The sequence below is a fragment of the Oryzias latipes genome, chromosome 20 (assembly GCF_053564925.1).
Source record: "Oryzias latipes strain Hd-rR chromosome 20, Olatipes_Hd-rR_3.1".
Taxonomy (NCBI): Eukaryota; Metazoa; Chordata; class Actinopteri; order Beloniformes; family Adrianichthyidae; genus Oryzias; species Oryzias latipes.
Window position 1 is genome coordinate 5,665,346 of NC_136256.1, and position 50,913 is coordinate 5,716,258.

General features: G+C 41.4%; 1 protein-coding gene across 3 annotated transcripts; it reads left to right on the forward strand.

The window, feature by feature from the left end:
• The first annotated feature begins 1,739 nt into the window (after positions 1-1,739).
• Positions 1,740-44,153, forward strand: LOC101169984 (melanoma receptor tyrosine-protein kinase). Of its 3 annotated transcripts, XM_078938273.1 has the most exons (28): positions 1,793-1,907; positions 1,944-1,996; positions 22,925-23,076; positions 24,614-24,818; positions 26,025-26,159; positions 26,237-26,305; positions 28,170-28,291; positions 28,475-28,616; positions 28,842-28,955; positions 29,021-29,147; positions 30,042-30,115; positions 30,501-30,594; positions 31,098-31,291; positions 31,361-31,493; positions 31,768-31,858; positions 33,201-33,358; positions 33,447-33,479; positions 36,821-36,965; positions 37,067-37,189; positions 37,262-37,360; positions 37,795-37,980; positions 38,323-38,478; positions 40,146-40,221; positions 40,408-40,554; positions 40,656-40,753; positions 42,000-42,143; positions 42,371-42,464; positions 42,699-44,153. In XM_078938273.1, exons 1-28 carry the CDS (start codon positions 1,864-1,866, stop codon positions 43,028-43,030), a joined length of 3,540 nt encoding a protein of 1,179 aa, XP_078794399.1. In that variant the 5' UTR covers positions 1,793-1,863; the 3' UTR covers positions 43,031-44,153. The 3 variants fall into 3 exon arrangements, with proteins under 3 accessions (XP_023805874.1, XP_078794399.1, XP_078794398.1); XM_023950106.2 differs by having other exon boundaries at positions 1,740-1,996; XM_078938272.1 differs by lacking the exons at positions 1,793-1,907; positions 1,944-1,996 and adding an exon at positions 9,552-9,588.
• The last annotated feature ends 6,760 nt before the right edge of the window (positions 44,154-50,913 follow it).

Below are 50,913 nucleotides of genomic sequence, written 5' to 3' on the forward strand. Positions count from 1 at the left end.
ACTATGTCCAAGAAAACCACACAGTTTTTTCATTTTATTTTGGCTAAAAACATCAAATTCATTATTAAAACAAAACACTGGGAATACTTTGACAAGATCAAGAGATGATCGGAGTGGGACTTTGCCCTGATTAGCTGCTGAAACATTTCGGAGGCTGAGACGAGCCTGAGTAAAGACTGTGATGTTTGCAGAAATGTTCCTGTTTGTTTGTCTTCAATGTGGCCGTGGGGGTGTCATCTTCTCTGTGAAGGCCAGCAGCACGAAGGCCAGCAGCTGCTTCACATCACAGGACCCTGTGACTGTTTACAGATTTGTGTGACTCAGGATGAGCAAGTTGGGTTTTAGAGTTCCTTTTGTGTTGCCCTTTTCGCAGGAACTGATAGAAAAATAAAGATGAAGGTCACGAAAACATCACTGGCTGAAAACATGACGAGATTTACTGGCTGCAGAGATCAGCTTCCAACCATCTGAAGATGTTCAGCTGCAAGATCTGGACAGAAAAATGAGGAAATAAGCAGCACAACACAGTTAGGCAGTTCAACGTTGTTGATTTGCGTCTATGGTGTCACTGAAGGAGCTGATCTAAATGACAGACGGATTGTTTGTTGACATATAAAACACGCTTTTAGGACTATTAAGGCATGTTTGTGATGATATTCTGTAAAATGTCATGATGATACATTTCACCAAAACTCAGTCAGCTGATTCTAGTAATGTGTCCAATCTCATTTGGCCTAATTTAAAGCAGGGCTCAGAGGAGCATCCATGGCACCGACTAGACAATGACCTGGATGTTCTCTACATATTTGGTCTTCAGTCAGAGTGGTCCGACCGGCACGCTCCACTCCCTAAAACCCAGGATGCTTTGGTGCTCAGGGCTAATACATCTGAAAGTTTGCCTTGAAAACTGCATAATGTTATCGGTAGATGAGAATTTGTTTGTGTTTCAGAAGAAATACTGTTGGGAAAAGCAGGGTTGGGATTAGACTGCTCCTGAAGATCAGTGCGGTCACGAATGAGCTGATGTCATTGTGAGAACCTCTACGATCATCTTTTGATCTATTCTAAAAGCGTTCCCCGTGGTAATTTAATTATGATTATGCTGTTTTAAGCCTCAATTAAAAAAGCCTGTGTTGTTTTCTAGGACACAGTTTCTTCAGAATGAAAGTAGTTTTTCAGATATTTATCTCTGTTTAGCGCGACGCTGTTGGTACAGACCCCCCCCCCACCCCCCACCCTTCACCTGTTGCTGAGAGCTCTGTGTTTATGCTCTCTCCCGCTACCCTACAGCCCCGAGCTAACACCAGCCATGCAACAAAAGGGAGCAATATTGGAGCTATCCAGCTGTACAGTTCTGAACCAGATTCCTGCTGAGACGAGGAACACAAAGACGTCCATGGATCTATTTGTCTGAAAGTGGATGCATTAGAATGAAGAGGAGCAGGGAGCTGGTGGCCTGTCCAGCATATTTGTATTATATGACCTCTATAATTAGAAAAATGCTTCGAGAACGTGTAAAACACATCAAAAACACAATTTTCATCCAAGTGGGTCTTTAAAAAAGGATATTTAAATGCAGATCAGTCTGTGATCTCTGGTTTTGAAACTTTTCATGAATTCATCCTAAAACAAAAAGCTTTATGAAGAAAAAAGATCAGCGCTGATTCTGCTTTCGTTTGTTTTTCTGCTCATGGAATCATTATTAATGATATTCTTTCGGAGGGTGTGGAGAACCAAACAGTGGGAGGGGTGGGTGTGTGCGTCCGCGCGTGCTTGTGAGCGCAGCGCCCTCATTCAGCCACGGAGCGCAAAGGAGACGGAGCTCTGCGGATCCACAGCAGAGCGTCAGGAACCAGAGTGCGCATGGAGCTGCTGCCCCGGGGAGCTCGGACGCTGCTGCCGCCGCTGCTGCTGCTGCTGCCGCCGCTGCTGCTGCTGCCGCCGCTGCTGCTGCTCGGCCTCAGCCGCCCCGTAGGAGCCGGAGATGGCCGCAGAGGTAGGACTGAACCCTGGGAGGGAGAGGACGCGCAGAGCCAGAGCACTGCTCTCCTGGCGCTTTCAGCTCTGCTGCTGGTTTCAGGAGTCAAAGGCTTTTTTTTTTTTTGACCAACTGTGAACTTTTATTTGTGGATGTCAGAAAAGGCTGTGCTAAAGTAAAACACCTGCAGTTCTTCCAGAACCAGAAAGGGTTTATTCTATACATGGTTTAGATGTTATCAGGGGCAGCAGACTCTACAATGATCTGTTCATCCTCAATAAATAGTGTCACAGATTTTTCAACTATGAAGACTATAAATTAGATTCTGAGAAGAAAAGACAGAAATGAAGAATCTGCTCCCTCAGGATTTCACACAAAATGTAAATAAAATAAATAAATGAAAACGTTCAAACTCTTTAAAGCCCTAAGTTCAGATTTGTTGAAACTCCTGACATTTGAAACCAGTTTTTCAGGAAGTTTCAGCCTCACACCAGTAAAAAGTGTTTTAGCTCTCAGTTGAATGTTGAAGTTGTGGATTCCTGTATTTTCTAAAATACAGGATGCTCCTCAGAGGACCCATTGATGATTAGTGTGTTTTACAGGAGATTCCTGTAAGTGTTGACACTCTGCCCCTCAGGCCATCAGCATATTTACATCAGAAGCTCAGCCTGTTGGGATCACAAAAAGCAAACATTCGTAGGAAACGAAAAGGTGAGCTCATCAGGAGCAGGTCTGTCAGCGGCTGCAGTGCAAATGACTTTCGTCAGACGCAAGTCAGAGTCCCATCAGAGGAGACCACAGAGAAAGTCTCCGCTCTGGTGGATCAGCAGGACTTTGTGGAGGTCTCTGTGGGAAAAACTAACTTAGATGCTCAACAGAACGCATATAGATTTTAGAGAGGAAAATGTAAATATAAGTCGTTAATGTTGTATTGATTTGACTCTGTGTCAGAGTCAATCCAGTAGTGACAATCTGACTGATAAAGAAATACCGTAATTCAGATTTTTTACCTAATAATGTATACAAAACTGAACATTTTGTCCTCACAAATAAAATGAAAATGCTAAATTACAAACAGGTTTTAAACATTTATTAGGACATTTTTCTGTTGATTTTTCATGACCAAAGTGTCCTGATATCAAATATTTGTTTTTTAAATGTTTGGCACTATGAGGATTAACATGTCTTTCTGTCTGGATCATGTTTACCTGAACCCCTCATGCCTTTTCTGACGCATGCTGCATTTGTGGACGACGCGGACAACTGTGTTCCCACAGTTGTTCCCCAGTGTCTTATGATAGATCTTCAGTCAGCTACACCGAAAATACATGACATGGCAGGAAAAACTACTAAAGTTCAGCTGCGTTTACACAAACATTGTGTGTCATGTGACACACTTGCACCCAAAAGGGCCTCATTTGTGTCTCCAATCAGCAACTATAAAGTCTCATCACAAAGTTGCGCCTCTATGATTAATAAAACGTTAAGGATTACAGAAACTTTAACTTTTTTTAGAAGTATATATAATTTAATAGATTTAAACACAAACAACAATAACATTAAGAATACACATAAAAAAATAACAGGATTAAAAACAACCCTCCTCTAATGCTTTCAATAATCTTTTAAAGTATTTTAAAGTGTTTTATTAGATTTAATTATCTATCACCACTTTCATTCAAGAATTATTAAAATAAAAATGTAAAGAAATGAAATAAATTTTAATTAAGCTTAAAATGACAGTGCAGATGTAAACCTTTGAATACAAACTAGTGCTTCAGATGATCTGAGGCTTTCAGGAAGTCTGTTCCAGATCTGTGGAGCATAGAAGCTGAATGCAGTTTCTCCATGTTTGGACATGTTTGACAAAAGCCTGGATTCAGATGACGGGGGTCCGGCCGGCACATACTGGATCAGGTGGTCAACCACCAAAATTGTCAGCAGAACAAATAATTTTCTGCTTCCTATTATCTGATGATCTGTGAGTTTGATGACAGTAGATGAGGACGAGTCCTTGTTCTTTACTGGAGGCTCATAAATTAACGTGTTCGCATTGTTCCATCAATTAAGTTTGGACCTGTCTGATTTCCGCAAAGTGAGGGATCAATCAATCAACCAACCAACCAATCAACCAACCAACCAATCAATCAATCAATCAATCAATCAATCAATCAATCAATCAATCAATCAATCAATCAATCAATCAATCAGTCAGTCCGTCCACCCACCCATGCATCCATCCATCCACCCACCAAAATATTTTGTTCATGAAATCATAAAGTTTGGATTATTGACCTCAGATTGAAGCTAAACTTTGATCATTAAAGTAATGTGCTGCTGTTGATGGTTGCTGATTATGACCTCACCCCTGAATAGCATCGATAACACAGTGTTTTAGTGAGCATATTGCTACACTCCCAAAGACAAACTGCAGATTAAAACCGAGTGTAAAAACACAGCAGGTCTCCTTTTCGGTTCGGACATCAGTTAACTCCAAACCCAAAGACTGAGATCATCCTGTCATCAGTGGAGATGCAGATGATGGCTAATAAATATAATTTGTTTTGACGTCTTTTGACTGACAGAGAGGAAAAGACTCTGTTGGGGTGGGGGTGGGGGGTTTAAAAGAATGTCAGTTTATGATACTATTGATAGGGGTATAATTAGAAATGTAACACTTTTGTTATGTACAGAGCCTTAAAAAACCCAAAGGCTTAAGGGTATTTCAAAGCATCAAGTCTCCCTATTTTGACATTTTCAAAATAAAAGCAGGTCAAAAGACTAACAGTTATCTTAGCCATTTGCAAATCATTTTAATAACATTTATAAATTCTTTTTTATTTTAACATATAGTTGCCGCTAAAACTGTATACAAAATGTAAAAAATGTGTAAAAGATCATTTAAATGCAGCATCCTGCGACTGCAGAGAATTCTCTTCAAGGATTGATCTAAAATCAATACTTTTGAGGTGAAGGTAAAGGACTGAAATAAAAAAAAATTCATGTTTAGTTGATATATTGATTTTGATCATATTAATATATTGATTTATTGCATTTCCTTCAGGAAAAAGGTCTTTCTGTTACTTAAATTTAGAATAGTTTGACTGGAGAAGTCAAAAGAAGAACTGAAAGCTTTTTTTTAGCCAAACAACATTAATTTTATAGTGGAACCTCCACACAAAAAGTATATTGCCATTGTTTTGTATTAAATTAGAGCCTGATTAAATCATTAGAGTAAAACAAAATCAAATGGATTCAGAATTTTGGCTGGTTCAGCCAGGAGCGATGAAGAATTTCCAGGCTTTGTCTAAATTGAAAATCTTTAAAAAAAAGTGATTCAGTTCAAGATGAAAGTCCACAGAGTTGAACTCTTTACTGGTCAGTGGAGCAGTAATGCATCCTAAAAACCTCCCTTCAGGACCTGTGAAAGCAGGTAGAGGTAGTCCTGCTGCTCTGACATTCCTGATCATCTGTTTTCTGCAGCCTCCTTCTGCTTGTTTGTGGAAATTAGAAAAGCCTCCTGGGAATGATGAGGGACAAGTGAATAATGACATCTGGATGAATGTTGAATTCACCAGGCTGCTAAATAATAAAAAACAAGAGAATAAGTGGTGAGAAACGCTGAACTCAATGTTCACCCTCCAATCTGAACCTGTGTGTGTGTCTTTGAGTGTGTGTGTTTCAGCTCTAAGTGAAAACAGCTGACTGCCCTCTCTTTGTGTTGACAACTATTTAATTATGAGCAGGATTCTGTTGACTGAGAAGTTTTGCCTTAAGTAGACTCTTGTCTTGTTGCACAAACTGCCTGCAGGTTAATGTCGAGGGTCCAACTTCCCCTAACTTTTAGAAACATGGAGGCACCATTGACTGTATATTATCTAACAGGACGAATTCTGTGTGACTTCATCCATGGAAAAGCCTTGCTTCTGGTTCCAACCTAATGAAGTCAATTCAGTCGCCATTTTTCCGTGATAAGTTGGTCGCCATGTTGGAACCATATGTTCTCAGTAAGCTGTGAACACACCTGATCCAGCTGATCGGCAGCAGGTTGGACAGCAATAACAGAACTTGGGACCTCAAGGGTTAAAGTTGCTGCGTTTTAAGGTGCACCCACAGCAAAATGCACCTTGCCAGAATCTATCCGGCCCCACAGGACGGCTCTTTGGTACCTGCTGGCGTTCCACTGGCCCCTGCCAATTTGAAAAGGGGGTGCTGTGGCACCAGCCCCTGAATCCAAGAACAAGTCAGTTGCGGTGTCACAGAGGCAACAGAGACTGATGTGACGTCAACTGTTCTACAATATATTTTTTCTGCAAAGAAAAGAGAATGTGGAGTGGAGTCCCGACTTAAAGTATGCAGCGTGAAAGACAAAAAGGAAAACTGCAATGGTTTAATTTACCTGAAAGCAAATGAGTTTCATCCCGCTACAATTGGATAGTGTTATTATCACCTCAACTGGGCGATGACAATTTAGTTTTAAGTGGCGCTCAAATCAGTAAGCAATCAATGGCGTGCGGTGTTGTCAGCACCACCAAATTTTTGTGCTATGAGTAGGACCTTGAGAAGGTGTTTCCCAACTCTGTTTTACATTTTGGTAATGCCACTCTGCTCAAACACACCTGATTTGGGGCTTCATCACAGCTATGCATATGATACGGGCTGTCTGCAGGCTAAAAATGGGCATACCTGTAAGGTAAGGTAAAGGTAAACCATTTGGTAAGCCTATAATCTTAAAATACAGTACGGGTCCATGTGACTAAAGCACAAACTCATCAACAGCCAATAGTTCTTATGTTATTATGCAGCGTGTGCTGGATAGTGTGCTGAGAAGCAGGGTAAGGAAACACTGCCTTACCCTACTTCTTCAGAGGCTGAGCTGCAGCTTTCCTTTATCCCACAGAAGGGTTTAGTGATCATTCAGAAGGTCTTTGAGGAACTCCCAAGGTCTCCGTACATATTCAAGAAGATCTATTGAGCTTTTTCCAGCTTGTGTTACAGAAGTCCCACAAAGGTCAAATAGGTCTTAAAGAGACCCCAGAGGTTAAAAAGTTCATCCTGAGGTTCTCCTATAAACAATCTGCCAATTTGATGTTGTGATTATTCACTGAACTTGTTGAAGATGTGAAAGTTTCAAAAGGACAAATGAAGAAGAAGAACTGAGATCAGCAGAACCTAAGTCACAGAAAGAAATCCCCTCAAACCAGAACACATTTTATTATGTCTTTAACAGGCAAAAACAAAACAGATGAAGGAGTTTGTTGTTTAGCTGAGTGAAGGTTCAGAGGTAGGGCACACCTTAACACCCGTTCAATAGCGCAGAGCAGAAGAGCAGGAAATACAAGACATGCTGGAATAAATTCTGGTCTCTGCCAACATCTTTATGATGTTAATCTGAAAACCACGAGGAGGTGCGTGATTTGAAAGGACAAAAAGTTGGGATTAAAACCAACCAGACCAACCAATAAACAACACATGGTGACCTAAACATAAACATGAATGGAGCTGCCGACTTGAAGAAGTGACACCGGCATCTATTCTGAGCAGAAATCCTCATTTCAGTTGGATCTTTGCTGACATCATCCACAGGATTGTCAATAAATGAAGCCTGACTCCGCCCACCTCAGCAATATGTTGAAAATGGCCCAAATAAAGTGAGCCATTTGTCAGGTTCTACCAAGAGTCAATAAAAACAAAACAACAACAAACAAACCAGCTTTGAATGTGAATGTGATTTGAAGTTTGTTGCTTTTAGACTCGGCCTCGACTGGTCATTGGAGGAAGCAACATTTGGTAATTGTTTTTACTTTAGGATTTACTCAGGAATGAAAGGTGTAGTCAGCTGTTACCATCATTTGCTTTGAGTGACTGACAGATAACACGTTACATAACCGATGTTACAGTTTTGCACAATTGTTTCCTGTCAGGTTTAGGGATCCTACCAGATCCAAGGAGTATTATTAGAGTCCACTGGACCAGGTTCTGGTCCACCTCTACGAGCTTTCTTGGCATAGTTCTGTTAGTTATGTCTGAGCACAGGGCAGAGCCCCCTATAGAAGACAAACCCACCACACATTTACTCAGGGACACCCTGAATTGTCTGGTGTAAGGGCGCTCTGAGGCCATGGTTTCAGTCTTAAACCGCTGCTCTGAACTCACCTGTGATGAACAAACTACTTCAGCAGAACTCTTGTGCAGAAATTCTTAAATCCTCTGTCAGGTTGGTAAAAAAAAAAGGTTATTTTAAATCGTGAAGGTTTTTTTAGTGTTTTATGTCTTTTATCTGTGCAGATTATTTATTGGCGTGCAGTACCCTGTTACCCAGAATGCTTTGTGCTACGCTGAGCTTCAGGTGTAGATCAGGAAGAGCTGTTCGGCTCTCCTATAAGGCAGATGGGTTTGTGGCTCCAGGAAAGACAACAGAGCTCTTCAGAGTTCACGGCTTCAGCTGCAGCAAACATCAACACTCAGTGTTGTGACTACAGAACTGCAGAGCCCTCCGCCAAGGCTGTGAGTGTGTGTCTGTACGTCTGTGTTTGTAAGTGTGTGTGTGTGCATCTGTATGCATGTGTGAGTCTGTGTAGGTTGATGTGTTTGTGTGTAAATCTGCATGCGTGTGTGTCTGCTTAAATTGGTGTGTGTTTTCTTAATGTATGTGTGTGTATTAATGTGTGTGGTGTCTTTGGCGTGTGTGTTTATTTCTGTGTTAGTCTGTGTGTGTGTGTGCCTGCTTAAATTGGTGTCTGTGTGATAGTCTTCTTAATGTATGTGTGTGGTGTCTTGGTAAAGTGGTGTGTGTGTATTTCTGTGTTAGTCTGTGTGCGTTCGTGTTCGCGTAATTTGGTGTGGGAGAAAGTTTGTGTGATACTATTTACGTGTTTGTGTGTAATAGACTTGGTGTGTGTGTCTCTGTAAGTGTGTGTGTATTGATCTGCGTGTGTGTCTTCAAGAGTTGTAGTGTGTGTGTTAGTATGTGTGCATAGTGTGTGTTTGTGTGTGTGAGGTTCCCAGTGTTTTTGACTCCTTGAAGTTCCCCAGCGTCTTTTGTTTCTTTACAATCGGGCAGAAAAGCCTAGCTAATGTCCCGTGGTTACCATGGCAATGGCGTTAGCATAATTAGCAGAGCCTCAGAGTCGAGGTCTGCAGGGTTGGTTCTGGGTGTTCATTGGATCGTAGGAGGCGGGTCTTGATAACCTTATGGTTCTATTGATGCGAACATGAACCTGTACATTGGTGTTTTTTCTGGGGTTTTGGTGTGACCACGACCTTCATGAGACCAGTGGAAGGAGCATGTTTGATCGGCCCGGGTTCTGCAGCAGCCGGCAGGTTTGGCTCAGCTGTCAGATGCAGCTCGTGGGATTTTCTGAGCTGGAATCTGAGGAATGTCAATAGGGGAGCTAAAGAAGTGTTTGCCAGATTAACCGGGCCGTTGTGCAGCCGGGCGCCCCGCCTGATCCGGGTGTGTGGAGTCACCTCTGCCGTGTCGGGAGAACTGCAGCTCCATTTGGCTTTCACTAACAAAGAATATCTGTTGACAAACCTTCATTGTGGACCTCTGATTGCATCTGCATCATCTGAGCCACCCTTGGAGATGACAGCATCTGTTCTGATAGGTTTGTTCTTCTTTTCAGGATAAAGGATTTTGATTATTCCAACAGGAACAGTGAATGGTCTCTACTTAAATCATGATGCTCTTCATTGTTTTCTCTGGTCCTCTTGATTCTAGAGCTGTAAAAGCTCACCCGAACTCTGGTTTATTTCAGAACTTGCAGATGAACTCTAGTTTGGTTCACTGCAGTGTGAATGCAGAAAAACTTTCCATGAACAAAGGAGAGGAAAAGAACAGAAAGGAAAACATGACATCAGCTCTGTGTATGGGGCAGACTTACCATTGCCTACCTAGAAAAAATATCCCAAATCACAGAACTGGCATGAGTTTGATCAGGTAAAATTGCTTGGTCCTCCCCCAGCCTTCTGCACCACATATGTTCCAGACAATGGAAAGTCCAAGTCAGTGAACAGAAGCAGCATTGCCAGACTGGGCGGTTTTCAGCTCAATAGTGCGGTTTTTATTCTGAATTTGTGGGCAAAAATTGCTTTAGGTGGATGGACATCATTTAGGGGGGTTTGGAAATGGTTCTGAAGCTTTTAGTTGCTGGTTAAAATTCTTGATAATCAGGGAAGTGCGGTGTGGGAGAGGCAGGAGACAGGCAGTGCTTCATCTGTTGTCTTCCTCACCTGCCATCATAAGATGTAGAAACTATACTGTAGGGCTGGGTGTACAGCTGCATGATATGAGGAAAACTCGTGATGTGCGATATTAGAGATTAATATTGCGATAACGATATAATTTGCAGTAAATAAGCAAATAGCAAAATAACCAAAAACATAACTCCCATTTCACTGCAACAGTTTAAAAATTATACTCTAAATGACCCTCGCCGACATAGGTGACAAACATCTAACATATTAGGCCTCCATCCGATTGATCAACAACTTGAAGGCGTCTATCTGATTGGTCAAATCCATAAAGAGATGTATTTGAATTGTTAAATGCTTCAAGCTGCCTTAAGATTGTTTGAACACATTTAAGGTTCACAATTTATTGCGATTTTTGCCGTCTTTTGCGATATGCAGAGCTGGATATTGCCATAACGATAAATTGGCGTTATATTGTGCAGGCCTAGCTCGGTGATACAGAATATTTTATATCATGATATCGTTTTTTCATTTCAGTACATATCTTGATGTAAACCAAAATAAAAATGTGGCTCATAAGAGAAAAGTGTTATCGTCAGCCAATTGTTTTGATTTAAATATTTATTTCCTATCATCCTTTAAACATAACAGATGCACTTAATGGACACGATTAAAGAAAAGCTTTCAAGTTTCAAAAGAGAACACAAATGAAGCAGAACACTAAACTTATCAGTTCCATTTAAAAACAAAACATTAATTATACAAATACATTCTGATGTTTTTTTTTTACATAACAAACATAAAAGTGCCATTTTTATCAACATCCTGTGAATAAGCTAGGAACTAAAATCCAACTGTCAGAATTTCTTCTGGTAGTTTCGACTGCTGTGCAGGTCTGACCTCTGTGGTTTTCGCTGGAGAATCATCATTTATTTCAGTCTGAGATTGAAAATGCTTTGTGGTAAAAAAGGTTGGTGGTATTTCCAGTTTTAGAAGGAACATGCCTTCTGCACAATTTGCAGTCTTTACTCACAGTTTACCCTGTATTTTGTAGAAAAAAAAAATGTACCAGCTAAACATATTATAACAAATTTTAACACTGTTTTACACAGAAATACCTTATGCCTTCTGTTTTTTTTAAGAAAATGAAATTGCAAAAAAGTAATTTATAAGCGGTGTGAACACGTATTTATTGTCATTTAAATATAAACTCAAATTTAAAGATGCTGAGAAAACAAAAGCAGATTTAATTTTATATGAAATCATAGCCAAAATAGCCTGGAAACAGTGTCATGTTTTTGATCATTGGTATTATATATCATTGACGTTAAAGCTGTAGTGCTCTCATGAGGGAAACAACATCTAACAGGTCACAGTCTTTGGTGAAACACCAGCTCTGTAGTGCTGCTGTTACATTTTATCGCCCAGCCCAAGTCTACTGATAATAAAAATAAATATGTGTTCACAAAACCATAAATGCAATATATGTATGTAAGTTGGATTCTAATCTTTTCAATCTTCAAAAATCACTTTATTTTGTGTATTTCCTGTTTCATTTAGCGCAGGGCTGCGAGCTCTGCCCCACGAAAGATTGTGCAATCCCGAGCGAAGTGGCGTTGATTATTCCTTTACTTTACTCAGCGTATGCTAATAATGTCAAGCTTATTATTATTATTGTTATTTACATTATTCCATCTCCTTCCTTTTTTTTGATAGGTCATTTATTTGGTTTATTTTGTGTTCAGATTTGACGTGAAGCTGTGCTGGCAAGACAGAATGAGGCAGAAGAACAACAGAGCTTTTTGTTAAATTAATATAAATAACAGATCATTTGTCTTTGGAAGGAAAACTTACTGTTGTTCCTTTTAATACACAATTAGAAAAACAGAGTCATCTTAGGTGATATTTGATTTAGTTCTTAATGTTTTATTAATAATTAGAAAATATACTAGAACAGATTTTTAAAAAATCTTTTCTTTATTATGTTTGACATAGAGATTTGCTTTCATTTTAACTAACTTAAATTCATGAAAAGAAAAAAAACAAGAGCAATTTTCACTTTTAAAGTAGAACTCCTGTAGTGTTTCATTATTTGTGCTTTTTTCACTTTCCTGTTTTTCTTTTCTTGTTCTTAATATCTGAGCAAAACAAAAGTGGTTGTTAGTAAAGTTCAATTGAAGTCCATTATTTCATGTTTTTCTCTGACTGACTGCAGAAATGGTGAATGTTTTGTCAAAACATTTGGATTCTTGACATTGAAGTTGTATAAAAGTCGACCAGCCAGGAAGTTATTCGACATTTTACCATATATACTAACCACTTCTTACTCCAATTTCCTTTTGATAGCCCATTTTGGACAAAAGAACCCCCAAAGAGTGTGATTTGATTTTTTCCTCCGGTGGTTTGCGTCAGTCTTTGCTTTTCTCCTGATAGCAGCGTGTTTGAAAGCAAAACAGATGAAGGAGGGACAGATTTCAGCATCATGATGACTGTCGGACATCTTTGCAGGTCTCCAGACGCCTCCCAGCCGCACAAACTCCCAGTCAGGAGGATTTCATTCAGACTGCAGCAGCGAATGCAGGAGCAGGACTCGCCCCCTGCCCTGTCAGAGCGCGGTTAACCGTCAGGGAAGAATAACTCGTTTCTGGAATTTTCCTTCAAAGAGAGTGCGGCGTTTAGAGTCTGACAGACAAGCACAGTCACGCTCTGACCTGAGAACGCCGCCGTGGGCAGGACTCACACGTGCACACGCACCAGCATGAGTGCAGAGTAGATTTAGTGATTAGTATCTGGCTGAGAACACGTCTGTTCAGGACGTTCTAGTCAGATTTGACTTTCTGGATCAGGTTTCTGCAGGGTTGTGCCATGCAGGCGACCTGAGGATGCAGGGGTCAGGGTTGCTGGAGTGTGCACATAGGTAGCAAGCATGTACTAAAACACAGGGAAAGTAAAACCAATGTGAAATCAAATGCAGCTGATCTCCAACCTCATTTTCATTTGGCTGAAACATTTCAGAGGCTGCAAAAGGGAAACAATCTGAAGATCCCTGTGGCTCGGCATGGAAAGTGGGACGAATGTCAGAATTTGGCTGACGTGTTTGGGCAGGTGAACACGGACTCAAGTGAGCGTCTGCCTGAGTCCAGGGCTGGTTCTTCTCCGCAAACTCTACAAACTGGTTATGCTCCGATGTGCAGTTAGAGAGCAGAAGTCTTTGGGTTGAAGTCAAGGATCAACAAAAGGTCAAAGCTGCAACATTTCAGCTCAGGAAGTATTTTCTTTCATCAAAATCCAAAGAAAGTCTCTTTTTAGTCCCACTCTGATCGTCTTTTGATCTATTATAAAACTGTTCCCAGTGGTTCATTTATTATGATGCTGCCATTTTTAGCCTGAATTTAAAAAACCTGTGTTGATTTCTAGGATATAGTTTCTGCAGAGCAGCAGGAGTTCATTAGAACTTCACCTATGTGTAGTGAGCAGGACCGTTGGCGCCCCTCTTCCCATCACCCATCTATTTACATGCTCTTTTGCTAGCTTACAGTTCCTCACAAACCCGACCTAACATAGTAGTCAGCAAGTAAAATAGTCAGCAATATTGGAGCTAAACAGCCGGAAAGTTTTAAGCCAGAATCCAGCTCAGACGAGAAAAACAAAGACGGACACGTATAAATACGATCTTTTTCAAATACCATTTTCCTAATTCTTAATGATTTAAATAAAGAAATACTCAGAAATGCAATTTGCGAGAACATGTTAAAAACACCAAAACACCATTTTCATTGTCTCTAAAAGAACACTGTGGTTTCTGCAGCAGCTCCGCTGATTTCTCAGTTGTTGAATTCAACCAAAATCCAAAGATTAAAATTTGATATTTTTTTGCGCCGCAGAAGAAGAAGAGGCTGTGTTCATTTGAGAATTCAGAGTAGTGGTTTGTCTCTCAGCCCTCCATCCGTTTGTCTGGTCTGCTGCTAATTCCCCATAATCAATCAAAGCACTCAACAATAGTTTTCAAGCATTGGCGTAAAACGTTTTCATTGATTTTAGTTGAGTGACAGATTTTGGTTGGAGCTGCAGGCAAACAGACAGCAGGTCAAACTGTGAAAGCATCTCTTTGTTCCACTATAGGTGACGGATCTCCACGGAGGCTTTTTTTCTCCTGTTGTCAAGCAGAACAATTAGGTGTCATATCTGAACATCTTCCTGACTTCAGAACCTGACCCACTTTTTCTTACCAGAGATGGTTTACTGGAGACAGATGCTCCTCCGGGTATGATCAGGAGTGAATGATGAAGTTCTTACATGCTACAGGAAGGAAATAGAAAGAAAAACTCCGCTCTGACAGAGGAAGGCTGCGATGCTGCGAGATGTTCTAACATTCAGAAGGTTTTCTTCTAGGTTTGGATTTTCAGAGCAGGAACCTGGAAGTGCATGTCTCTTCATGTGGTTCATAGCTGTTGAAGTCAGATGTTCAAAGATGATCCAAGGAATGTCTTTACACTGTTTCATGGAGATGCAGCATCACTGTTCCCCCCTGAACATTTGAGGAGTTCATCTTCAGCAACAGTTTCAACCTTTCTGAAGCTTCATATTCAGGTTTAAGATGCATCAGCCTGGCTTCTTTCTGATAAAACCTTCACATTTTACTAGTCAAAGCTTTAAAATGGATTTCTCTTGGGCTTTTTTAGGTCCAGTTCATTTCCCAGACTTCCTTTTAGAGTATTTCCTTTTATAAATGCCTCTGAATACAGATCAATATTTCTGTTTTTGTAAACCCATCAGCCTGAACGTGACGAACAAGTTCAGTGTCTGTGCTTTTGTCATAGATCATTTATCCTCTCTAATGGAGGGGGGGGGGGGGGGGGGGGGGCAGGGTGTCAATGGGCAATTCTATGTATTTAAACTGCGATGGAGCCGGCTCTTTGTTCGACTGAGGGTCATCAGATGGGTCAACTATCTGCAGAGGTTGGAAAAACATTGTTGAGATAATCCAAGCTCCTGAGTTTGTGAGGCTCATCTGGTCGAATGATTTCAGCCTCCTACATCTGTGAGCTTTAACTGGATCAGAACTCTGCTGCCCAAACAATATTTTAAACCCCCTTGACAGAAAACATCACTCAATTTGCCCCTTTCCCATTTCCCTGATCTCCTTCAACTCTATTTATCCTCACACTGAGATCGTCTTCAGCTTCTCTTTTCTTCTTTTCTCCACTCCCTCTGCTCGTCTTTCCACTGTACACCGCAAACAAAAGCAAAAGAACACTAATGTTAAGAGGAATATCATTAAAATGATCTGTCTAAGCATCAAGTCGTGTTTACTTAACAAGAAATCATATGATCAGATATCCAAACAAGGAGTTCCTCACAAGCATTTAAAAATAAAAGCTAAAAAGGCCAGATAAAATTGAAAGAATTTGATTGAAAGTTAAACGGCCCAATGATAATAAAAGATTTCTCCAAAAAATATGTTTGTATTTTTTGAGTTTTTATGAAACTAAATGTCATTTATCTCGATAAAAGTGACAAAAATAATAGTGCACCAAACATTACAGTGCAATTGAAGTTTTTTAAGTCTTAAATGTTATGTTAATGGAACAAAAGGATTTTGACTCATTTTAATAATAGTAACTTTATTTCTAGATCCTAGCTCCTCCTAAGACAAAAAAAAAACCTCAACGGTACTGATCTTAAAAATATTCGGAAAGGTTTAGGGCCAAGAGAAGAGAAAAAATGTCAAACCTGGTAAAATATCTTGAATGTCTAAAAACGTGGTTTGAAATCTTTGCAAGGATTAAATAGTTTGCAGTGTGGGATTGAGAGCATTCAGCAGATCTGCATCTCGCCTCTGGAGCCCCTGCTCCATGACCTTTACACCACTAACGCCACTTTATGCCAAAAACATTTGGGTTAAAACCTGCATGGCCTCCAACACCTACTAAACCTTTACTTTTTCTGGAGCTAGTATGTTTGGGCACAGCATTATTATTTTTATTTTCTTTCTTTCTGCCACATTTGGCCAATAGTTTACCCTCTCATGCACAAAAAAAAGTCCGCCCCCAAGATGATGACATGACAGCCAGGCCAAACCCACAGAACCGTGTCAGGTGTTTTAAAGAAACGTTTGCATACTTTCAGCAGCTTGTGCTGCATACCTAAACCAGGGGTCTAAAAGTCCAGTGTTCAGGCAGCTGATTGGACAACAGAATGTAAACAAGAGGACAAGCAGCCTCAGTCCTGATGGGAATTATAGAGAGAAGCGAGGATTTAAGAGCAAACAGCAAACGCTGTCTTATTACAGCTAATTCACCCCCCCCCCCCCCCCCCTCCGCACACACACACTGAACAATCCTCTGAGTCCTGCAAAACACCAGTGTTGCAGTGAAGTAAGACACAATGTGCATGCCGGTGTCTCCTCATCTTATATCCTCATCTCTCTGAGTTGTGAAACAGATAAAGTCGTCGCTGCTCTCTGAGCCGTGATTGGCCGCTGCTCTGATTGTGAATAGGAGACGTTCTGTGGAGCTCCTGGAGTGTCCATCAGCTGGAACTGTCTGCAGTGGAGCAGAACCAACCAGAGAGTTCCCAGCTGTAATGCTGCCATCCCTGAAGGCGCGCTCGGATCGAGTTACCGGCAGACATGAACTGCCGCAAATCTCAGCTTTACAGGAAAAGGCTTCCAGTGGCAACAGTCAGAGATTCTGATGAAAGGTCGACTGGTTCCTGAGCGCTCACACGACACGCTCCCTGCAATTCAGAGCAGATCCAGGAGCCTGAACATTTACACCATTCTGGTTATCAAGAATCACCTCGCTGCTTCACTTCTCATTTGTGAGACCAGTCATAAGTTTCGTAAATATGACCAGACTTAATCATCGAACAAAAGATTCTGTCACTCAGACTAAAAGCAGGAAATAGTTTCAGACCTGCAGGATTGATTGACACAGTCTCAACCTCTGACCTCTAGAGAATCTTTTTCAGTTGTTTTCCTTCATTCCTGTTGTGAACAGTTTGCCTGAAAGGTGAAATTTGATCAGAAATGAGGAGCTTCCCTCCCTTCCTGCTCTGCTTCATAGCCCCTACAGCAGAGGAAGAACATTACCGTTATGGAACATAAAGAAAACGTTGGGTCTGCAATGCAATGGCAAAGCTGAGAGGAAAAATCTGTCTGTCCTGGGCGTCTTACTTTTTATCATTTATACTTATACTTGGTAATATTCTTAAGAAAAATTTAATTCCACTTCTATGGCGATGACACTGCACTTTATCTGACTACTGATTCTATGTCTAAACTCTCTTCCTAATCCTTTTGGACACAAATCATCAAGAGCCAAAATGCTTTTTTATCACCACTTCCTTAAACTAATAGTAAAAACACAAAAATTTCGCTTGTTGGCTCCAAATTTCTAAAATAAACAACTCTTCATTAACGATTGATAACTTTCCTCCCCTCCCCATGAGTAAAATCCAGCTTTTCTGTAGGTTTATTATGACAATTTTGAACTTCATTTAAAAATAAAGTTTCTTTTGTGTCACTTTTGCTGGAAAACCTTTATTCCCTGCAGAACAGTCGAGTAGGCATAATTTAAACACGGACATTTCCATTGTGAATGTTTTTTTTTTCATATCTAAAATCCCTATTAAATCTGAACAGCTTAGTATTCTGTGTGCTTAAAAGCAGGATTTAGCTGAAGAACAGTTAAACTTCATAATTACTTGGCCGCAATCCCTCAAGGTGTGTTTGCATCTTTTGCATCTGTTTGTTTTGGTTTTCGCTCTATTTAGTGTTAAGTTTGTTTTGAACTGTTGTTGATTTATTTGTCAGTTTTCTGCACTGATTTCTATCTTTGCAAAAAAGGATAAATTTTTGAACCTTGAGAGGCAGACGACATGGGAAACAGGGCGCCGCGACCCTGATAATTCACCAGTGTTTGTCCAACCGCAGCCCGCCCACATGCCGCTACAGCAGCCTTCATCTGATGGATGATGGAGCTGGAAACTTTCCTTCTCTGTCAACCAAAAACTAATTTGAGCCAAAGCAGAGTCTTCCGTCCCCTGGTGGTGCTGCGTTGGAGAGAGGGATGTAGAGGATTTAGCAGATCCCCTCCCTTGGTGTTTGTTTGCACCCTGATTTGTTTGTGGTTTGTGGGAAGTTCAGTGTGTCGGCAAGCGACTTGCAGCCTTGCAGGTGGATTCAAGGCCACATGGGGGACCTCAAAAGCTCCACAGGTTTGAGTCCACAGCTGCTGGTGCTGCGGTTATTTTCTTTTTTTCACAGAGACATACAGATGAGTCCTTTGCACAAAGACTAAATGAAGCTTTTTTTTGTCAGCATCACTTTTAGGCAGCTTTCTGCATTTTTCAGTCATTTGGTTGGCAAAAATGTCCACTGCAGTTGTAAAATGTATTCAAGCTGTAAGATGTTAAATCACCAATGACAAAAATTATTAGTGGCAACAATAAATACATTGAGAGTCTTTGTTCTGTATGAATATCAGCTACCAAATGTTTATTTCCAGTCATATAAAGGTAGCCTCAAACCATGTCTGTTCTCAGCATCATTGATGTACGGTGGCCCTGATGTACAAATCACATCAACAAATCACTGGATGCAAAAACATATTAAAGATCAATTGAAAAAGTTAAACAAATAATAAATATGATACATTTTAAAAATTAAAGAACATTCCAGAAACCAAAGGACTATTACGAAAAACATGAAACAAAATAAAAAGGAAATGTGTAAAAACAAAAGTTATTACCTACAATCATAATAAAATGATTTAAAAAAAACGAGACAAAAAGAAAAGAAAATAAACCAGAAAAGGTAGGTGCCAAAGATGAGAAAGCAGCGACTGCTGAGATTTAACCTCTTACAAAAAAACAACAACAATGGTTTTATGTGCTTCCGTCTGACGGCTTGCTGGCTTTCTTTTGTTTGAGTGATGTCTGCCAGACTGCCTGAGTGAGCATCATAGTCTGTCGAACAGATTCTGCCAGAGTCTCCGTTGGGACTCGTTGATGATCCCGGTGGCCTTGGTGGGACTTCAAAAAGGGTATCCTGCAGGAAACACATGGAGGTCTGTGGGAACTCGGACCTTTGGTCATGGAAATAACCAGAAATGATTGGTAGAAAAGAGTCCAGAGCTGCATGTCAATATTTTGAAACTCAGAAAAAGCAGCGTTGGGCCACACAGATCAAAGTTTGAGTGGAATGTTCTAAGCCTAAAAGAAGATACACTTCATGTTTACTTGTCCTGAGCCAGTAATGCCTGAAGAGGAATTAAAGTCGTTTTAACTATTTTTGAACTACTAGGGAAGAAAAAAATCTTTGACACCTTTTCACACAAACGGCCTCTTTTCCCGTGGAGCTCACTGACGACAACCGAGAATGTCATCCAAGAAACCAGTTCTTGTGCAAACAACTTCAGTGTGTGTCTGTGCATGCGTGTGTTTGCATGTGTCAACAAATCCCCTTCTCTCATGCTCACAGGTACAATGGTGTCACTGCAGTTGTTTTTGCAGCTTTCACATTCAGTATTATGTAACATGACTGCGCGTGTTTACTGTGCTTCTTCTGCACAAACACGAAGCTGCAGTTCGGAGGAACACAAGTGCATTCGTGCAACTCTGCAGCAAAACACCCAACAATTTCCTCAGCTCCCGCCTGCAGAGGCAGGACGATCACTGATAGGAAGTTAGCAGAGAAGAAGCTACAGGAGAGGATCGCAAGGCGGTGTACTGTAGACATAATTTGAACGTAATGTGTACAACCTTGATTTGGGGAAAGAACCAAACAAAAGAAGTGGCGTGTGTGGGACAACTGTTATCCACAAACCCTTGATGCATGAGAGTACAAAACAAGAAACAAAGAAAAAGAAGAAATTGTTGACTAACTGTGAAAAAAGTCTTCCGCTCAGTGAAAGCTCATTTTCTTTTTTTAAACACTATGCTCAGAAATGTACAAAGGAGACAGCAAGAAGATAAGAGATTCTGCTTTAATGAACTGTTACTGCAGATTGTGTTAGTCTGAACTTAATGCACCTTAATGCATCAGCAGTTGGGTTCATACATTCTGGGGCCGTAGCTTCAGAAACCATAAGCAGGAGCGGCCATTTTTCTGGGTTTGGTATCCCCCACTGCAGCCAAAGTATGTCAGCAAGTGGAAGCATCAGAAGGGAGCGGAGCAGGGAGTAGGTGAGCCACTGATTACGCTACTATGTCACAATCGCAAACCTTTTTAAGCAGCATTTTTTGTCTGAACCTGATTCAAAATAATTTGAATAAAGAAATACTCAGCAATACAATTTTAGATTAATATTCTTTATCTACACTATATTACCAAAAGTATTAACTCATCCATCCAAATACTCAGCCACGCAGACTGTTTTTACAAACATTTGTGAAAGAATGGGAGGCTCTTAATAGCTCAGTGAATTCCAGCATGAAACTGTCATAGGATGCCACCTCTGCAAAAAAAACCGTGGTGAAATGTCCTCGTTCCTAAATATTCCACAATCAACTGTCAGCTCTATCAGAACAAAATGGAAGAGTTTGGGAACAACAGCAACTCAGCCACCAAGTGGTAGGCCATGTAAACTGATGGAGAGGGGTCAGCGGATGCTGAAGCGCATAGTGCAAAGAGGCCATCGACTTTCTGCACAGTCAATTGAACCGGTTAGTTCAAAAGGGGCCCAAGTCCAAGAGGTTTGTTTTTCCAGGAAATGATTTTAATTGCATAGCATAAAGGGAGGCTACACCAAATGATTAATACTTTACCCAGATTTAGCACCAGTTCATAGCTTACAAATGCTAAAATATGAAGCACTTCACTTTTATAATTTCAGAGGACTAGCAATCTAAAGTCTCTGGACTTGGGCCCTTCTTGAATTAAACAGGGGTGCTGCCCTATTGGATAACTAGTGCTGGGATAAAGGAAAACCCATGCAAGAGAGGCCCAATTCAGGAATTTGGACTTAATGCATTTTAATTGTCAAGCATAGTCAATCCGTCACAACGGACTTGGGACTTTTTTGCACATAATCAGATAGCTTTTCCCTTGAAGACCATAGAACATATTATATCTCTATTTTGTAAAATTGTGGATTGGGCCCCTTTTGAATTAACTGATTCAATTGCTACAGAGCTTCAAACTTCATGTGACCTTTATATTAGCAGAAGTACAGTATGCAGAGCTTCATGGAATGGGTTTCCATGGCCTAAACATTTTGGACAATTCCATGCTCCCAACCATGTGAGAACTGTTTGGAGCGGGCCCTTCCTCTTCTAACATGACTGAGTCTGGTGTGGATGAACTGGACTGGCCTGCACAGAGTCCTGACCTGAACCCCATACAACACCTTTGGGATGAATTAGAGCGGAGACTGAGAGCCAGACCTTCTCCACCAAAATCAGTCTGTGATCTCACCAATGCACTTTTGAAAGAATGGTCAAAAATTCCTATGAACACACTCCTCAACCTTGTGGACAGTCTTCCCAGAAGTGTTGAAGCTGTAACAGCTGCAAAAGGTGGACTGACATCATACTGAACTGGGTTAGGAATGGGAGGACACTTCCGTTCATATGTTGGTCAAGGCAGGTGAGCCAATACTTTAGTAATTTATTGCATTTCCTCCATCATGAGAAAAATTCTACAAGAATATGTTAAAACACCAAAAAAACATTTTTTATTGGAGTGGGTTTTGAGTAGTTGTATTCAATCCATCCTGTTGTTACTAAGATGTATCCATGAAATTTTTGTTTTAATTTAATTTAAAAATGAGACGCTCTTAGGAAATTCTCCTATGTAGAAATTATCTGGGTGGATCTCATTTGGGCGTGGTCTTTCCATACATTTTCTCTAAACTCTTCCTCCTAGTTCTCTATATCTCACTGAACATTTAGTGTCGCTGCTCCCAGTCATTTCCATCATTCTTTTTGTCTCTGTTGTTACCATGTACAACGACTCGTGTCCTTAAGTCTTGTAAGAAGGTGTTTTTAGTTAAATTATCAGGAAAGTCTCTCTTTAGTTTGAGCTCCAAAGTCTGCATTCCATTGCGCCTCAGATGTGCAGATGTGTTCAGGAAGTGTGTCTCCTACCTCTGCGGAGGACAGCAGAGTGTTCCTGCTGGTCTTCATTCCTGCTATCGCCGTCCGACTCGTTTGTTCTATGTCTGCTGGATGCGTCACAGCTTTAGGTCCCTCCCTTGTTACTTTTCTAGGTGCTCAGCTGTGCATTATGTTTTTTGACTCAGCAGCTTTTAGAGCAACAGCAGGTCAACCTGCTGCAGTCAACGGTGAGAATTAGGTTGGCACTGTACACTTCCTATCCTGGATCTACGTTGAGGTCGTTACAACCATTTCTCCTGTTAAATTGTGTTGTTTTTCATAAAAAGTCATCTGAGTTCTGCTTTTTAAAACAAAATAACTCACAGATAAAACTTGCAGTATCTAAACCAAAAAAAAAAACAATCTTCATTCTTCTCATTCTTCTCCTTGTCTCAAAACATTTTTTTTTGTTTTGTTTTTTTGTTCAGTTAAACTTTATATACTTTTTCTTTTCTCTGGCTATGTAATATTTTTACATGTAAACTTTTTCTGTAATTTTATACTCAAAATGTTGCTGATTCTTTAATTTTCTCTCTGTGGTTTCAATAAGGTTTTCAGAAATGTCACAGCAGCTCCAGTGCACCAGAAAACAGCAGCTCCTAGTGGGCTTCAGAAGAACTGCGGCTGACCCTCCATCTGTGTGTGTTTCAGTATGCCAGGGGACGAGTAACCTCCTGACTCTGCTGGGAACTCGGGAATACCATTACGAAAGCATGGTGAGGATGTACTCCAACTGCTCTGTGGTTCTGGAGAACCTGGAGATCACGTACACTCTGGAAAACCAGGACCTGTCCTTCCTGCAGGTGGGTCCATCGTTGCCCTGAAGAGAGTCACAGTTTATGAATAGTTTCAACTTTCCTTTTACGACAGATCTAGAAAGGTCTGATGATGCCTTTTTGGTTTAGTAATGAAGAACCAGTTCACAACTGAGACCATCTAAAGACTACACAAAGACGTAAAATTATCAATCCAAGCAAAACTGGAATTGATAACAATGAAATCGTTATTGTCACTGTTTATCAAAGTCCCATTCCAATAATCTTTTGATCTATTGTAAAAGTGTTCCCATTGGTCTCTTAATTTTAATGATGCTGCGTTTGGCCAAAATGCCCAAAACTGTGTCGTTTTCCAGAACCTAGTTTCTGTAGAGTGGCAGGAGTTCATTAGAAATTCACCTCTGTGTTGTGAGCAGGACTGTTGGCATGGAGCAACCCCGCCACCCTTCCCCTTCTCGTTCCTGAGAGCTCAGATCAATGAACTTGTGGCCTGTCCAGTGTATGTTTTACATAACAAATACGATCTTTTTTAAACTGCCTTTTTGCATCTGTTTCGCAACAATTTGAATAAAGAAAATACTCGCAACGCAATTTTCAGCTTGATTTTCTCAACATATGTCCTCCATCATCAGAAAAATGCAGCAAATACATGTTAAAAACACCATTTTCATCATGTTAAAGTGTGGATTTGCAAAGGTGCAGGTTCCAAAAGGAAAGATCAGATGAAGCGTGCAAACTGAATAAATCTGGAATACGTGCCGGGTGGAGTCTTTGTGATAACTCACCCATGAAAAATGGAGAAAGTAGGGCAAAATAAACAGCACAGGTGAGGTGGAAAGAAGCAGGTTTGAACAAAGACTTCTGCTGCTGGTTTGCCTGCAACACCCGAAGCTGCATGACTGTTAACTGCAGAAAGAGAAAAGTGACGTTGACTGTTCTGACAGTTTCTCTGTTCTAGAGTAAACAGTCAGCTGCTCCTCTGCAGATGACTGTTGCAGATTCTGCTGAAGTCAGACTCTTTCACTGACACATCTTCTTTCAGGGAAGAAAATGGCGCAAAGTTAGATTCTATTCTCTGAAGGTCGTTTAAGGACACTTCAGGGTGAAACCAGTTCTGAAATATCAACTTCTGGAGTGAGAGTTTATGGAAAGTTTACTGAAAGGAGAAGAGCAGAGCTCACATTCCTGCACTTTGCTCAGAATCTGTGCAAATTAGGCGTTTGAGGAACACAATCTATGTGCCTCGAGGATTGATTGTCTGATTGACTGAACTGCTCATGGATCCAACAACCATACTGAGGGGAGCTGGATTTCAGGGAGTTCTTTTCATCCAATTCATGATCTTTTAGGTTCCTCGTTGCTGCAGATTTTCTTCTGTCTTCTAACACTTTACTTTAGGGTTCTGTCTGTTGAGTTCTCTGTTTACTCTTCTTGGCAATAGAACTGGAATGGTTTCATACAATTGGATTGGTTTTAACTTGTAAAAGCACTTTGAGTTGACTGTTTACTGTTCAGTTTACTGTGTAAAGAGTTCCCTCTAAATGATGATCGATTGTGTTTTCAGTCAATCCAGGAAGTTGGGGGCTACGTTCTGATCGCCATGAACGATGTGGCGACCGTCCCGCTGGTCAATCTAAGGCTGATCCGAGGACAAAACCTCTACGACAAGTTTGCTCTGCTTGTGATGTCCAACTACCACAGCAACAACATTACTGGAGCGCCCAGATACACCAGCGGCCTGCGGCAGCTGCAGCTCAGCCGCCTGACCGGTGGGTGCTGCTTGTGCACACATTCACTCATTCGGGGCGGGGGGCAAGTTTCCCAGCGGTGAGAGAGCATGCGGGTAGTTCACGGGCCGGCAGAGAGGGGAGTTATGTCATGTTGATGCAGGAAGCAGTTCAAGAAAACCTGGGAATGAGGGGTTTTCTTGCTTCACAGTGCATGAAACCTCTGGCAGTGAGGCAGATCCAGGCTCTGGCTGTCAGCTCAGGAAAATCTATCCTTCAGAAATTAAAAACATACAGCTGATAGTCTGAGCAAAAAGTTTCATTTTTCAGAGCAAGACACAAAGAAGAAACTCAAACCAGCAGTTAGAGGTTGGTTGCCTGCCAGTTTCTGCCTTTTCTCATGGGCAAATACAGGCATGTGAGGCTCCTGTTGTTTCCATTCCTGCATTAGGCGCTCTTTGTTTCCTGCTGCATGTGGCCGACCCGGACACGGAGCTTCCCAGAAGTCCCAGAAATGACGCTCTGCAAAACAGAGTGAAGCATCACTTTACACGGATAGGAACACGCAACGATAGAAAAGGACGCGTCACACTTTTATTTGATAGCCAACAATAAACAACGTATCATGTCTGACTTGTATTTTTGTTAAAATTTCAATTTAGTAGAACAAAATGATTCTGTACAAACAAGCATGTTTACTCATGCACTGTAGAAAATTCAGATAACATATTCTGAGAAGGTTATCTTGGCCAGGTTTTTCTTTTTCCTAAAGCCCTTGTCAAAACATCTCTTACGGGTAGATATGGGCTGTATGCGGGAGAAAAACGGGCAAACCTGAAATGGCCCGCATGAAATATTAAGGTTGTAAACCGTTCGTTGAGCCCGTAGAGAGAAAATGTTCATCCACGCTTTTTTCTATGGGCATGCTGCAAGTGACAGATCGTAGGGAACACTTATACAACACACAGGGTAAGTGAGGGTGAAGTACGTGAGAGGCAGACGTGTCGCACAGATTTTTTTACTTTTCAATCTCCCCAAATCCTGCACACTGCCTGTTAGTGCCGTTCACATAAGTGACTGTTAGAAATGAGGACATTAGACTCCTGAAGTGTAGGTCAAGCTGTGCATCACATGGTGCCTAATGTGCTTCTGCATTAGGTGGGACCAACCTTTAGTTGGACCATCTCTTAAACTTTGACATCAGTGTTTCTGACTAAACTCAATGACTTACTTTCTGCTCCATTGCAGAGATTTTAAATGGAGGGGTGAAGGTAACCAACAATCCTCTTTTGTGTAACATGGAGAAAATCCAGTGGTGGGACATCGTTGACAAAGCCAGAAATTTCAGCGTGCTTCTGAAGTTTGACGACTACAAGCGAGATTGTAAGAAGATGAAAAAAGGTTTTAGCATCTGAGCGCCGCATGACCCGCTGCATGATTGTTGCTCTGTGTGTCTGCAGGTGAGAGGTGTGACCCCGGGTGTGTCAACGACTCATGTTGGGCAGCGGGACCGGATCACTGTCAAAAATGTAAACCTCAGTCTCTGCATTTTAAACATTTTTTGAATCAATTAGCCCGAGCTCTCCTAACAGAGTTAACTCTTGAGGTCTGTGCTATTTTCTGTTAACAAAGCAATCAGAGGAAGTCACAGAAATTCTGAATACAAGAACACTCTTGAAGAAACTCTTATCACCGATGCTATGTATCCCTTTATATGGAATGCACTACCTATTGTTTCCAGATGGAGGCAGATTGTGTCTGTGAGCCTCAGAACTCCTTCTCTGCTGTTGGCAGATGAAGTGTTCCTTGTGGGTTTCTTTGAGACATGACCACTGGCTCTCTCTGGAGGAGTCTGCTGCTGGGATGAGTATAGCACATCTAAGACTGAGACTCTCAGCAGGGATATAACAGAATGCAATTATAGTGGATTTTATGTAGCCATGAGGGGGTCCAAACCAGGGTCTCAATGTCCCGGTCTGAATTCTGGATAAATACAGAAGGTTGTGTCAGGAAGGGCATCCAACGAGAAATTTTGCCAAACCAAATGTGCAAATAAGACCTATAATAACCATACCGGATCAGTCAAGGCCCGGGTTATGGATGCAGTGAACAAAGGCATGAAGGTATGGTGTCTATGAAGACTCTCATTCATCCAGGTCAATTCCATCATAGTAGTAGGTTAAGGGGCTGTCATCTGGACTTAGTTTTTAATGTTAGAAGACGTTTCACCTCTTATCCAAGAGGCTTTGTCAATTCTGAATTAGCTGGTAAAAGAGCTTGTATATATGCGCTCATGGGGGGGGGGGAGTCATACCTGAAACTGGATGGTATTGTCAACTTAGCCTACATGATTTCGGGTTGTTAAGAGTCCTTTGTCCTTAGCTGGGGGTTGGGGAGCCAGTGACTCCCTTCCCAAACTGGTCATCTCTTTCAGCTGTTAACAACCCAGGTGAAACTGGTTCGGTTTGTTTGAGTTTCAGAACACTGCCGTAGATGGATGGAAGAGTAAACCTGAGACCACCATTCTTATTAAGAGAAGGTTTATCCTTCTTGACAAAGATAGCTCCTTTCACTCATCACTCAAACCATCCTTTCTCTCAGACTAGAATTCAGGCTTCACTGTCCTCGAACGAGTGGTTTGTGGCCTTCAGGTGGAGATGCACTGCAGACTCAGGTCCACTTGGGTTGGCTCTGCGATGTTGGTAAAGCCACTTGTGCAGAGGTTGTTTGGTTTCTCCTGTATACTGTTCATTGTAATTCTCTTTCAGGTCTGACTCCTTCCCCATGAGCGCATAAATACCAGCTTTTACCACCTAATTAAGAATTGACAAAGCCTTTTGGATAAGAGGTGAAACGTCTTCTAACTTTAAAAACTAAGTCCAGATGACAGCCCCTAAACCTACCACTATGATGAAGGTATGGTGTTAGAAGAGAGGATGCAGAAGACAGGGTTAGATGGAGGAAGCTAATTGGCTGTAACGAACCCCTGAAGGGAAAAGCTCAAAGGAAAAGAAGAAGCCATGGATATGGACTTGTCAGGGTTGTGCTAGGTACACACCGGTCATGTGATGTGCTTTCAAGAATGTGCTGAACATGGGCTCTTGAACATGCAGTATGCTGTGTGAACTGGTCCCCCCATGTTCCTTCCTTCACTAAAGACCAGGAGCTGTAGCTTTGTCAGTTAATACACATAGCAATTTAATGAACAGAAATGGACTTTCTTGGGGAGTAAGGTCTACCTCAGCGATAAGAATTTCAGCCATATAGAGGATACACATCAAACACATCACATCACACCACCACAGGTGGTGGAGGAGTGAACTTGTCAAGAGTTTTCTGATCTGATAGAAACTTCAGTATAATTTAATGCAATGTGTGTTTTTTGTCGGCTAGTCACCAAGCTAGTGTGTGCTGAGCAGTGTGGGCCCGGGAGGTGTAGCGGCCCCAAACCCTTGGACTGTTGTAACCAACACTGTGCTGCAGGCTGCACTGGACCTCTAGCCACTGACTGCCTGGTGAGCTTCAGCAATTCTGCATTAACCATAATCTGCATATGTGGCTGTACTGTAACCTGACAAGTCCAACACTTTGCAACCTACAGTAGATTTAAAGCATCCAGAACCGTGAAACTCTTTATTTTGAGATGTTTTCTTTTCATTTTTAAGGACAGAACCTCTTTGCTTTTTACTTTTTTGCAGGCCTGCAAAAACTTTAATGATGATGGTATCTGTAAGGACTCCTGTCCTCCTTTAAACCTCTATAACCACAAAAGCCAGCAGGTGGTCGAAAACCCCAACGCCAAGTACAGCTTTGGAGCAACGTGTGTTAAGGCCTGCCCACGTATGAACTTTGCATATTTTCCTTTAAAGACACCAATGTCTGATAAATATCTGCTGAATGTCTACATTAAGATACAATATTAGCCAGGAATGAGTCAATTTACCTAGAAATGTTTGTTGTTCAAAGATTTTGGACCATCATTCTTTTGTGTTACCCTAAGGATTAAAGCGCCTGTTTGTGACTCAGCTCTCAGCTGCATTTTGACTGTTGGTGTCACCTCTGTAGACAATTACGTGGTGACTGAGGGCTCATGTGTCCGGGCCTGCAGCCCCAACACATATGAGGTGGAGGAGAATGGAGTCCAACGCTGCAAAAGATGCGAAGGGCCTTGTCCTAAAGGTAGAAACCCACAAACACAACTGATTCATGACGAGAAAGCTGAGCACGGCTCCTTCTTTTTGCAGCCTGTGATGGAGTCGGCGTTGGTAGACTCACCAACACAATCGCTGTCAACTCTTCAAACATCGAATCTTTTAGGAATTGCACAAAGATCAATGGAGACATCGTTTTCCTCAAATCTTCCTTTTCGGGGTAAGACTTTGACAGAATCACAAATTTGAAAATAACAAAATGTTGTTCAGGTAGCAGGTGTGCATCTATTCCAGGGAGTTTCTGTGCACCTCAACTTATTCAGTAAAACCAGGGTCGTGAAGTGAAGCAGGCTTAAGATGCTTGTGAAGGTTAGGGACAGTTTATAAGAGATCAACTATTATTCAATAGAAAAAAGAGGAACATTGCTAGTTCTTGCAGCGGAGCAGGATTTTTCACACACATAGTTCAAAATAACCCAAGATGGGAGTTTTAATCCAACCCAACTAACGTTTTGCTGGGTTATTGTACCTCAAGAAAAAAAAAACATATATTGGGTTAAATTAAACCAGTACAACCCAAAAGAATTTGCATTGCTCCAATAAGTAACCAAAAAATAACTGGGTTGAAGAAATAACCCAAGTATTTTTAAGAGTGCATGGCATTTTCTTGGTCCATGGACTTTGAAAATCACGTAATTCATTTCACCTTTTTGCCAAAAATTAAGGAAATCAGGAAAAAATAGGCATAGCAGTGCTAAGGACACTAGTAGAAACGCTTACCAAAACAAGCAGGAATTACACCAAAAAACCATCAAAACAAGGGGAAAAATGGCCCTGAAATGGGATTAAACATGTTATGACTCACAGAAAACCCAAATGGTTAAATTGAGTCATTTTTCAAACGGAAAATTTGCACCGTGTGTTATTTGATGTAAATTTGTTCTGTGAGGCACGCAGCTGTTTGCTGTCGCACCTGTTATGTAGATTGTTCATTCTGTGGGGTACTTGTTGTGCTAGAAACCACTGTAACTCAAATTTCTTCATCTTTTACTTAATATTTAAGCAAATGGGTTCCAGATCTGAACATGGGAGTCAATCTGAATTTCTTTTGTAGAGATCAGCACTACAACATCCCACCCATGGACCCTAAGAAGCTGGAATACTTCAGGACAGTGAAGGAAATCACAGGTAAGCTCTCAAGACTGTACATCTGTAGGATTGCTGGGGGGTTTAACAACAGTGAATAGAATCAGATTCCTCTTTGCCAGTTGGATTTAAAAATGTCAGTTTCTGTGAGTCATTCTGCTTGATTTTTAGCAGTCAAATAGCCATGGACACATCCATCCCTTGTTTTGAACTTCAAAAATGTGCCTCCCATTCAAACTAAGAAAAGTTTGGCATGAAGATAAAGGGGAATAGCTGTAAAATTCACAAACGTGCTAGTTTTTTAGCAGATTGGTCCTTCTTGTTCCCAAGTTCAGATTTTCCTGTAGTGTTTTCAGTACTAACAGCATTTCTAAGAACTGTTTTGTGTGTTAAAAGTGAGGGTCACCTCAGCGCTTGTGTCATTCAGGGCACCTCTTGATCCAGACCTGGCCAGAGAACATGACGTCTCTGTCTGTGTTCGAAAACCTGGAGATCATCAGAGGGAGGTCCCTGTTTGTGAAGTGAGTGACTGCCCATACCAGAGATAAGATAAAATTTGTCAAACAAACTTTGTTCCCAAAACTTGACTTCCTGTTTGTTTGCCCTCACGGATGCGACCACACTGCACTGTGTGGCTTTTCTCCTGGAACTCCGCCTTCCTCCCACAGTCTATAAACATGCCCAGAAGAATAATTGGTGATTCTATTGTAGAAACAATAGAATGAATAGAAACAATAGAAATCAATAGAAACAATTAGGCGTGAATGTGTGTTTGGTTGTGTGTCTCTGTGTTGCCCTGCAATGGACTGGTGACTTGTCCAGGATGAACTCCACTTTAACTCTTTAGTAACTGGATTGCAGTGATCCCAAAATGTTCGGAAATAAGTGGGTTTGGGAAAAGGATGGATGGATGGATGGATGGATTGTTGGATGGATGGATGGATGGATGGATGGATGGATGGATGGATAGATGGACCCATAGGTTTAATCCCCACTTAGACAGTTAACCATATCTTTCTTTCAGTAAATACAGCTTTGTGGTGGTGGGTGCCGATAACCTGCATTGGTTAGGCCTGCGGTCCCTGAAGGAGCTGAGTGCCGGGAACGTGCGCCTGAAGGACAACAAACTGCTGTGTTACTCCAAAGCCATGAACTGGTCCTACCTTTTCAGAGACAAAACACAAATAGTGGATCAAACTCCCCCAGTGGACGTGTGCGGTGAGTCCAGAATCTTTCTCTGTTTCCCTTGTGGCAGAAATACAAGAGCTTTCATATGTTTTCCTACAGAAGGGCAGAATCAAACCTGTGACCAGCAGTGCTCGAGCAAGGGCTGCTGGGGTCCAGGCACCAACATGTGTCTGTCCTGCCAGTACTTTAACCGCAAGCAGCACTGTGTGGAGCGCTGCAACTTGCTACAGGGGTGAGGGAGTTTAATTTTTTTAATTTATTTATTATTTCATCTCATTTTATTTAATCATTTGACAGACTTTGCTGTTTCTATAGTTTAATTTCTTTTTTTTGCAGTTTTATACCATTAAATGATGTTTGACATTTGATGGCTTATATTCTCGTTACACCAAATGTTCCAAAAGCATTTTTTTAAAGCATAGAATTCTTGACATTTTAAACATTTACCGATAATATTTCAACACCGAAAATAATGTCTGTCCCAAACCACACACAACTTTGTGCAGTGAACCTCGGGAGGTGGAGGTGGAAGGCAGCTGTGTCGAGTGTCACCCAGAATGTTTGGTGATGACTGGGACCCAGACCTGCCACGGACCGGTCAGTCCCATTCATACCCTTCTCAGCTAAAGTTCATTAACACTGCACCTCAACAAACATCATAGTTATGATGCATCAGGACCTGTGGCACCAAGTTCATGAACACGTGAGACCAAAGAGGAGACATTTGAGCACATAAATACCCACTGATATTTTTGGGTTGTCCCATTGTAGAGGGTTATAGACAGGAGGGGCTGCATCTTAAAGGGAGCGCAGGTGTGTCTTGGAGCTCCCTTGAGGCCTGTACGGCCACCTCAAGTAACGTCATGGAAATGGAATGTACCATTGTTTTGTGTGAGTTGTAAGTGTATTGTTAAGTATTTTTAAGAATGATGACTTATGACGTACAGGTGATTCTGTGGTGTCCTTACGCCACACTCTAGTTGTTAGTAAGTAGTTTCTTACTGACCACAAATGCTGCACGCATTTGGTATGCTGGGGAAACCTAAGTGCTCGTAGGATGTCCACACAAACTACACTCTGAGTGTCTAAATTCCTCATTTCTAACAGTCAGGCTACACAAAAGGAATGCGGACTCATAACTTGAACAAGATTAACGGGCTCCTTATGCAATCTGCAGGATTTGGGGGGTAGAAAAAATGAAAAGTTTATTCGACACACCTGCGTCTCACCTACTTCACACTTAAATTTGTTCAAATGTTAACTTTGACCTGTTGCCTGCAGCATGCCTGTTGAAAAAAAATGTGCATGAACATTTTCACTCAACGGGTTCACCGGATGGTCCACAACTTTGAAATGTCCTGTGGGCCACCTACTTACTCTGTTTAAGTTCGTTCATTTTTCACCCACAGACAACTCGTATCCACCCGTAGGGGGAGCTGTCCCCAAGGCATAAGCCATAGCCACTCCAAACTGTGTTGAGGGCTGTTAATGAGGGTTTGCTCTGCACTCTGCAATCAGATTGCTTCACTATGAGCCCATCTCATGTGTTTAACTCTAAGAGTGAAGAACTAAGGAGCTGCAGCGATCCAGTCAAAGTCCCCGCCTCAGCTTGAGAGAGATCTGCTTTACATCCTGTTAAACACAGTTATGCTGCGGTCCCTGTCTTGTGTTCATATTGCCCATAATAATCCAGGTCTGACCCTACTCTCAGTGAGGTTTAGTTATTTGTACCGATCATGGAATAGAGAGGAAAAATTATCTGTCGAGATCTGCTGTCTGGACCTTTAGAAACAACCACAGTCTCTATTTTCATCAGCTTTTTGGCTTACATTCAGACCTTAAAAAGGTCTATATATTTATTGATTTTTTCTTTTCTCAGGGGGCTGAAAATAACAAATAACAAATCCATCAGTTACCAGCTTTTTTCTCTCCTCTGAAGGGGCCAGACCAGTGTTCCCAGTGTGCCCACTTTAAGGATGGTTCCCACTGCGTACGGATGTGCCCCCATGGAGTTCTTGATGACGAAAACATGTTGATTTGGAAATATGCTGATCAGAATGGCCAGTGCCAGCTGTGCCATCAGAACTGCTCTCAGGGGTAGGATGCAAGCCGGTGTCTTTGTCACACGAGTGTGACTGGCAGCCCAAAGAAACCAGAGTCACACTTCTTTGGCCTTTCTCTGCAGGTGTTCTGGACCAGGACTGTCGGGGTGCTCGAGGTGATACACATTTTTACTCAGCAGCTAAATTACTCCTTTATGAAACAGTGACTGACACAAACTGCACCGTTTGCCTTTGTTTGCCTCAGTGGGTGTTTTTGAGTCACAGCTATGAGACAATAACATTCAACTGTTTGAAAATTTCAACTAAAACTTGCATTATCATTATACAGCAGTTTGACCTAACTTGGGATGCAACTGTTCACTTTCCCACGGTTCGGTCCAAACCTCGAGCTTTGGGCCAAATTTCTGTTTCAATATATGATTTGTGTATAACTAAACAACAAAAACGAAAAAATGTATAAAAATCTTGAAAAAAAAGTTAAAAAAAAAGGTAAAGTAGCGTTGTGTCTGAATTGCTTTTTAAATACCAGGGCACTAGATAGCCCCGCACTATACATTCTTTTGGAGTAGGGAGAGAATTTAGACAAAGCTTAAGTCCAACACACATTACAATAACACCCAACATGTGGAAAAAAACTAACAGACTTTTGATTGAGCGCCATGTACCTCTCAAATCACTTCAACACCAATATGGTAAGTGTATTAAATGTAGCACAAAATGTGTTTCACCCTTCAACAAAAACATATACAAACACTTTTTCAAAGATTCCAATCCATGTGTATTTCAAGATTGAACTGGACTCTACGTGCTTCAGTTCACCATTAACTTAATTCTTTTAAAATTATTTCTTGTTTTTTTAAGAAAAAAACATTTTGTTAGTTTTCTTGTAAAAATGCATGATTTAGCTATGAAACAATCACCATCAGTTATTGCCAAGTACTAATTATTTGAAAATATTTTTCCAAGTAATATAAGAACCTGTTTGGGAACGAGACTTTGAAAAAAGTATTCATCGAATCGTAAAAGGAATCAGGAATTTGGCTCCGGATGGCACAGAGGAGCCAGTGAAGGAAACATAGACGAGTCCCAGCCTGCTAGAGGCTGTCCATGCTACAGTTACTGTCAAAGGCACATTGGAGAGTTTTTCCAGGAGAATGATCACTCGCCCCAAATCCTCCGTTCATTGTAAATGGTAACTGGCGCATGCTTGTGTAGCGCTTTTCTACTTTCCTCGAAGGCCCAAAGCACTTTGCCCAAAGGCTGTCCATTGTCCTCACATCAACATAAACGGCTCCCAAACGAGACACAAACACTGTAAGCTTGTGTTTTTTTTCTTTTTCAGCTGTGTTCCAGCTTATTGGGAACTGTCTGTTGTTAGCTCATATTACTGCTACTTCTAGCTATTAGGTGTTTGCCAGATTGTGCTCATTATGACGAAATTGTATGACTTGTGACTTCTACGTTTGAGTCAGTACAGGAATTCTTGTTGGAATGATTGACACCAACAGAAATATTGAAAGCACACGGCCTGTGCTCATTCATTAAGTCTAGTTGATATATTAAGTATTGCTTTAGCTGTGTTGGAAGCCTAGCTGTGTTGTTCTGCGCTGAGGACATAGCACAGACAGACAGTCATCACACGTCTGAACCACTGTATTGTGTTACAGGAGAGAAACACATCTTTGTGCAACTAAACAATGTTTCATACTCTTTGTGCTGATGTGCTTTATGGAGAAAACATCTGGAGCACATTATTAATCGTTGTTATTAAATGTTATTCTAATGTAGCTTTCTTTCATTGGTTGCATCCAACAGGTGAATGAAAATTTTCTGGAGGCTGATCTCACCCAATCAGTGATGAAACCTCCTCTTCACTTTATCAATTATAAAATTGTTTAGGATTTTTGAGAATGAAGTTTAGCTCGTGTGTACCATCATTTTTTTTAAATAAAGTTTTACGAAAGATATGGCTGTGAAGATTCTCCTTTATCTAGTGATGTTATTACAGGAATAATAACACATGACTTTGTAAAACAAAGAAACAAGTCATTACAACAGTGGAATGATTTGTAGAAGCTCAGTGACAGATCAATAAATGATGCAATAAAAAATTACACATTTTACAGTCTCTGTCTAAATATCTGAGCTGCACACATTTGACAATTCTCCACGTAAGGATGATGAATAAGCATGCTGCCCTATTATTAAGAGCTTACTGCTCATCCAATAGATGCTTCCAAGTCAGTGTCCCAGCTATGTATTTGATTTGAAGATTAAATTATTTTTACATTGCTGTAAAAATGTTACGAGTATTTTTTTTATCATCAAACTGTTTTTGTTTAAGTTTGCATATATAATCACCAACCCGTTCACCGAGAATATGGCCATATTCATGTTTAGCTTTCAAAATATCGTTTAAGACTGTTGCAGATTTAGAATTACGGTATGATTCTTCCAGCAAAGGAAGTTGTGTCTCAATTTCACACAATCGTTTTTGTCTAACTTTTTTATTAAATGATTGATACAAAATAATGTCACCTCTAATTACAGCTTTAAATGCTTCCCACAACGTAGAATCCGACATCATGCCATTATCATTAAATTTTAGAAAATCGGAAATGTGGAAATGTGTTCCAAGAAGGATTTGTCCGAGTTCAGCGCAGGGTTAAACTTCCAGTTATACATTTGTTTGTGTAACTTGAAATTAATTTTGCACTGAGAGGGGAATGATCAGAGATTAATATAGGATTATACACTGAAGAAGCAACATTAGATATTAACCTAGCGTCAACCAGAAAGTAGTCAATCCTAGAGAAACCGCCATATACCTGTGAGAAGAATGAGTACTGCTGACCTGCTGGATGTTGATGCCTCCAGATGTCAGCTAAGTTCAAGGATTTCATTAGGTTATTCAAAATTGGGATCAATTTGAGAGTAGGGGCAGTGGCAGAAGATGATCTATCCAATCGACTGTCAAGAAAACAGTTAAAGTACTAGTATTTTTTTAAGAAACTTTTTATTACCTAATCAAATAGGATACGTTTTTATTGTTAAGCTTTGCAGAAGAACTGGACAGACAATAATCTTCTTAGTTTTTTTGGTTCATTCAATATGAAGAGCTTCCTTAGCAAAACAACTGAAAACAGATACTGTCAGTAAAGTTTTGATTTAACATTTGTCACTTAAAACATAACCAAACAGTATCTTTAGAGGTACACAGATCACATATTCAACTTGAGTGTCTAAAATAAAAATTCCCAACACGTATAACTGAAAATGTATTGACTCTTAATTTTGTTCCCCAAAGCCTCCTGGAAGCTGAGACAGACCAGTAAATGAAGAGAATTTAACAAATAAGTAGAAAAAGAAAGAAAAAACAGTTCATCTAAAATGTACTGAAACATCGGGGAAAAAACTGCAAGTTCAAAATTTGTTTGAAATGATAAACAATAAAAAGAAATTAAAAGAAGGTCCTTTTCTGTTTGTGTCTTCTCAGAACCACTACACACTCCTCTCTGGCAGTGGGCGTGGTCAGCGGGCTTCTGGTCGCAGTAATCGTCTTACTGTTTGTCCTTGTGTATGTGCGCCGGCAGCGAATTAAGAAGAAGAGGACTTTACGGCGCTTGTTGCAGGAGAAGGAGGTAGGACAACATTTTGATGGTTTTGAAAAGATTTTTGACAATAAGAGGTGTGGGAAGAGGAAACCCTAAATTTGATCAAACACTAACCTAATGTGCTGCAGCTGGTGGAACCTCTAACTCCAAGTGGTCAAGCTCCCAACCAGGCGCTGCTGAGGATCCTGAAGGAGACAGAGTTCAAGAAGGTCAGGGTGCTCGGCTCAGGTGCATTTGGGACAGTCTTCAAGGTAGGGTTGGGTTCAGTCGTTGATGATTTTGATTCTACTCCAGTCTTGACTTTGCCTGTGTCTGTGTCTTAGGGTCTGTGGGTTCCCGAGGGGGAGAACGTTAGGATCCCAGTTGCCATCAAAGTCCTTCGAGAGGCCACATCACCCAAAGCAAATCAAGAAGTCCTAGATGTGAGTGACTTTTTAAGTCAGATCAAGCTTCTTTTCGACAAAAGTCTCACAACAGTAGATCTTAGGTCCCCAGGATTTCCTTCTGCTCAGTCTCCAAATGTCTTCTGATTTTGCCAGTCATTCGTTCTTTTGTTAAGAAGAAGCAGGACAGTGGCCTTCAAGGACTTGGAGGATTTGTAATATCAGGGTCTCAGACACTACACCTGGAACATTCAAAGCAACAACTCAGAAAACTCCAGCATTATCAGACACAAACTCAGACAGCTTTAAACCCACCACCAACATTTTCATTTAGTACAACGTCCGGTCAGAGTCACTCTTACAGCTAGCGTCTCTGCTAATGTCTACTCTGTGATTATACTTGATGGACTTATTTGCTCATTGAGCGTATTCATAAAGGTACCCCTAATAATGACTAACATAAATCTGTACAGGAGGCGTATGTGATGGCGAGCGTGGATCACCCTCACGTGTGTCGTCTGCTTGGCATCTGCCTGACATCCTCCGTTCAGCTTGTGACTCAGTTGATGCCGTACGGCTGTTTGCTGGACTATGTCCGGCAGCACAAGGACCGCATCTGTGCCCAGTGGCTGCTCAACTGGTGTGTCCAGATCGCCAAGGTGAGCCAAAATCAGGCTCCACGGCTGTGCCTGAGGCAGAAGCTCAGCCAAAGCCCGTCAGTGTGTGTCCGCGTGTGTGTGCACATATGTATACGCTGTGTGTGCGGTAAAGCATAGTTAATCTCCTCAGTCTGTTCAAAGGTCTCGTTAGAACATATGAATGCTGGGAAAACCAATAATACAAGGTCATGGAGGCTCATGCTGGATTACCTTTGTTCAGCAGCTTTAGTGTTGCTGAAAATGTCCTCAGAAGTGAAAACAAGAGTTCTTTTTAGTTTTCCTTCATGTTTCCTGTTTTATTTTTCAATTCTTTAACCTCTGCTAAAAATCTTGTCCTTGCAGGGCATGAACTACCTGGAGGAGCGCCACCTTGTGCATCGAGATCTGGCAGCAAGGAACGTCCTGCTGAAAAATCCAAACCATATTAAGATCACAGACTTTGGCCTGGCCAAGCTGCTGACAGCTGATGAGAAAGAATACCATGCAGATGGAGGAAAGGTGCACATTATTTGAAATTATAGCGCAGAGGTGCCCAAATCCAGGCCTCAGAGGCAGGCCTTCTGATGGTTTTCCAGAAATCCTGTCTTATCTGCTGCTCATTACCTGGATCGATCAGGTGTGTTTAGCCAATAAGGAGCTTCAATGGCAGGTTGGTTGGAAAACATGAAGGACACCAGCCCTCGATGCCTGGAATTGGGCACCCCTGTTATAGTGCTTTTATAACCTTGAGGCTTCAGAAAGGAAAATTCACTTTAGTTTCTTAGGGAATCTAGGCTCACCGGCCACTTTATTGGGTCCACCTTGCTAGTACTGGGTTGGACCCCCTTTTTGCCTTCAGAACTGCCTTAATCCTTGGTGCTATAGATTTAACATGGTACTGGAAACATTACTCAGAGAGTTTGGTCCATATTGACATGACAGCATCACACAATTGCTGCAGATTTGTTGGTTGAACATCCATGATGCCAGTCCCCTTATACACCACATTCCAAAGATGCTTTTTTGGGCTGAGATCTGGTGACTGTGGAGGCCAATTGAGTCCAGTGAACTCATTGTCATGTTCTAGAAACCAGTCTGAGATGATTCCAGCTTTATGACATGGCGCCTTATCCTGCTGGAAGTAGCCATCAGAAGATGGTACCCTGTAGTCATACAGGGATGGAAATGGTCAACAACAATACTCAGGTAACCTGTGGTGTTAGAACTATGCTCAATTGGTACTAAGGGGTCAAAAGTGTCACCCACACTATTATACAACCACTACCAGCCTGAACCATTGATACAAGCCAGGATGGATCCATGCTTTATGCTGTTGATGCCAATTTCTGATCCTACCATCCGAATGTGGCAGCAGTAATGGAGACTCATCAGACCAATAACGTTTTCCAATCTTCTATTGTCCAGTTTTTGGTGAGGCTGTGTGAATTATAGCCTCAAATTCCTGTTTTTAGGTGACAGAAGTGACACCCTGTTTGTTCTCCTCCTGCTGTAGCCCATCTGCCTCAAGGTTACACTTGTGCGTTAAGAGATGCTCTTCTGACCTCAATTGGAACCAGTTGTTCTTTGAGTTCCTGTTATCTTTCAATCAGCTGGAACCAGTCTGGTCCTTTTCAACTGACCTCTGGCATAAAGTAGGCATTTCTGCCCACAGATTTGTTGCTCACTGGATATTTTCTCTTTTTTGGACCATTCTCTGTAAACCCTGGAGATGGTTGTTGGTAGGCCTGCACAATAAATCCCAAATTTATTGTTATCGCGATTTCAAGCTGTGCATCATCCATATCGCAAAAGACAGCGAAAATCGCAATAAATGGTAAACCTTAAATGTGCTAAAACAATCTTATGGCCACTTGAACCATAAGAATCGAATAAATAATTGAATGAATTGAATGAATCCCTTTATACATTTGCCCTTCACATTGCTGACCAATTCGATGAAGCTTTTATATTAGTTTATATTTCTTTCTCATTCTGATGCTTGGTTTGAACTGCAGCAGATCGTCTATACCATGTCCATTAAAAATGTGTTTGACAGCTGTGCCTTAAAAAGTGGCCGGTGAAAGTATAGGTCTTCTTTTTCAACTGTTTGGTGTTTAAGGGATTTGCAAATGAACACACTTTCTGGCCCTTCATGCTCCTTTGTGTGGATCTTGTTTCCTTCTCAGGTTCCCATAAAGTGGATGGCCTTAGAGTCAATCCTACAGTGGACCTACACTCATCAGAGCGACGTGTGGAGCTATGGTGAGATGATTAAAACTAAGAATACTTTTACTAGCTCTGCAAGGAGGAGGTTACTTCTGTAGCTCTCATTTCCCCGTCTGCGTAGTTGTAGCTCCTAATTCCATTCATTCAATTCTGTTAGTGGTGTCGTGTTGGACTATGTTATTTTTTCCTAATGGAGTTTTTGTAACCATTGATGGTCTGCAGGGGTGACTGTTTGGGAGCTGATGACATTTGGTTCCAAACCCTATGACGGCATCGCGGCCAGTGAGATCGCCACAGTGCTGGAAAGGGGAGAGCGTCTGCCTCAGCCACCGATTTGCACCATTGACGTCTACATGATAATGGTTAAATGTATGAAAACCAGGCATCCTTAACTGTCCATCTTAGTGTTTGATTGACTGCTAATGTCTGAAGAAACCGTCATCTGAAGTTAAAGTCCTTTTTTTCTACAGGCTGGATGATTGACCCATCTAGTCGTCCCAAGTTTAAAGAGCTGATCATGGAGTTCTCTCAAATGGCTCGTGACCCATCCAGATACCTCGTCATCAGGGTAACTAGTGATGATCAGCTGCTGGATTAGAACATATTTCATTTTCTACTCAAGAGTTTTTAACAGGTTGAAGCCCTAAAAATAAAGAAATTCCATGTACAGTTGAAGAAAAGAACCTTTTGTGAATAGTATTTAAAGGTTGATTATGCAAAACCTTCCTTCTGTGAGGCTTTAATAGAAACGTTTTGACAATATCTCTGAAGTTTTGGATCCAAACCCACTTTTTAATGACTGAGTATAACTTATCTAATAATTCAAACAAATGTTTTTAGAAGAAAACCTCAGGGAAATATGCTTCACAGTATTGAGTCATGGCTTGCTTTTTCTTTAATGGCATTAGTGATAACCACTCGCAGGTTAGTCAGGACATTTGTTATAAAAGGAAATGAATACAGAAATAACTCAGAAATGCTATAAGTCCTTCTGCTTCGACTGACAAAAAAGGTTAAAATGATTATTTTAGCACCAATGTCGATTTGTAATTCAGATTCCTGCTTCATAAGGGCTGATGGTGTGCTTATTTCCCTGTATCTCCTGCCCTACCTGCTGATTACCTGGATCAGGTGTGTTCTAACAATATAAACATGTAAAGGGCTATTGGGAAACCAGCATGACAATGGACCTCAAGGTTTGGAGTTGGACATATGAAGGCAGTACAAAGAAAATGGAATTAAAACATTTCTATTAATCCCAGAAAGACATAGACGTGTCTGACAGGACACTATAACAAGTACCAACCATCCCTCACATAATGGCAATAGTATGATAAACATATAAATCCAAACTCTACATGAAACATTGAAATGACGATGGTACAAGCTTTAACACAGGTTAAAGTACCTATTGGCAGATGTTGAAATTGGTGGATTTTGGTGGTTCTTGGCATTTTTGACAACTATTTGAAAGCAATAGTGCTTTTTGGTTTTTCTTGGTGAATTGTTGTTGTTATCCATGAAAAGACCTGGTGGTCAACTGTTGCTGATCTAGAAAGGTCATTGAAAATCTTTAAAAGGTCATCATCTGCATCTCTTCTTTTGGTGAAGTTGTGTGTGTTGTTGGATGACTTTGTGTGTTTTGTAGGATGATGGTGTGTGTTATAGAGTGAACTGGTGTGTGGTAAAGGATGTTGACTTGTGATGTAGAAGGACACAGGTTCAAGTGTGACCTGATGTGTGTTGTAGGCCCAAATATTTGCATTCCTGGTGGGTGCTTGGTGTGTTGACATGTGACTCGGTGTGTGTTGTAGGGAGATTTGCCGAGTCCGTCAGACTCCAGGTTTTTCTCCCGCCTGCTGAGCTCAGATGACATGGAGGAAATAGCTGATGCAGATGAATACCTGCTACCAAACAAACGCCTGATTCCCCCTGACAGCCATCCATGCGGTGCAACGGTATAAACATTCATTTATCATATCTTTTTCTTTTTTTTTTCTTTAACTGCTATGACAACTTCACAACATTCACAGAAACTTGTTTGTAAAATGTTAACATTGTCTGCGCTGTATGAACTGGTGCTTCGTGGAGAAACTCTTCATTAGTTTAAACTGAAAAAAAATGATCTTTACATATATGTGCCACACATGACTTTGTTTGAACATCATCTCTTCTTCATATACAGAATGGTCATCTGGTCAGAGAGAACAGCGGGGCTCTGCGATACATTACTGACCCCACCCAGAGTGGGCTGGATAAGGATGACATTTTCGGCCATGGTAACTCCAAACATGTAACACATATTGACAAGTTTGTCAAGATAAATGAGTGAATAAATCTCCTATTAATAGAGCAAAAGAGATGGAAAGCTGAATGAAATATACGGGTTGTAATGAAATCTTCAAAGGAGAATGAAAAAACTATCTTAGCAGAAATTTGGTCTCAAATTCTCAGACATTATTGACAGTCAAACACAACTCTTCACTTAGGTCAACATTTGTTTTTCCTTCCAGAATACATGAACCAGAGTGTCAGTGAAACCAGCAGGAGCAGCAGGTTGTCGGAGGTTCTGAATCCCAACTATGAGGATCTGAGCCTGGCTAGCAGCACTGCCTCACTTCACCTCTCACCAGAAAATTTGGAGCCCTCAGGACCTCAATACCTAAACACAACAAAAGTTCAGCGCCCCCTGCAGGCCAGTGACAGCCTTGAAAACCCAGACTACCAGGCTGCCTTCCTTTCCCCCACAGGCACTGCATCATTGGGAAACAGTCTGTTCCTTCCTGCAGCAGAGAACCTTGAGTACTTGGGACTTAGTGCTGCACAGTGTGCCCCTGTACGCTAGGGGGCAGCGGTGTGCAACTGTTTGCAGGGCCAAGCTATGGTTTACTTTATTCAGGCAGCTCCGTATTTAAATCCACGTTTTTTTCTGTCAGTCATTTTAGGCAAATGTTGTCTTGTTGAGTCTGAAGTGGAAACCCGACTGCCTTTAGTCCAGAACCATAACATTAAATCAAGATATTTGATGGGTGGGACCCAAAGAACCCAGCTCAGACCCTCAGTTCCGTCTCTGCTAACGTGGAATCGGATTTGAGGAGGTTTCATGCAGACTGCAGGCTCATACTGGACCAGCTCGACCATCCATTCTGCAGCTTCTTTCTCACAGTGCTGGAACATGTCCTTCACTTGATGAATCCACATAAAGCACCTGCCTACCACAAACACAAGGCACAAAAGCAGAGGCACGTTTGAAAAAACATCTGGTTTGAGGGACAGAAGTGGTTTCACAGTGCTAATGCTGGGGAGCGCGGCCTTTCCACAGATGTTACTCTGGAGCTGTCGCACTGCAACAAGCTGTACACCTCCAGTCTCCAATCAAGACCGTATGTATCCATTGGAGCATCATGTTTGAAAACTGTGGATGGTAATCCAAGTCAAACTGTGAAAATAAAACTGTTGGTTCTCATCTTTGGGGGTTAAAGTTTAGCCAGACCTCTTCTGTTAGGAGTTCAAGCAGACAGCAGCGCCCCCTGCTGGTTCTGTGCAGACTTCGTACCTCCACAATGCCACAGGCACCTCCTTAACACTGTAAATAGACAACTAAAAGCACTGAGTTTGAATGTTTAAAGAAGATACTGTCAGTGTAATGTTTTTAAGTGTTCACTGTTTTTGCTAATATCCCTCCTAGACCCCTCGCCCCAACCATGAATCTGATCCTCAGGTGAAGATGATGAACAGCATTTGTGTTCTGGTTGTTTGTGTAAATTATGAAGCTCTGTCACCAGAACCTAGCATCAGACTCTTCTTCAGGTCCCTGACTTTGGTTTGTGTGTCCGTATGTAGCATCCTAGTTGAACTTTTATGGGGGTCTAACAGGTTTTAACTGCGACTTACTTGACAAGAATGAGCCAAACGTCTTGCTAATTTGTGTTTGCTGCTGATTTGAATGTATAAAAGCTGTGTGTGCATCATTGTCTGCTGGTCATTCATTTTCATGGTACACAGTTGACAACCCCTCCCCCCCATTTCTGACACATCACATGCTTTTGTGTTTCAAACAGGATCAGGTTCGGAAGGATTCATAAGTCAAAATATGCAAAAACAGCCTGTCTCTAAGGCACAGACAATAATATTTGATTTTTCCTCATAAAAATGGTTTGGTTCTAGTTCTTCAGAGCAGAGAGGCCACGCCCACAATCCAGAGCCTCGTTCATGTATGAACGAGTAAAGCCGGAGGAGACGTTCCACCCTAATCCTGTGGCAGATTCTGGGACTCCATCATGAGAACATCAAGCTGCTCAGACGCTTCTGATTATTGGGGATTTCCAGACTGAATCAAACCTTTATTTAAAAGGCACTTGTGGTATATCAAAACAAAACACTAATGCTCAAGGGGTTTGTGAACAGATAAAATAAAACCCTCCCACTCCAAGATGAAGCTCAGAAAACAGAAGAAGAAATGCTTAGTAAGCCCCAGAACCACACTTGACGTAAAAATTCAAATAAAGGAATTAATAAAATGCTAAAGAACAAGAATACTATTTAATTAAAAGAAAGAAATAGAAAGACAGCAGCACCCCCTGTTAGTTATGTGCAGGTTAAAGAACATCAGTCTCAGACTAGAGATGTGTACAACAAGAAGAAGTGATGAATGTTGGATTCAGTCTCTGGGTGTGAAGTTGATGAGAGAAAACTTAATGGAAAAGATAGAAGTTTGAGAAGAGAACTCATCCAGTTCTGTGAAATTAAAGAACAGTCTTTGGCATGAATGTTGACACACGCGTCCCAGCAAAGCCCTGAACATGAACCTCCCGGTTTTTTATTCCCACCACCCTCAACCCAACATTTCCATCAGAAAAGGACATTCAAACATTTTATTTTAAATCAAAATTAGACAAATATTTAAAGTATCGTCTTTAATACAAACACAAAGGAACTTCTAAAACAAAAGATGTGTTTTTGTATTTTATTTTTATCTCTGGGGTCAAGAAGATTTCATGGTTGGAATTCATAAACAGGAATAATAGCCCTTTAGCAGATACTCTGGAAAATCTGCTGGGTGACGCTGCGTAAAAAGCCACCATGAGGTGGGAAGCAGGTTTCTGATCACCCGAAGGTGCTGCAGGCAGGGAGCTGTACAGGATCATAAACCACACTCTGCTCCTCACTCATTGTTTGTCTGAGTGAACCAAAAAATACTCCACTGCCAGCGGAGCCAACAAAGCTCTGTAGGTGGATTTATCAACCAGGCTGTGATGGCAGCATACCCTGCCATACCCACAACAAAATGGTGGTAACCTCCCCCCAACATCGCACACTTTCTTTTTAATTTTATTATTTCAGATTCTTTATTTTTCAATAAATGCACACATTTCTTTGAGTTAAAATATACATTTATCATCTGTTTTCAATAATTTGTAGCACATGTACATTTGTTTAGTTTACTCATTTTGGTTTGTGTAATTAATGTCACCCGTTTTTTGAGTTGCCAGTGCTGAGGGTGCTACCGGTCGCTACGGGTGTGGCCGAGGTTCTGCTCCTGGAGCTGTGCTGTGAGGACTGGCAAAGGAGGTCAAGTCTTCACAGCCTTTAAATACTCCAGTCAGACAATTGGGCAGCCGCCATCGACAGAAGCCTCCAGGGGAGAAACTAATGGACTTATTTAATGTTTATTTGCTTTGCATCTGTATGTTATTATTCATTTGGTTCTACTTTTGATTTTTCTTTTCCACTAAGAGACCAAGTTTTGTGTTTAGTCTTGTCTTTTGTAGTCTTTGTTAAATGTCTGTGTAGTCATGTTAGTTCCCCCCCCCCCATGTTTCTCAAGTGGTCTGATCAGCCACTATATATGTTCCCCTGTTGTGTCTTTGGTTAGGTCAGTTTGTTTGTGTTACTTGGTCTGTTCAGTTGGTTAAGTTAAAGTTATTGCCTGAGTTAATTATGTTTCAGTCAGACAAACTCTTGCAGTAGAATACATTTATTTTCACATACTTAATTTACATCTTAGTTGGCATTCACAAACTTTGATTGCCATGAGGCTCCGTACAATTCCATGAGATAATTTCCATAAACTTTAGGGTAAAAAACCCCGAATGGAGCCCACAGGTGGAAGCCGGGGAGGAGGGTGGGGCGAGGAATGCAGCGCTGCGATAAGAAAGAGAATGAACGAATGAAAGAAGTTAATTAACTACCGCCCTAAAGGGGGGGCTGCAGCGTTTGGCTGCCTGAAAGGCGAACTCGTTCGCTATTTTCTGTTGACCTCTATTAAGGGCCTGGGGCCTCATTTATAAACCTTGCGTACGCACAAAAGAAGGGGTGTGCGGTCCTTCACGCAAGCTCTGACCCAGGCGTACGCACAAAAACGGGTGAAATGAGAAACGGCGACACCGTCGGCAGATGGAAGAAACACGTGAAAGTGACAGTGTGTGCCAAATCGTGCCGGCATGTGCTGTGCTACACAATGTGGCACAGCTTAAAAACGTGCCTCTACACCCCTGGCGCCGATTGCTGTGTTGGCCCCGACCCTGAACCCCATCCCCACGCATTTGAGCCAAATGCTGCTGCTGTGCACCAGCGTTTGGAAGTGATGCGTCGCTTGTAAAGAACAACAAGAGGTGAGGAAAATATTATTTATTCAAGAATTCCGTCATAGTGCAGTTTATTTCAACTCCTTGGCCACCTCTCTGATTGACGTAATGACTTCCCTCTGCATTTCAAGGACTGCATCGGTGAGGACATGTCCACTGCTGGAGGGTTGAGAGCCGCGTGCCGTGGAGACGCTGGGTCCAGACGGCTGCTCAGCTGCAGCATCGTAACCACTGGCCCCGCTGGAACACCCAGCAACTAAAATAAAATTGTTCTATAATAATAAACTGTAATTGTGTAGCCTGCATACATGTGACTTGACTGCATTCATTTTAATTATTTCTCTTACCTGTGTCACCTGGTGCGTCGGCGCCCCCCTCCGCCTCAGTCACCACTCCACTTAATAGGGGTTCCCCAATAATAGCCGCCAGTCTCTCATCAAGGGTCAGCTCCGGTGTCCCCTGTCCCCCACCCGTGGCAGACACACTCTGGCGATGGAGCGCTAGAAGTTTTTTCGCCTCGACTTTGATGTCCAACCATTTCTTTTTTATTTCGGCCACGGTCCGAGGTTGTGAGGCTACAGCATTTACGGCGTCTGCCACCGTTTGCCACTCACGTGCCTTTTTGGCATTAGTAATGCCCACACTGTGCCCTCCAAACAACATTTTTCTCCTCTTTTTCACCTCGCCAACGATAACTTCTACTTCACATTAAGTGAAGTTACGTTTTTTTGATTTCCTCTCTGTGTTTGCCATGATTTCGCAATCAATGAATATTCATTTGTGGGCGTTTCACGGACTATTTATGGGCAACTATGGGCGTGTCATGAAGCCGCAAAAGCTGCGCTGCATTTAGAATCGGTTGTGATTTATTAAGGGAAAGATGCGTAGGATATGCGTGCGCACGGTTTTATAAATCCGAATATTTCTGTGCGTACGCACGTCCTATGTTTCATCCGTACGCCACTTCTGACACAAATCCTACGCAAAGTTTTATAAATGAGGCCCCTGGTTTGTTCATCTTTTTACATTTTTTGAGAAAAATTAAAACTTTCATTTTTTGATAAACTTCTGTTTTCCTCTTTGGCCGCTCGATCCCTCACACAGGCCAAACAGAATTCATTTAAAACGATCATTCTAACTGAACTCTTTCTGCCTTTCTTACAGGCTGAGTTTCTGTAAACTGTCTAAAAGAAGTTGTGAACCAAATGACATCTACTGCCTTTAAACATTTTACCTTTCATCCACTTCAGACATTACCTGGAAAAAGGAGAACCTTCACTGACACAAAGTTGTGAAGTTCTGTCCTCCATTTTCAGTTCTCAGTCTAAAACCGTTTACCTCTAACTGGAGAATCAGAGGTGAATAAAGACTAGCAGAGAAAGCCTTGCACACCACTATAAGGAGACCTTTTAGAGGTCTCTTTAAGGAGACTTTTCACTCCATCACTCATAAAACTGCAGCTCAGGCTCTTTGCTGGTCATAGGTAGACTCGTGTTTTTGGGTTGTAAATTTGTCAATATCCAAAATAATAGTTGCACTCTGTGTACAAATGATCCCTCATAGTGATCATGAAAGTGGATAACTGTGCCGAGAAAAACCTCCTCTTAATGGAAAAGAATGAAGAGAAATCCAGCAGAAACAGATTCAGGAAGAACAGCTGTCTGTGTCCTCTATGTCCTATGGAAAGAAAATCCCATGGAAGCTGCCTTGGTGAGGTGGGATTGACATGCTTGTGTGCTGCTGTGGGGAAAAGCAGTTTCTAATTAATGAATGTCTGTCAGCTCAGGACTTCCTCCCAGGTCGGTTAATTCTCCGATTTATTTAAACTTCTGTGCAAAGATTGCTTTATCTGACATTAGAATTGTAAAGCTGGCCGAATGAAACATCTGGTTAATGAATGAACTTCTTTTGCTCAGACTGATAGACTCCAAGTTCTGATCTGGCCTCATCTCTGAAGTTCAACCACTTCTTTCTGGGCAGAGGTTTGGTTTCCCTCTCTAAAATAGGTTCTTCTCTTCTTAGTTCCCTGTCAGAAATGGCAAATTTGCTTTGTGACTCAGCAAAAGAGAGATACATGAAACACTGCTTTGACAAAAAACAGCTCATTTCAGGGAGTTTTGTTTAGAATAAAGGCCTGGAGGCTGTCAGCTTTTCTGAAGACTCTTTTCCCCCTCCGGCTCAAAGACCTGGATCAGTTTTCCTGTTGACAGAGGGTCAGACAGCAGATGGACGCTGACAAATTCCGTATGTTGTCTTCCAGTTTTTCTGGGAAGCAGAGCCACATGAAGAATCCCAAGATCATCCTCAGCTGTGAAGAACATCGATCCATCAATTTTCTAAACTCGCTTTACTGTAGAGAACTTAACCTCAAAACCCAAGGCTTCAGGAAAGATGTGAGTCCTGGGATCATCACCCATCAGCTCTGTATCCTTCACTGGTCTTGTATCAGGCCAGCTAACAGGTTTGCTATTGATTTTCCTAAAAGTTCCAGTTCACTTCATCAATCAACATCACAAAGATCTCATCTCAAGCTATCTAGCCTCTCCTCCACAATAAACTTTGTTTGAAGCATTCAAAAAGGGAAAAAATTAAAGCAAAACATTTTTCTACAAATCCTTTCAGCTGCTTGCTCCCCAAATGGATTCACTAGAACTTTTTTACAGAAGAAGCCAGAATTTTAATCCGCGGAACGGTGGCTTTTTTGTTTCAAACCAAGAGAATCACGACAGCGAAAAGGAGAAACTGCTAGAGAAGGATGCAACTCCCCATCATCATCAGAAAGAAACTGCAGCTTTATTTTAAAATAAATGATTTCCATCTGTGGAGAAGGAGATTGACGGTGAGATAAACAAGGTGTCTCTATGGGGAAAAGTCACATCTGAATCAGAGTCCGCCTGTTCTTGAAAAGATCCTGATTTTTGTGTGCTTCTGCTCTTTATGGAGTGTTTGACAAATTCCTCTTAGTTTTTTAATTTCATCAATCCATATTTCTTTCAAAAGCAAACTGGTGCCTACTGTAAAGTACCCAAACTCTGAAATTCTGTACATGCAATCACCAAATATAGAAAAAAACATCTCAAAAAGGCAGTTTCCACAGCCTGATCTGACCTCAGCATTCTCATTCTGCCAGGAGCGACAGGAAATTGACTTCCTGTCATTAAATGAACATTTCATAACCCAAATATGATCAAGAAACATGTACGAACAACCAAAATTACACAGAAGCTTTTCAGATCTACATTGAACACAGAATTTAAAGACTCACTCCAATGAAAATCTCATTTTTACCATGTTCTTATAACATTTTTCTGATGATGAAGGACATGTCCCATCAGCAAGGACAAGAGGGCCCCAAATAGTTTAGAAAGTGGGCAGAAAATGTGGGCCCCAGATGGGTTTGTCCGCATTTTCCATGGTGGCCCCACCTGTGTTTGCCCACATTGGCTTGAGTGGGAACTCAGTGGGCTGGCTTGCTAACCGGGCAGCCACCGGGCAGCAGAGCGTCTGAGCAGCGCTAGCCAGCTTCCCCTGTGGACAGCACTGAGTGCTGTCTTTAACATGGAAGTTTACAGTGAATATTTAAAAGTCCCACTCCGATTATCTATTGTAAAAGCATTCCCAGTGGTCTTTCAAATATGGTTTTTAGCCAAACTCTAATAACTTATGTCGTTTTCTAGGACAGAGTATCTGCAGAGCGGCAGGATTTAATTTAAAATTCACCTCTGAGTTGTGGGCGGAACTGTTGGTGTGAATTAAGCCTGTTTCCCTTCCTCTCATCCATCTGTTTATACTTTCTCCCACAAGCTTACAGCTCCTCACAACCCCAATCTAACATTGTCAGTGCAAAAAAAATGGTGAGCAATTTTGGAGCTACACAGTTGTACAGTTCTGATCCACATTCCAGGTCAGACGAGGACGAGGAAAACAAAGACGTTTATGGACATATTTGTCTGACAGTGGAGGCATCAGAATAGAGCAGAGAGGGAGCTTGTAGCCCGCTGATTATAGGTTGTACGTCACAACTGTGATCTTTTTCAAATGGCATTTTTTCATTTGCTTCTGATTTCCAATGATATTAATAAAGAAATACTCAGAAATGCAGTTTGAACTTTTTTTTAAAATATACATTTATTTTATACAT

What these genes read in the sequence shown, in the direction of transcription:
- LOC101169984 (XM_023950106.2), top strand. Translation starts at nt 1,864, where the DNA reads ATGGAGCTGCTGCCCCGGGGAGCTCGGACGCTGCTGCCGCCGCTGCTG. An exon ending in AGCCGGAGATGGCCGCAGAG is followed by an intron (nt 1,997 to 22,924) that starts GTAGGACTGAAC and finishes TGTGTGTTTCAG; the next exon opens with TATGCCAGGGGACGAGTAAC. An exon ending in GGGAGGTCCCTGTTTGTGAA is followed by an intron (nt 30,595 to 31,097) that starts GTGAGTGACTGC and finishes TCTTTCTTTCAG; the next exon opens with TAAATACAGCTTTGTGGTGG.